This window comes from Tachypleus tridentatus, chromosome 13 (assembly GCF_004210375.1).
Source record: "Tachypleus tridentatus isolate NWPU-2018 chromosome 13, ASM421037v1, whole genome shotgun sequence".
Taxonomy (NCBI): Eukaryota; Metazoa; Arthropoda; class Merostomata; order Xiphosura; family Limulidae; genus Tachypleus; species Tachypleus tridentatus.
The window spans coordinates 121,055,366-121,127,454 of NC_134837.1; the positions used below are offsets into that span (position 1 = coordinate 121,055,366).

The window sequence follows — 72,089 nt, forward strand, 5'->3', positions numbered from 1 at the left end:
TTACCATCTAAACAACATATTTATCGTTATATTAAGTTCCACAATCATAGACTAATGGTCCTTAAGATAACACACAACTTTAAAAATTATCTGATGTTTAAATTGTAGGTAATTTTAATTGTTAACGTTCTTTTCTAAAATTAAAATGGTTCATAATAATGAATATTACAAGAACAAGTAAATATATAGGTGTTGTAAATATGAAAAAGGTATATATTATCATAATAAGTTTTGTTTGTTTTGTTGTTAACCTACACAGCGTTGCGTAAACCAAGGGTATCGAAACATGTTTTAAACTGACCACAAATGAAGGTATTTTGCACGTTTCTCAAAACTGTATGTAAATTTTTTCGTTGGTTAAAACATAAATAAACATTATTTAGTTTCTATAATTTTATTCGTAACATACCTAAATGACATAACATGCTAAACTGAAAGTTTAATTTTTGGGGGAAGTTAACTCAACTATTATTATATTTTTCGACATGTATTTGATCAGGTTAAAAGTAGAATTGCTCATAAAATCACGTCTCTGGGATATTATGTAAATTATATTGGATAATGTGATACTTCTGTTTCTGTAACAACTTCCATGTTTCTGCAACATCAACGTTTCACTTTAACAAGAGCATGATGTAACACATAGTTTGCAGAAACGTTTGTGTCTGTTGTTTGAATTTTAGCGGTGAAGATTCATTCTGTAGTTGTAACGTCGTACAATTATGTAATAAAACTTCTTTACCGAGAGACGTGAATATTTGTGTATTATTTATACCTGGGGATTCTGTCATTTGAATTAAATATGTATATGGAGTCAGGAGGAGTATAATGTTAAATCATTATTATACAATAAATAATTGTTAAAACAGGGACTAGCCCAAAAGGATTTCTGCATATATATTCCATTGTATTCTAACACTATCATAACGAGTACTGTTGAGCCATGGTTGGAGCTTATTTTCCCACATTAACATTCCTGTGGCTCCATCTAGAGGTAATCTACACAAAAGTGTAAAACATTTGCACAGCACTTTATTAATCAGTGATGTCGAGAAAACCCACTTGTAGAGAAATATATATGCAAAAACGGCTCGTTTGGGTTAAGAAAATATTTTACATAGAAGAGCGAACAACGTTTCGACCTTCTTCGGTCATCGTCAGGTTCACAAAGAGGTAACTGACCGGAAGCTGACCACATGTTTGAAAGGGGTTGTGTAACTGGGTGTCGGAATGTAGAAGGCGGTGTTAGATGTTTGAATACATATAACATATATATATATATATTATATTATATATATATATATATATAACAGCACTTTATTGTTTCTAGCCCTTAATCAGCTTCCTAGTTTAATACGATATATATTTATTTTTCTATTTCGATACTTTATATGATTTGTAATTCAATTTTAAATTCAACCTGTCTCAGTAACCTACTGTTATTCGAGTCTATAACAGATGTTTCCATCACATGTTCTACTTATATCATTCATTAACTTTTTATATTTCTAGCTTTTTTATATGTTTATCCTGAATTTTATCTTTCTAAATACTTAGTTAATGTAAGTTAGACCACAGATAAAAGGAATTTTGTAAATATCACATTTATCACTTTCTTCTATTTTCCCTTGAGAGAAATATTTAATTTACAACGCGGAGAGAATGTTACACTACATTATATGCAGTTGTTTCATTATATCTTATATATTATTATAGATAAATTTGGAACAAATGACGAGCAAACTCACGTTATCTATTTTACATTTTCCCTTTAATTTGTTCATGTAAGATTTACAAAATTCCTTGAATCTGTAGTTGAACTTACAGTGCACACACATACACACACACACATATATATATATATATATTAAAAACTTTAACATTAAAACGAGGTAGATAAAACCAAATAAAGTCATAAATCAGGCAGAAAGTTGAATTAAATATTAGGGAAATATTAAAAGTAGCAAAATTTTAAACTAAACCGGTTTAGGTAGAGAAATAATAAAGTACCGGACATATATTTTGTAATTCTGGGTAGTTTAAGCCTAGATGAGGCTACAGTAATGTAAATATTTCACTTAGGTTTGCATTTTCTCAGTGGTGTCTTATCACACCGGGACATGTGTAGAGTTTGTTCAGGGTTAACTATGTTTCAGTAATTATTCTAACATTGTATTCCGTTTAATTGTATATCGATCCTTCACCGTTTTACTCACAAAACACAGTGGAACATATAACTAAACTTCAGATGGGACTCTTTTGAATGTAAAGTTTTACCCTTATTAGTGTTAACTGAGCTCCAACACGGTAAGCCTAAGCTTAATTACTAAACCTAATGCCAGAACTTTAATTTGAATTAGAAATCGATATAACTACTTTTGGACAGAATAATATTAGATAATAGTAATATAACATTAAACTTTGTTACTCAGTGTAGCTTTAACCTGAAGTAAGAAGATGAAGGACAAGCCAGAACTGCATCAAATAATTTGATGACTGGTAGCGATCTTAAAACACAATAATTTCAGGCCTTTAAAAACAGCGACCACTAGTGAGTAGTATTTTCACTATTACAGCGACTCAGGGAATTATTTATATATTTTTCTTGCAGAACATCCATGGAAGAAGTGGAATACTTTTTTCTTACTGCCCTATTTTATTTTTTAGATATTAGATATGGAATACATTACGAAATATCCTATTAACTGCATTTTCTACAGTTATTATTTTTGGGTATCCGGTAGATAAATATAATATAACATTACATATGGAATATGTAATATGGATATGGAATATTCTATCATATACTTCAGATCCATAGTTAAGGTTCTTTCATGTATGTAGAACATTTACCATTTTGCATTAATGTTCGGTAACCACTAACGTAACTCAATTTACTTAATAATTAACCAATATGATTACAGTCTGATATATAACATTACAGTAAATATTTTACATCCAAACGAATATCTCACGTATTTTTCTTTTGACATCCACGCTGTGTTTGTCTTTTTACCTGTATTATGTTATCGAGGATATGGGGATTCTTTTATACCCGTTAGCAAGATGTACCCTTGACCCACATCCTATGGAGCCGTTTTTGGAAAGAATGTTTATTTTGATACACATACATTTGTTCATTTTCTAACTCAAGAACGTTTCTATATCGTTGTGCTTTCATTAACACAAATTCAGAAGTTAAGACATTTTACTAGTGGTTGCTGTACTGCGGCGTAATCATTGCTCTGAATAGATTGGTTTTAAAATTATTTTATTTTTTTCAGGTTGGTTGTTACACCAACATGACTGACACTGATTTTAAACGTTTTAAAACGTTGTGTTCATAAACATTATGATACATTCATGTGGAATTTAAAAACGTATTTATTATCCCAATGATTTACGCCATCTTTACCCAATATTCTGTTGACAGGTAAGAAGGAATGTAGGTAGTCAACACCATATACCGACAATTTTTGAACTTCTCTAACTTAATATTTCAATATTGGTGTTTGATCTTTATACTTATAACACAAAAATGGCCTGTAATGAGAAGTATGATTATTTTTGAGTAAGACATGGATCATAAACTTTCAAAACCACAATTCTTCACGCTAACAACTGGATAATAAATGTTATACGTCAGAAAAACATCCGATAGGAAAGAAATATAAGATACTTGTAAATTGTATCTTCTTTATAGTTTTAATTTTATGAGTTAACAATAATAACACTATGAAATGCAATTTTTTTCTGAATAATATATGTAATTTCTTAATTGCTTATGTTGTAAAATTGCAGAAAATGGCCATTATTCCCTTCAAACATTGCTTTTGTGACTTGGATAATGAAATTTGGAAATTAACCTATTTTCTATGTAAAAATGGACAAATTTGTACATTTTCATTTACACAAGGTCTGAGTAAAACAACATATGAATATAGATTTACATGTATTTATACTAAAGTTATACAAAAATAAGCAAAAATTGTTTAGAAGTGGGTAGATTTTCGACATTTGCGACTGTAATGTAAATCACTTTCACGTATCAGCTCCCAAATATTGGCTCCCATCATGTTTTCGTTATATGTTCCTTGGTAGCGGCATTCAAAGTCCATTATATCTTGGTGGAATCGCTCGCCTTGCTCCTCTGAGTAGGCTCCCATGTTCTCCTTGAATTTATCAAAATGATAGTCAAGGATATGGACTTTCAGGGACATCCTGCAGTCTATTTTGCCGTAGTTCTTCATCAGAGCCTCAACCCGTTCCACATAATTTCCGGCCTTGTGATGGCCCAAGAATTCCCGAACCACTGCGACAAAGCTGCCCCAAGCTTTTTTCCTTCCCACTGAGCTTCTTGGGGAGTTCTGTGCACTCCAGGATCCTCTTTATTTGTGGTCCAACGAAGATACCAGCTTTGATCTTTGCATCAGACAGCTTAGGAAAGAAGTCTCGAAGATACGTGAAGGATTCAGATTCCTTATCAAGAGCTGTGACAAATTGTTTCATAAGATCCAATTTTATGTTCAATGGTGGGAACAACACCTTCTGGTGACCCATTAGTGGTTCACACTTGACTTTGTGCCTCCCCACAGAGAACTCGGTCAAGTGTGGCCAGTGCTTCCTGTTGTAGTGCACTGCGGTGTTGCTATTGTCCCAAAGGCAAAGACAACAAGGAAACTTGATAAAGCCTCCTTGGAGACACATCAGAGTGCCACCATTTTTAAATATCCGATAACCTCTCAGCCATACACATCATACTGCAAGGCTTCTAGCAAGGTGTTTACGCTGTTTAGTTCCTATTTGAGGTGCTTCAAAAGATATTTAAATTTTAAAAGATCTAAAAATTAAATAATATAAAATCTTAATATTCAAGCAAGCAAAAATTGTCCGTCTTACCTTCTAGAGTTTTTTTTGCAGCGCTCGCAGGTAAAATGAAGTGCCTAGGGTTTGGCTTGACAGGCATGCCAAAATGTACCTTGTAGGCTACACACATTTCAGTAGATGCTATCACAGAGTACATTTTCGCTCTTGTCTTGATAAATTAGACACATACATAGCAGAATGTGTCTGGAGGATGCTTGCAGCTTCTTGATGCCATCTTTGATAAAATCAGATAGGTTCTATGTGTTCACTTAGGCAGCTAGAACTAAACTGAAGTGGTGAGTGGTGAGCCCCTAAATACATGATACTATGGAAAGTTCTAGAAAATTCTAAAAGGTTCTTGGAAATTGTCGTAAGTTCTACAACATTCTAGAAAATTATTGTAAGTTCTACAATAATCTAGAAGTTCTTGAAAATTCTTGTAAGTTCGAGAAAATTTTCAATCAGCTACTCAGCACTGAATTTGAAAATTTCATTACCCAGGTCAAAAGAGCAAAGTTTGAAAAACAAATAAGTCTTTTTCCATTTTACTTTAGGCATAAGCAATTGGGAAATAACACTTCGTGCCAAGAAATAAGAAAAAAAGTAAAAATTTTGGTACATATTGTAATCGTTTACTAATAACACAATATATGAAATTTGAAACTCTGTATTGCAATATTATTGATTTAAGTAAAGATGTAATTTTTAGAGAAATATGAAAAAAACTTTCTTATTATTGAAGGTCCAAGATTATGTTTTATAGAAATATTAAAATCATGTAAATATTCACACAAAAAATTAATCTGGCAGCTAAGAAACAGTCAGTATTCAGTTGATTGGAACATTATTAAACCTTTTAACACAGCGCAAGGAAAAGTTTTATTGATTATTCAAACTAAACAGAAACAGAAGACAATATGTTATATATAAATTATATGGTTATTAAACACATTTCTCTTAAAGTATTTGTAGACAATAAAAATTTTTAGATAAACAATTTAATTATAATACGAATATTAGATTAAAGTAACAGTCGTAAACTTTCATCAAAATTACTTTATTTCTTTATGGTAAAATATCCATTTAAATATAATTACACACTGAGAAAAAATAAAAAACGTAAAGAATATATGTCCATCTTGTCTGTCTATCATGACAGATGACGTAAAATACAATTATTGTACCACCTTTGTAGCTTTGAGCACGGCCCCGACATGCTCGCCCTTTCAGCCGTGGGAGCGTTATAATGTGACAGTCAATCCCACTATTCGTTGGTAAAAGAGTAGCCCAAGAGTTGGCGGTGGGTGGTGATGACTAACTGCCTTCCCTCTAGTCTTACACTGCTAAATTAGGGACGGCTAGCGCAGATAGCCCTCGAGTAGCTTTGCGCGAAATTCAAAACAATTTAGCTTTGAGCACAAATACCAGTGTTTTTATAGTTGTATTTATCCTTGGTACTGAACATCATGTTGTTATGTTCAATAATGTTCAAATAATTAATATATAAACAGATAATGTAGGATGTTCTGTACTGGAATAAAGTTTAAGCTCACCCGCTTCACCCTTGTACGTTTTGTAACTCATTTTATAGAGTTCTCTTTCACTTCGTACCAAGAACTGTTTTGGAATTTCGCACAAAGCAACTCGAGGGCTAACGGATGGGAGGGCGCGCATATTTGGCGCGACTCGGGCGCGAATCCGCGACCCTCAGATTACGAAGCGCACGCCTTAACGCGCTAGGCCATGCCAGGCCCACCAATAACTCGTCATACTCTGCATATCTTTGACTTCTGTCAAAGTCTTTCAGATCTATAAAACTTTTCAACTGTTTTTCTAAAACTCCTCTTCTTTGGATCAACTAGAAATAAGAAAATAAATAAGAAATACTAAGATAACTAAGTTTTATAGTATCAAAATAAAACTTTAAAATATATATTCCTGTATTATTCAACATTATTCTGTACAAAATATGTGGAAACTGTCTTAAGAAATTCATACTTTTTTAAACTAAAACCAATCTCACTAATTTGGCACCAAGTGGCACAGCGGTATGTCTTCGATCTCGCCATGCTACAAATCATGTTTCGATACCCATGACTGTCAGAACACAGATCCCCCCTTTATGTGACATTGTGCTTAATTCGTGAGAAACGTAATATCCAAATTTTTGTTCGAAAAACGATTCTAGACTAAGAAGTAATATGCTTGTAATTCCTCAAGAAACTTGAAGCAATTTATGGTATAAACTAAAAAGTTGATTCCTATGTGTTATTGAACACTGATATATGTTTATCATCATGTAAAAAGTGTCAGGTTGAACACAGATTAACATTTTGATGCATATATAAAAACAAACTAAAACGAATAAGTAAAAAAGTCTTATAAGCTGTATATTTAAAAGTGATGATTAGTATATTTTAATAAACAGAATAAGTGAAGAAATATCATGAAACAATTAATAAAAAACGTTATATGTTCTTAACAAAGTTTACTATTTTTAATTTTTAAACCTGGGCTCGTTCTGAAACTTATTTTCCAATTATTCTACATAACTGAGTTCGTGGAACAAAGTAGTTTTTCTTCTATGAAAATAGTGGCTAACTCTTCATTAAATGTTTCACGATAACAGCCATTGACTGAGGATTAACTAAAGCTACATTACGAAACAAAGTTTAGTTCACCTACCGTCCGGCCTGGCATGGCCAAGCGTGTTAAGGCGTGCGACTCGTAATCTGAGGGTCGCGGGTTAGCATCCCCGTCGCGCCAAACATGCTCGCTCTTTCAGCCTATAAGATGATAAATATATTGTATTTCTTCGTGTTGGCCCACGCTGATGTCCATCATCACCCAACTTGTAATACTATTGGGTCACTGAAAGGAATAGTGGACTCCGTTACAGAATTAGTAGATCTGGCTAGAGAGAGGTTTTCTACTATAGAAGGTAATATATTTTACTTGAAGTATTACAGTTTACTGACAACTTGAACATCGAATAAAGTAACATTTAAATGTAACTACATGCTACGTTAGAACGTTAAACCTAAATGTTATAGTTGGTAATACTCTATGTTCAACTACTTTTCGGTTTTCATGTTAAAATTTTTAGTTAGATGTGTTTTCTACAACCACACTTGAACGAACACATCCACCGATTGGTTGGGTGTGTGTTTTTCTTATAGCAAAGCGATCAGGTTATCTACTGCGCTCACCGAGAGGAATCGAACCACTGATATTAGCGTTATAAATCCGTAGACTTACCGCTGTACTAGCGTCAGGTAATCATTTCGATGTACAAAATATTTGGTAATGGTATATATCCAGACTGTAACCATATTGGCTAGTTCTTAAAGTAAACTAAGTTCCGTAAGTGGTTACCGAACATTAATGTAAAATAGTAAATATTCTATATATCTGAAAGAACCTTAATGAATAGTACTAAAAAAATCGTAGAATATTCTATATCTGAAAGTCATATTACAATTATCTTGAATGTACCTGAAAATAATAACTGTAACAAATGCAATAAGTGAGATATCTCGTAAAATATTCTATATCTAATAGCTATAGTATAGTAATTTAAAAAATAAAAAACGCAGTAATAGAATCGTAGTCCACTTCTTTCATAAACGGTATGGAAATGAAATATTTAAAATATTCCCTGGGTCGTAGACATAATTCAAGCTTCACTCATTTGAGGTCGTGGTCTTGGAAGTCTTGAAAATATTGTGCATGGATGATCGCTGTCTGTGATCAAATTCTTTGACGCAATTCTGGCTCATTCTTTATCTTCTTGCATGAAAATATACCTATCCTCAGTAACAATATTTAATGTTATTATATCCAAAAGTATTTATATCCATTTCTAATTCCAAATTAAAGTTAAGTTTTGTAATTAAGCTTTGGCCTAGTGCGTTAGTATTCAGTTAACACAAATAAGTATAAAACTTTCAGTTCTACAGAGTCCCATTTGTAGTTAAATTATAGGTTTTACTGTCTTATGTGATTAAAACGGTAAAGCATCTACATAAAATTAAAGATAATACAATGTTAGAATAATTATTACACAATAAATAATTATTGAAACATGACTAACCCTGAAAACAAAACATTTTTTCCAGTGTAATATGTCACCATATACAGCAGTAACGGAGAAGAAGAAAAGTATGATAGTCATTTTTATATTAAAATATTTCAATTTAAAACTGAATTATTTACATTTATGTGGCTCTTCTTAGGCCTAAACTATCCAGAATTACAATATATATGTCAGTACTTTATTATTTATTATTATTATTTATTTAACCTTTCATTCCCATTACATGAGCACTGTGATCATTATACGTGCCTTATATCTAACAGAAATAAAAATCATCCTTAAAACACCAGAAGAATAACATAACATTAAAAACTTCTCTTGCGGACACTGTCCGTTGATTTGAAAAACCACTACAAAAAAGTAAAAAAAAAAAAAAAAAAAAGACACGGACGTCAGCCAATCAAATAGCTATATACCTATAAGTCTTCTGTACAACTTAGGTAAAGTCATGGTCAAAGTCCCATCCAACAGACTGTTACATTACTTGGAAACTAATAACATCTTCTACAATAAACAAGAACTGTACACTGTAAAAACATGACAGTTATTAACAACACATTACGGTTATTAATAAGAATAAGTGTTAATTTCGAAAATATCCAGTTTGAACCGCGAACATAAATTTAATAATTGCAGTAAAACTGTATAATGCGGAATCGTACCGAACCGAGTAAAATTTTCGGCTTAAGCAGGTTTTCCGGCTTAGACAGTGAATATACATTTCCTTAATTATACATAATGAAGAGAAGTAAGATGTTTGTGAACAAAGTTATTATACTATGTAAAACGGTTCGTTTGAGTTTTACGTAGAGGAGTTAAAATATTTTTTCTCAACCCAGACGAGTCGTTTTACACATATAATTTTCTCTACAAGTGGGTTTCCTCGATATCACTGAAAGTTATTATACTGTTTATGCTATATTTATTAAAATAAGAACAAAAATAGACATTCAAAATATACAGAAGTACACGAAATCATAATCACATTTATTTGAAAAAAGTGTCTAATTTATACTGTTTCGTTTTTTAATGGGCTTTCTCATGTGGTTAATAGACAACGCCAGTTCTACCGTATTTTCACAAAGCTCGTTTTTCCCCTTCATTTTTCCATACAATTTGATAGCGTTTATATAACTTAACACTTATTTTTATTTCCTTTTACATTTTGTTCATCTCCTGAATTTCTCACATTGTTAACATCTTGCGGTTCTTTTAAAGATTTTGAATCAATTTCATCAATTTCTGTTAAAATATTCTTGTCAACGTTCACAAAACTTTCCACGCTTACAGAATCATCTACATCAATCTTCTCGATCAGAGTTTGGTTTTCACTAGAATCGTCATAATAAACAACTTCTACACAATCTACGCCATTATCAAGAATAAATCCAGTTTCGAAAGCACTTTATTACACATCCATCTTTTACACATTTGATTGAATTACTTAAAAATGCAATTGCATCTAACAGGTCATGGTCATTTTAAATGCTTTCTTACAGTCGTTCATGAAGCATCAATTTTTTCTATTTCTATTTTATACACTGTATAATTCCATTATATAGTGGCTATAGAACTGATGTTGTACATGGAGGTAGTAAGACTAAAGAAACATTTGAAAGTTGAACTTTTGGGTGACAAGTTGCATTACCTAAGAAAAGTATAATATTCCTATTTTCTTGTTCTATTCTTTTGTTTATTTTTTTTTAAATATTCCTCGAATATAGTACATGTCATACACGCTTTATTATTCGCATTCCATTCCACAGGAAGTTTATTCTTCCTTAAATTTTAGAAACAGCGCGGATTTTCACTTTTACCTATGACATTTGGTAAATTTTTCCTAAATTTTAAAATTGGAGAAGATAGAAATTTATTTTTTCGTGAGAATTATTTAAAGAGTAGAATTATGCACTTAAAAGACAAATATGTTTCTAAAAATCATGAATCCAACTTAACTTCAGAAAAAAGACGACAGAAGAAAGAACAGGATATATTTAACCAATGCTTACTGTAACAAAATGTCTGAGAATTTATTAATATTTTAAAAAAATATTAATTATAAAAGAATTTATTAATATTTAAAGAAATTATAAATTAAATAAAAAATTAATATTTAATCAAAAACATTTTTCCGCCTTTACTCAGGTTCTAATCGCACTTGTTGATAAATGAGGTACGTGAAAAATAATTTTCTGTTCACGTTACGTAGTTTCCGCCACATAGAGGGCCTTTTGTAACAGAAATATTACGATAATGTTGCAAAATTTTAATATTTCCGGCTTGTACACGTTTTACTATATATACCATGTGAATTATGTCTATTATGCGTGCCAGATTGTTAAATATGGAAATATTTCTTCTACATATTGTTACAAATCTATCTCATCAAAAACTGTTCGAAGTGTGGTTACAAACGTATCTAATCAACAATATTCTAAAAAATTATTACAAATTCATCAAATCAATAATTGTTCTAAGTATGGTTACAAATGCATCTAATTAACAGTTGTCCTAAGTGTAGTTACAAATCTGTCTAATGAACATTTGTTCTAAAGTATTTTTGCTACATAAGCCATTTATAGAACAACAGACTTTTTGTTAGTACTTACCATAAAGTAACCGAGTGAAGGAATTTAAGGTATAACTAATGAGATCCACAGACAACAGCCAAAAAAAAGGAGAACTTTATTATACATTCTGTTAGTTTTATGTTGATACTAACGACTGTCGCTTGTAGTACATTGTTAGCAGAAGAAACAGATTGAAATTACACCGTACCAACAGATGTTCAGCTAGACTGTATTACAATAACTGTTGACTTATAAAATAGTTATTTAACAAATGTAGACACGTTATGAACACACATCACATTTAGTTACACACGTGCAGTTTTCTCTATACGCGTTTTTATGTCTTCTAAACATTGTCTGTTGAATGTGTTAGTGTCTAGACATAAATAACAACATTGAAAACTAACAAAAATTCTTTCAAGTTCCGTTACATTAAAATATTTGGTTTTCATGTTTAATTCATGAATACAATTTCAGTATAGAAACATTGTAAATTAATGTAAGAAATAAAAATATAACATTATTAAGGTTCAGTCATATTGACTTCCATAAGAGTCTCTTACCAGTCACACTTACATCCATGTTGATCTCTCAGAAACGACAATGACACCCATAATGTCTCACATCAATCACACTGAAGCTCATAAAAGCTCACAACTCTTACACTCGTGATAGTTTTCCTTCAGTCATTGAGACATCCAAACTTGTTTCACACGTGTTTCACTCACACAACAAAATCAAACAGGTCACTAACGTTCATAACAGTCTCACACTAGTCCAACTGGCATCACCAGTTAGTATGGCACTATGAAGGTGGAAGTATTACCTCATATATAATTAATATGTACATGCAAATGATATACTAACTAATTAAAGGTCAATTACTTAATTAGATTATACAATAACTCATGTAAATACACAGATACCGTGTTTACATGTTAAAGTAAATTTGTTACACATTTTCACAAAGTTAAAAACATCTAAACATGAATGTGAAATACAAATACATGATAAAATACACAGTACCCTAAAATTATTTGATGTATTATAAATTAATGCATGGCAAGAAACGCTTACCACCTGGTGGTTTGTGGTGGACACAGTTTTCGTTACAGTAAGGACAATTGCGTACAACTGATCACAAAATACGTCATTAACAAAGGTGGCGCTCGCAACGTTAAACTTTTGTTTACATTAACAAGTTTTCTTTATTGTTGATATAAGTAAGTTAGCGATGTTTAGATATAAGTAGGTGATTTAGTCTTGAAAAACGTTTGATATTTTACCAATGAAATTAAAATACTACAAGTAACGTCTCAAAACCGGTTTGCCAGTTATTTCCTTCCATTTAATTGTTACGTCACATAATATTGTCCTGTATATAATTATTAACGTTTTATTTAATATTAATTTAAAATATTACAGAAATATTTTATTTAACAGTGTTACAACCTTTGTTAGGGTTAGGAAACAATCAAGTAAATGAAACTTTATTTCAGTAGATACTATCCTACCTTAGATGTTTTTGTGTTATTGGTTAATTATAAGAATTATTTTATTATTATTTTAGAAACTTTACTTGCTACTAGTCACAACCATATGATGTTCAATACCAAGTATAAAGACAACGATAAAAACAGTTACAGTTGTGTTCAAACCTACAAAGGTTGTATAAATCATGTCATCGACCTAACTTTAATGGTTTGTATCACATAGAAGATAAGATAGACAACATTGTTATCACCTAGTATCACTGGAAAAATAAACAGAACACACTAAAAACAAGTGAGATTACAATAAAATATGTGAAGTTTATTATTGGTCAATAAATAACAACTAACATATAAATATTTCATTAAAATTGTATTCTAATTAATAGACAGAGAAAGTTTTGTAGATTATTAGTGTTCATTTGTTAAACGTTTATTTGTGTTAGAATGTTTAGAATGTTTCTCTACATACCTTTAAAACAGTATTGTCTGTAGTGTGTGTAATTTATATTGTATTACAGTAATTATATCATTAAAGTTAAAAATATAATTTTAATTTAATAACTTATTCATTTAGGCTTTAAATTTAAATTGATAATGATAAAATAATTTTTAACAAGGTATTTTTCTGTTTGAAAAACCTGTTGTACAATGTTTGTGATCTATTCTTGTAAAAATGAATACTTTACGGTCTATAAATATGTTTAAAATTTAACAAGTCATGTTTAATATTAACATTAAAATTATTAACTGTAGACAACAACTCTTACAGTAATAATAACTTCAGTGTTTATAAAAAGAAGCGGAAAATTTAGATGTTGACTAGAGCCATATTTAGAAAACTATAAACATTTCTTGGACTCAGTGTGAAAAATATCAGATACAGTTACTAACACAGTTCTAACTCTCAATGATTTAAAGAAACCCCTTTTTGGATATCCTGTTTAATACAGCTATAAAACCACTGATGAAAGATTCACATCTTCAGTCTATAAGGAAACAGTTCTGTGTTATTAACCATTTAACAATGTACAACACTGTGAAGATATTAATTATTTTGTGTTTCTTCGTGTTGACCCAGTCTGATGTCCATCATCAGACAGCTTGTAATACTGTCGGGTCACTGAAAGGAATAGTGGACTCCGTTACAGAATTAGTAGATCTGGCTAGAGAGAGAATTTCTACTTTAGAAGGTAATATATTTTACTTGAAGTAGTTTAGTTAACGTAAACCTTGAACATAAATTAAAGTAACATTTAAATATAACTATTTGTCAAGTTACAATGTTAGTGTTAGTAACACTCTATGTTCTAGTAGTTTTCTGTGAAGTTTTCACATCAGAGTTTTTATCCGTTACTCTTTAGATGTGTTTTCTACAACCACACTTAAACGAACATTTCCACCGCTTGTTAATGACAAACAAAACCGATCCTTTGAACAATATCTTTGTGTGACACAGACGACGGAACAAAAGCCACCTCTACCAGAAGACTGTGCCAGTATTTACAAACAAAAACTAAACCGAACCAGTGGTGTCTACAAGATCCAGCCACGATTTATGAACCAGTCGATTTCTGTATACTGTGATATGGAGACATCAGGAGGAGGGTGGACGGTAGGTGAACTAAACTTCCTTTTGTGGTGTAGCTTCAGTTAATTATCAGTTAGTGGATGTTTTCGTGAAAAATTTAGTTCAAAGTTTACCATTATTTCCATAGAAGAATAAACTGACTTGTTATATAAATTCAGTTATTTAGAGAACTGCAAAATAAGTTTCAGAACGGAACCCACATTAAAAAATTTGTTAAGAACATGTAACGTTTTACTTTTAAATGTTTATCATATTTGTTCACTGATTTCGTTCATTAATATATGTTGTTTTATCATATTTAAATAAACAGCTTAGAAGACGTGTTTTTACTTCGTAATCATTTCGTTCTAGTTTATTTGTATATATATATATATATCAGAATGTGTATGTACGTTAAACCTATCACTTTCTACATGATGATAAACATATAATAGTGTTTAATACCACAGATAAATCTACTCTGTAGTTCATGTTATAGATTATTTTAAGTTTCTTGATAAGTTGAAAGCATATTACTTGTTATTCTAAAATCGTCTTTCAAACATTAATTTAGATAATACGCTTGTATCGAATTAAGCACAAAGCTATACAATGGGCTATTTGTGCTCTGACAAAACGGTTATCAAAACATGGTTTGTAACAGTGAGAGTCCTCAGACATCCCGTTGTGCCAGTGGGGGCCAATCCATACGAATGAGTTTTGTTTTAATTAAAAGACCAATCAATATTTTTACAAACAGTTTCCACATATCTTGTACAGAATGATGTTGAATGATACAGGAATATATATTTTTAAGTTTCATTTTGATAATTATAAAACATAGTTATCTCAGTATTTCTTATTGATTTTCTTATTTCTAGTTGATCCAAAGAAGAGGAGATTTTGGAAAACCAGCTGAAAATTTTACAGATCGTGGGTGGAATACAAAAATGGTTTTGGAAATTTAACCCAGGAGTTTTGGTTAGGTACAACTTTATATATTTATCTGACAGTGATCAATTACTTATTTCTTTTTATGTTATTTAATATTATTTGATGGAACTAATTATTTATTATCTTATAAAACATTTATTTATTATACGCTGCTTCTGTTCCAGGCAATGACGTCATTTTCTCGTTGACCAATCAAGACAATATGGTGCTCCGTGTTGATCTGGAAGACTTTGAAGGAAGTCGAAGATATGCAGAGCATGACGAGTTCTTGGTACGAAGTGAAAGAGAACTCTATAAAATGAGTTACAAAACGTACAAGGGTGACGTGGGTGAGTTTAAACTTTATTTCAGTATATAACTACCTTTATTAGTTGTTTATATAATATTTATTAATTAGTTCAACATTATTTCAGGAAATTCTCTCGCTTCCCACAACAACATGATGTTCAGTACCAAGGATAAAGACAACGATAAATACAGCGGTAGTTGTGCTCAAAGTTACAAAGGTGGATGGTGGTATAATTCATGCCATGCTTCCAACCTGAACGGCTTGTATTACAGAGAAGATAAGGTAGATACAACCGGGGTTACCTGGTATGAGTGGAAAAGTAAACACAGTACACTAAAGTCAAGCGAGATGAAAATAAAACCTGTGAAGTTTATTATTGGTCAATAAATAAAAAATAAAATATAAATATATTATGCGAAATTATATTTTACGTCACATATCGTGACAGACAGACAAGAAACAGATATTCTTAACATGTTTTATTTTTTCTCTGTGTGTAATTAAGTGGATATTTTACCTTAAAAATAAAGTAGTTTTAGTGAATGTTTACGAATGTTACTTTAATATAATGTGTTCTGTACGATAAATAAAACTTTTCCCCTTCAGATGACGCTGTGTTAAAAGGTTTAATAATATCAAGAAGCTCGAAACTAGCGTAGTACGGCCAGGTGGATTAAGGCGTTCAACTGGTAATCTGAGGGTCGCGGGTTTGAATACCCGTCGCACCAAACATGGTCGCCCTTTCAGCCATGGGGGTGTTATATTGTGACGGTCAATCCCACTATTCGTTGGTAAGAGAGTATCCCAAGAGTTGGCGGTGGATGGTGATGACTAACTGCCTTACACTACTAAATATCCCTCGTGTAGCTTTGCGTGAAATTCAAAAACAAATAAACAAAAAGCTCGAAACCAACTAAATACTGACTGTTTCCTAGCTACCGGTTTAATCATTTTTGTCAATAGTTACATGATTTTGATGTTTGTATAAAATATAATCTCGGGCTCTCAATAACAAAAACATTACATTTTTACCTAAATCAATAATATTGCGATACAAAATTTCAAATCTCATATCTTGTGTTGTCATCAGTAACAAGTATTAATGTTAACTTAGAAATAAAAACTACAAAAATAACAATATACAAGTACCTTATGTTTCTATCCAATAGAATGTTCTTCTAACGTATAACATTTATCATACATGTTAAGGACGTGGTCCAGTTGTTAGTGTGACGAATTGTGATTCTGAAAGTGCATGCTTCATGCATTACTCAAAAAACAATAACACTTCCCATTTAAGGCCGTTTTTGTGTTATAAGTGTAAAGGTCAAATACAAATATTGAAATAATTACGTTACAGTAGTTCAAGAATTGCCGGTAGGTTGTGTTGACTACCTACATTCCTTCTAATCTCTCAACGGAATATTGGGTAAAGCTGGCGTGAATCCTTAACATAGCTACATATAAATAAGTTTTTAAATTCAACACGAATGTATTATAAAATTTATTAACACAACGATTCAAAACGTTTAAAACAAGTGTCAGTGATGTTGGTGTGACTACCAACCTGAAGAAATAGAATAATTTTAGAACCAGTCTATTCAGAGCAAAGACGACAACGCATTACAGCAGCCACCAGTAAAATGTCTTAAATTCTGGATTTGCGTTCATGAAACACAGCGGTATAGAAACTTTCTTGTGTCATATAATGAACATATGCACAAAATCAATATAAACAATACTTCCAAGAACAGCTCTAGAGAATATAGGTCAAGGGTACATCCTCCTAACGGGTATAAAAGGACCCCATATTCTTATTAATATAATATAGGTGAAAAGACAAACATAGCGTGTCACTTATTTTCAATATACCTAAAAATAATTGTAACAAATGCAGTAAGAAAGATATTTCGTGAAATATTCTATATCTAATAGCAATAGTATACTAATTTTGTACACACGTAAAAGACAAAAAAAAACGCAGTAACAAAAACGTGGCCTACTTCTTCCATAAATGGTCTGCAAATAAGATATTTAAAATATTCCCGTGTTGTAGAAATAGTTCAAGCATCACTGACTAGGAAGTCATGAAGATATAGTGGATGGATGATCGCTGTCTGTGATCAAATTATTAGACGCAATTCTGGTTCATTCTCCACCTACTTACATGAAAATATAACTATCCTAAGTAACAATATTTAATGCTATGTTATTTTAATTTAATTTCATTATATACAAAACTATTTATAACCATTTCTAATCCCAAATTAAAGTTATAGCGTTGGGTTTTGAAATTAAGCTTAGGCCTAGCGTGTTAGTACTCAGTTACACTGATAAGAGTAAAACTTTCCGTTTTACAGAGTCCTGTTTGTAGTTAAATTATAGGTTTCATTGTCTTTTCTGATTAAACCGGTAAAGCATCTATATACAATTAACCAAAATACAATGCTAGAATAATTGTTACAGCACAAATATTTATTGAAACACGTCTAACCTGGAATAAACTTATATTTTTTTCCGGTGTAATATGACATCATATGCAGCAGTGATGGAAAAGAAGAAAAGTATGACAGTAATTTTGAGTTTAAAATATTCCAAGTTAAACTGAATTATTTACATTTATTTGGCTCTTTCTAGGCCTAAACTACACAGAATTACAATATATATATATCTAGTACTTTATTATTTATTTATTTAAACCTTCATTCCTTTTACATGAACACTGTGATCATTATACGGCCCTATCTCTAACAGCTACACTGCTATGAAAACATACATATCTTCTCACTGTCACATTACACTACAACGAGCACACATTACATACTACGTTTAATCCCTTAACGATTCTCAATACTTAAAACTATTTATACTAACAGTATTCCAACAACACTATGTTCACCGTATCCATACATCTTCAAAATAAGACATTCACACCATAACAACTGTTGTTGTAACAAACGGCTTATACATACATATCTGCCATTTGAAGAACTGCGCTGCTCTGAACATACACACACATCTACCATCTGAAGCATTACAACCACTACTGTGTTTCTTTGTACCAGCTGGTCTCATGACCTCTCTAATGAGTGAAACGCGTCACGTTCTCGGTAATGGTAACAGAGACAACAGTGTGGTTGAGATAATATTACATAAGTTCTTGTAATTTGTGAAAATCCTTAAGGAACTACGTACAGAATGCAGTGTTAAAACCGTGATAGGTCTAACATTAATGTCTGATAACTAGTAACTTAATTATAATAATGATTTACCATTTTGAAGAAGGTGCTTATACCATAATAAATATTCATTCTCCAACTACGTCAAGTAGAGAGAGTTTGTAAACAGAATAAAGTTATCAACTACCCCCTCCCCAGTGACTCAGCGGTAAGTTTTAGTGCTTATATAGACAAAAAGCTGGTTTCGATCCTCGCAGTGGGCAGAGCACAGAAAACCCATTGTGTAGCTTTGTAACTTAACAATATAGACAAGTGAAGAAAGTGCAATTTGAAAATTTAAAAATATTTTAAAGTTCAGTTAAATTAAATTACTTTTATGACCACTAGAAAAATTTACGAATATAAATTCATTTAGAGAACCGCCATTAAAATAAACATAATTACAATAAATATCCGAGTTATATGAAGTACGGTTTCTTAAAAATATTATTGTTTCATAGTTTTATCGTGTCTCTTAAATAATTTTTCTGACTACTTCTGAAATCTAACTTTTAATGAGTATTAACACCTAAGTATCATCGAGTGAAACTTCGATCGCACCTCGATCTCTCACAGACATATATATATAACGGTAGAGTTTCAAAATGGCTAAAAGCTCCAATACAATAAATCATGAAATTAATTCGGTAGGCTACAAAAGATACGTTAAAACTCTACATTTCAATGTACAATAATTTTCATATCATTTTGTGAGATACATCTTTGATGGCGAAACTTTTCATTGCAAATCGCTTTCGATTTCTAGGAATAATTAATCCTAAAGTTTTGGTTGGAATCAAATGATAAAAAACTATATTTTTAAAGAACTAACAGTTATATTAAAACTGTTCGGGACAGTGGTATGACAAATGGACTTAATTTAGATAACACGGTTCAAAATGTGTACATTTATACTTCGGTTATTTTGCAGCTTATATTTGATTCACCACAAAGATTAATTCTTTTATTTGAAGAATACCAGGCAATTTCGAACCGTAGTAAAATTAAAATTAAACTTGAACAGCTCAGTAACTAATGTTAAAAAATACTTCATTTCTAAACAACAATTCACTTGGACTACATAAACAGACAGAGAAAACTTATATGTATGTGTCGCTAAAAACAAATGTTTAAAATTCGACTACTTTAAATAATAACAGACCATATTCACACAAGGATACGTTGTATAACGTTAGGCCTAAATTTGAGTGTTAAGCATAAATCTTTGAATTCTTTATTCAACTAGGCCTATCTCGTACTTTTAAGAAATTCAATTACGTGTTCACATTTCTTGAACAAGCTCGGGTTAGAGTGGATGATTTCTTAGGTTCATGGTATAAATTAACAAACTAAATCCACTAGTTTGTACTTCAAAGTTTTCATTAACTTTAATATTGCGAGACGAAAGTTTCCACTCAAACAAAACTATAAGGCAAAACAGTTGATGTTTCACTTGGTTGGTAATGAGAATGTTGAACATTTCTTGGTGTCTCCCGATGAATTATTGGGAAGTTCAGATATTTACAAAGCTAAAATACAGGGTTTGATTCTCCTCGTGGGACAGAGTGCAGTTAGCTTATGTACCCTTGTACTATTAACAAATGAGGTTAGCTTGATCGATTGTTTAGCTCATGACCTCAATGTATTCTTCTCAAACTTCAAATAACCTATATTCCAATTAAAGCTTGATTGAAAATAAGTATTTTTTTGAAATTGTTCCTCATGTGAAATGTGAAAACGACTTTGTAACGATGAGCCTTAAAACGTCTACATTTTTTAAAACTCGCAATAAGTCTAACTAGAGGCAAAATGATATAACCATAAATTAAGTCTACCTGCTGTTGGGTGTGTTAGTAACAAATACATTAAGCCTACTTATCAAGTATGATAGTAACAAGCACAAAGTTAGTTTAACTGGTGTAAGGAGTGATAAAAACAAGGTCAGAATTAGCCTAACTGGTGTTAGACACGACATAAACGTATTATGTGTGATAGAAACGAGCACGAAGTAAGCCTGACGTATTATGTGTGATAGAAATAAGCACAAGGTCGCAGTAAACCTAATTAGTGTTAGGCATGACAGAAACAGGTATATTAAGCCTCACATATTAGGTATGATAAAGACAAACACAGTAAGCCTACCAGTTAGTTATAATAGAATCAAGTAAGCCTAACTTATCATCTATTAACTGCATTTCCTACAGTTATTACAGTTATTATTTTTTGGGTATCCGGTAGATAAATGTAATATAACGTTCAGATATGGAATATTCTATCATATACTTCAGATCCATAGTTGAGGTTCTTTCATGTATGTAGAACATTTACCATTTTGCATTAATGTTCGGTAACCACTAACGTAACTCAATTTACTTAATAATTAACTAATATGATTACAGTCTGATATATAACATTACAGTAAATATTATACATCCAAACGAATATCTGACGTCATTTTGTTCTGACATCATACATTGTGTTCGTCTTTTTACCCATATTATATTTTCGAGAATATGGGTCTCCTTCTTGGGAAGAATACCCGATAGGAGGATGTACCCTTGACCCATATTCTCTCTAGCAGTTCTTGGGAAGAATGTTTATTTTGATACTTGTACTTGTGTTCATTATATAACACAAACAAGTTTCTATACTGCTGTGCTTTCAAACATAAATTTATATAATACATGTGTTACAAATTGAGCACGAAATAGAGTTTCTAACACTGTAAAACCGCAGACATACCGCTATGTCATTGGGGATCAAATCATAATAATGAGTTTTGCTTTAAGTAAAAAATGTATCAACATCTTTACAGACAGTTTCCACATATTTTGTACAGAATAATGTTGAATAATACAGGAATATATATTTTCAAGTTTCATTTTGATACTTATAAAACTTAGTTATCTCAGTATTTCTTATTGATTTTCTTATTCCTAGTTGATTCAAAGAAGAAGAGATTTTGGTAAACCATTTGAACATTTTTACAGAAAATGGCCATTATTTCCTTCAAAGTTTGCTTTTGTGACCTGGATAATGAAATTTAGAAATTAACCTATTTTCCATGTAAAATCGGGCAAATTTGCATATTTTCATTTACACAAGGTCTGAGTAAAACAACATATGATATATATTTACATGTATTTATACTAAAGTTATACAAAAATAAGCAAAAATGTTTAGAAGTGAGTAGTTTTTTTCGAGATTTGCGACTGTAATGTAAATCACTTTCACGTATCAACCCCCAAATATTGGCTCCCATCATGTTTTCGTTATATGTTCCTTGGTAGCGGCATTTAAAGTCCATTATATCTTGGTGGAAGCGCTCGCCTTGCTCCTCTGATTAGGCTCTCATGTTTTTCTTGAATTTATCAAAATGATCGTCAAGGATATGGACTTTCAGGGACAACCTGCAGCCCATTTTGCCATAGTTCTTCACCAAAGCCTCAACCTCTTCTACATAATTTCCGGCCTTGTGATTGCCCAAGAAACCCCGAACCTCTACGACAAATCTGCTCCGAGCTTTTTTTCCTTTCCTTCTGAGCTTCTTGGGGAATTCTGTGCACTCCAGGATTTTGTTTATTTGTGGTTGAACGAAGACACCAGCTTTGACCTTTGCCTCAGACAACTTATGGAAAAAGTCTCGAAAGTACTTTAAGGCTGAAGACTCCTTATCAAAAGTTGTGACAAAATGTTTCATAACATCAAATTTTATGTGCAATGTTGGGAACAACACCTTCTGGAAATCCACTAGTGGCTCACATTTGAAATTGTGCCTTCCCACAGAGAACTCGGTCCGTTGTGGCCAGTGCTTCCTGTTGTAGTGCGCTGCAATGTCTCTGCTGTCCCAAAGGCAAAGATAACAGGGAAATTTGGTAAACCCTCCTTTGAGACCCATCAGGAATGCCGCCATTTTGAAGTCTCTGATAACCAACCAGCCAAACTCATCCTACTTCAAGGCTTCTAGGAAGGTCTTGACGCTGTTATATTTCTCTTTGAGGAGCTCCAAAAGATATTTAAATTTTAAAAAGTCTGAATTTGTATAATATAAAATCTTATTATTCAAGCAAGCAAAAATTGTCCGCCTTACCTTCTAGAGTTTGTTGCAGTGTTCGCAGGTAAAATGAGGCACCCAGGGTTTGTTTTGATCCCTGACAGGCATGCCGAAATATTTCTTGTAGGCTTCACACATTTCAGTAGATGCTATCACAGAGTACACACATAGTAGAAATCGTCTGGAGAATGCTTGCAGCTTCTTGATGCCATCTTTGATAAAATCAGATAGGTTCTATGTGTTCACTTAGGCAGCTAGAACTAAACTGAAGTGGTGAGTGGTGAGCCCCTGAATATATGTTACTATGGAAAGTTCTAGAAAATTCTAAAAGGTTCTTCAAAATTATCGTAAGTTCTACAACATTCTAAAAAATTCTTGTAAGTGCTACAACATTCTAAAAAGTTCTTAAAATTTCTTATAAGTTCGAGAAATTTTTTATCAGCTACTCAGCACAGAATCTACCTGGAATGATCTGGAAAAAAAATAAATTTGAAAATTTTATTACCCAGATCACAAAAGCAAAGTTTAAAGAAAAAAAAGTCTTTTTTTTTTTATTTTACTTTAAGCATGTTAGATAAATATGTTAGAGATAACTAAGTTTTATAAGTATCAAAATGAACTTTAAAATGTATATTCTTGTATTTTTAAACATTATTCTGTACAAAACATGTGGAAATTGTCTTAAGAAATTCATACTTTTTTAAACTAAAATCAAACTCACTCTAAGATTTGGCTCCAAGTGGCACAGCGGTATGTCTGCGGACTCGCCATGTTACAAATCATGTTTCGATACCCATGACTATCAGAGCACAAATTTCCCCTTTGTGTGGCATTGTGCTTAATTTATGACAACCGTAATATCTAAAATTTTGTTCGAAAGACGATTCAAGAATAAGAAGTAATATACTTTTAATTCCTCAAGAAAATTAAAATAATTTATGGTATAAACTAAAAAGTTGATTCCTATATGTTATTGAACACTGATATATGTTTATTATCATGTAAAAACTGTCAGGTTGAACACAGATTAACATTTTGATGTATATATAAAAACAAACTAAAACGAATAAGTAAAAAAGTCTTATAAGCTGTATATTTAAAAGTGATGATTAGTATATTTTAATAAACAGAATAAGTGAAGAAATATCATGAAACAATTAATAAAAAACGTTATATGTTCTTAACAAAGTTTACTATTTTTAATTTTTAAACCTGGGCTCGTTCTGAAACTTATTTTCCAATTATTCTACATAACTGAGTTCGTGGAACAAAGTAGTTTTTTCTTCCATGAAAATAATGGCTAACTTTGACTTAAATGTTTCACGAAAACATCCACTAACTGAGAATTAACTAAAACTAAACCATGAAACAAAGTTTAGTTCACCTACCGTCCACGCTCCTCCTGATGTCACAGCATAGAGAAATCGACTGGTTCATAAACCGTGACTGAATCTTGCAAACAACACTGTTTCGGTTTAATTGTTGTTTATAGATACTGGAGCAGTCTTGTGGTAGAGGTGGCTTTTGTTCCGTCGTATGTGTTACACAAAAGAGTCTATTGAAAGGATCTGTTTTGTTTTTCATCAGCAAGCGATGGAAAAGTTCGTTCAACTGTGGTTATAGAAAACACATTTGAAGAATAACGGATAAAAAGTTTAATGTGGAAATATAAAAGAAGTTTAACATATAGTGTTACTAACATTGTAACATTGAGGTTTAGCATTCTAACTTCACAAATAACTATATTTAAATGTTCCAATAATCGATGTTCAAGTTTTCCGTAAACTAAAATACTTGAAATAAAATATATCACCTTCTAAGGTAAAAATTCCCTCTCTAGCCAGTTCAAATAATTCTACAACGGAGTCCACTATTCCTTTCAGTGACCCAACAGTATTGCAAGCTGTGTGATGATGGACATCAGACTGGGTCAACACAAAAAAAAACAACTTAATATCTTTACAGTGTTGTACATTGTTAAATTGTTAATAACACAGAAATTTTTATAGAGTTATTATTACCGTAAGAGATATCTGTAGTTAATAATTTTAATGTTAATGTTAAACATGACTTTTTACATTTTAAACATATTTATAGACCCTAAATATCCACTTGTGTTCATCAACCTTTCTGCATCTGTTAAGAAATTATTTCATTAGTCCACAGATGTGGTGATACAGTCTGTATGGAAACCTGTCGGTACGGTATAAATTCAGTGTTTCTTCCGCCAACAATATACACAAGCGACAGTCATTAATATTAACATAAAACTGACAGAATGTATAATAAAGTTCTCCTAGTTACTTTTATTTATTTGAGTTGTTGTGTGTGTTACGGTGGATCTCATTAGTTATACCTTAAATCCATTCATCCGGTTTCTTTGTGGTAAGTACATGTAGTTATTAAACTTGTATTATATTGCAGTCATAGTTACCATAACAATACTTCAGTGTTTCTATTGTGTTTATACCAGTGTATTGTTAGTATAGTGACAAATAATTAAATATTGTTGTGCTACAAATGTACTATTTCAATAATGAGTTAAACATCTTAAGACAAGTTTAAAGCTTGTGTTATTAAAGTATCTGACTCCATATTAAAAATTAATAACTCCAAAACTATTACAGATAGAATACTCACGGATTTATTTAACTTGACTAAATGTTTTCCAGTCTTATTATAGTACTCACATGGGTATACTTTGTTACTAGAAGTTTTTCTAGGTAACACTTTACGCGTTGCTCAGTATCACATTCCTTATTGCATCGATTATTCTGTGGGTGAGATCCAGGATATCACGTACATGGGTTAAATATATGTAATACTTGACAATCTCGCTCAAGAAAAAGACTGACATGGATATGCTAGGGAAAGAGGGGCCATCTCTACTAAACCTTTCTGGACGTCTGTACTTTGGTGTAGTAAAACAAAAGAAGGGGAAAAAATTACGAGTTGTTCGTGAAGTTAACTAAAACAACTGTGAAATTTTGAATTTTTAAAAATGAGTCATAATTTATTAACATCCTGGATCATTTTTACATGTGCTGTCATCTATTGTTTAACTAATTAAAGTATTGAAAATTAAAAGTAGTGAAAGATATTCAACAGAATTTATGAAACATACAGTTTATAGATTAAATAAGAACTATAGTAAAAAGTAACGATAAACTGTACTTTAGCATTTCAAGTTTAATGACTATATATGGATATTGTCATCTTTAATTGGTTTTTCCATCTTTGTTTTATTGTCTCATATTTTTAGTAGTTAATAAATAAACAGTTTAATGTGTTGCCACCATGGTTTCAAAAAGTTAATCTATGTTGAAGAATTAAATTAATGGAGAATATTGAAAAAATAATTTACCATTAATAACTGAAAACTACAGTCAATAATAAAATATAAATATCACTGTAATATATAAAAGTATCTTGTTTACACTTGGATCTTTTTATGTATGATTTATTTCACGTTTTATATAAAGATCGACACCTTTAAGCTAACCCTAAAATAAAAACAATAATAACAACCTACAAATATTAGTTTTTCTCAAGTACGTTTCTTGACATATACAGAAATAATTTAAGTTGAAACAAAATCATAGTTTCTAAGCCTGAACCTGTTTCTGTATGGTATTAAAATTGATTACAAATAAATGTATCCAAGTATTTGTTCTATTTATGTATGATTTAAGGTTGGGGAATATCTGAAAAATATCACAACTTAAGTGCAAGTAGGTTTTAGTTATTTATCAGTTTTATTGTAGGTTTGCACTAAGGTAAAAACTTCTAGCACTAAAACAAGGGTGAACTCAGTAACTAGCATGGAAACTATAACCGGTAAAAAATATACAAACAAGTTACTTCTAAATCAAATTTTCATGTTTTACAGCGAAATCTCATACTTTATATTAGGTTATTTTGCATCATTAACATCAAAATTAGAAGAAAACAGACAACAACTCTTACGGTAGAAATAACTCCGGTGTTTATAAAAGATGTTGACCAGAGCCATATTTAGAAAACGATAAACGTTTCTTGAACTGAGTGTGAAACATTATCAGAGACAGTTACTAACTTGTAGTAATATAAAGAAAACTCTTTTTAGATATCCTGTTTAATACAACAATAAAACCATTGAGAGAAGGTAAACATCTTCAGTCTATAAGAAGATGACAAGTATATTGTATTTCTTCGTGTTGACCCACGCTGATGTCCATCATCTTCCAGCTTGTTATATTATTGGGTCACTGAAAGGAAGAATGGACTTCCTTACATAATTAGTAGATCTAGCTAGGGAGAGGATTTCTACTTTAGAAGGTAATATATTTTATATGAAGTATTACAGTTTGAACATCGAATAAAGTAACATTTAAATGTAACTACATGCTACGTTAGAATGTTACACCTAAATAATATAATGTTATTATTGGTAACACTGTATGATCAACTACTTTTCGGTTTTCACGTTAAAGTTTCCATCTGTTATTATTTAGATTGTTTTGTGCGCGTTGTTTTCTTATAACAAAGCCATATCAGACTATCTGCTGAGTCCACCGAGGGGAATCGGACACCGGATTTTCAATATACAAATCCGTAGACTTACCGCTGCACTAGCGAGGGGCCCATCACTTGTTAATGAAAAAACAAACCTATCCTTTCAACAATCTTTTTCTGTGACACAGAAAACGGAACAAAAGCCACGTCTACCAAGCATCTATAAACTACAACTAAACCGAACCAGTGTTATTTACAAGATTGAGGATACACGGTAGATGAACTAATGGTTCTTTTTGTGAAACATATAATTAAAAGTTTTCTATTATTTTCAGCGAAAGAAAAATACTTTCTATTATAAATTCAGTTACTTAGAAGAACTGAAAATACATTTCAAAACGAATTTCATATTTAAGTTTGTAAAAAATACGTAACGTTTTTATTTTAATATTTATCATATTTATTCACTTATTCCGTTCATTAATATATGTTATTTTGCCATATTTAAATATACAACCCATAAGACGTGTTTACACTTGGTAATCATTTCGTTCTAGGTTGTTTTTTTTATATCAGAATGTGTATCTGTGTTAAACCTGACACGTTCTACATGATAATAAACATATAACAGGCTTTAATAACACATAGAAATCTACTCTGGAGTTATCTTCATGTTATGCTAATATTATTATTGAATAATCTTTGAAACATAAACTGAAATTATATAAATAAGTTTTTTTTTAGATTTCAAAGCTTTTGTTTTGAGACAGGTTTCATAAAGACAGAATAACGTTGAATAATACAGGAATATATATTTTTAAAATGTTATTTTGATACTTATAAAACTTAGTTATCTCAGTATTTATTATTGGTTTTCTTATTTCTAGTTGATCCAAAGAAGAGAAGATTTTGAAAAAGCAGTTGCAAATTTTTATAGATCGTGGGTAGAATCCAAAAATGGTTTAGGAAATGTAACCAAAGAGTTTTGGTTAGAGAAAACTTTATATATTTATCTAACAGTAATGAACTACTTATTTCTTTTTATGTTATTTAATATTATTTAATAACATTAATTATTTACTGTGCTATAAACTATTTATTTATTATTTACTGCGTCTGTTCCAGACAATGACGTCACCTTCTCCTTGACCAATCAAGACAATATGGCGCTTTGTTTTGATCTGGTAGTCTTTTTGAAGGGTTTCGAAAATATTCAAGGGTGAGGCGGGTGAGTTTAAACTTTATTCTAGTATATAACATCCTACATTAGTTGTTTATATATTATTTATTAATTATTTCGACATTATTTAAGGAAATTCTCTCACTCACCACAATAACATCATGTTCAGTACCAAGGATAAAGACAACGATAGAAACAGCCGAGGCCCGGGATGGCCAGGTGGTTAAGGCACTCCACTCGTTATCTGAGGGACCAGGGTTCTAATCCACGTCACACCAATTATGCTCGCCCTATCAGCCGTGAGGGCGTAATAATGTGCCTATCAGTCCAACTGTTGGCTCGTAAAAGAGTAGTTCAAGAGTTGACTGCTAAATTAGGGACGGCTATCACAGATGGTCCTTGTGTAGCTCTTTGCGAAATTCAAACAAACCAAACAAAAACGTGATGGTTGTGCTCAAAACCACAAAGGCGAATGTTGGTATAATTCATGTCATCGTTGTAACTTAAACGTCTTTTATTACACAGAAGATAAGATAGATACAACCGTTGTTACCTGGTATGAGTTGAAAAGTAAACACAGAACACTCTAAATACAAACGAGATGAAAATTAGATCTGTGGAGTTTATTATTGGTCAATAAGTAATAAATAAAATATAAATATATTATGCGAAATTGTATTTTACGTCATACGTCATGATTGACAGACAAGATAGACAGATGTTCTTGATATGTTTTATTTTTTCTCTGTGTGTAATTATATTTAAGTGGATATTTTACCATAAAGAAATAAAGTAATTACAACTGTCCATGAATCTATAGTACCGGCATGGCCAGGTGGATTAAAGCGTAATCCAAGTGTGGCGAGTTCGAAATACCATCGCACCAAACATGTTCGCCCCTTTAACCGTGGGGGCGTTATAATGTTATAGTCCATCCCAGTATTCGTTGGTAAAAGAGTAGCCCAATAGTTGGTGGTGGGTAGCCATGAGTAGCTGCCTTTCCTCTAGTCTTGTACTACTAAATTAGGGACGGCTAGCGCAGAAAGCCCTTGTTCTGCTTTGCGCAAAAATTAAAGAAACAAAACAAACAAAAAACACTTTAATCTAATGTCTTCTGAAGAATCTAAAATACTTATATTATAATTAAATTGTTTATCTATAAAGTTTTATTCTCCGCAAATACTTTAAGAAAAATATGTTTAATAACCGTAGAATTTACACATAGCATATTGTCTTATATTTTTGTTGTTTGTACAATCAATAAAACTGTTCCCCTTCAGATGGCGCTGTGATAAATGGTTTAATAATATCACGAAGCGCAAAACCAACTTGATACTGACTGTTTTCTACCACGCCAGATTAATTATTTCTCTGAATATTTACATCATTTTCGTGTTTCTATAAAATATAATGTAGGACCTTAAATAATGAGAAAGCTTTTTTTATATTCTTTCACACATCAAATCTTTACCTTAATCAATAATATTGCAATACAGTTTCAAATCTCATATTTTGTGTTCTTATCAGTAAACAATTGTTAACGTTAACTCAAAAAATTAAAACTACAAAGAAGAAATAATATACAGGTACCTTATATTTCTATTTCATGTCGTTTTTGAATTATAATTGTATAGGTCAAATACCAATGCTATAATATTAGTTTAAGGTAGTTCACGAATTGCCGGTAGGTGGTGGTGATTACCTGCATACCTTCTCACCTATGAACAGAATAGTGAGTAAACCTGGCGTGAATCATTAAGATAACAACATATAAGTTCGTTTTTAAATCCAGTGTCAGTAATGTTGGTGTTACTAACAACGTGATGAAATAGAATATTCAGAGCAATGATTACGCCGCATTACAGCAGCCACCAGTAAAATGTCTTTCGTTCTGGATTTGTGTTGATGAAAGAAAAGCTGTATAGAAACTTATTTGTGTCATATAATGAACATTTGTACAAGTATCAATATAAACATTTATTCCAAGAAGGGTTCCAGAGGATGTGGGTCAAGGGTTAATCCTCCTAACGGGTATAGAAGGACTCCATATCCTCGATAATATAATAAAGGTAAAAAGATAAACATAGCGTGTGATGTCAGAAGAAAAATACGTCAGGTATCATTTCGATGTACAAAATATGTGGTAATGTTATATATCTAGACTGTAACCATATTGGCTAGTTCTTAGAGTAAACCGAGTTACGTTAATAGTTACTGAACATTAATGTAAAATAGTAACTATTCTATATATGTGAAAGAACCTTAACCAATAGTACTGAAGAAAACCGTGGAATATTCTACATCTGAATATTAAATTACACTTATCTTCAATATACGTGAAAAATAAAAACTGTAACAAATGCAGCAAGAAAGTTATTTCGTGAAATATTCTATATCTAATAGCTATAGTATAGTAATTTAAAAAATAAAAAATGCAGTAATAGAATCGTAGTCCACTTCTTTCATAAATGGTATGGAAATAAAATATTTTAAATATTCCCTGGGTCGTAGATATAATTCAAGCTTCACTCACTAGGGTACGTGGTCCTGGAAATCTTGAAAATATTGTGCATGAATGATCGCTGTCTGTGATCAAATTCTTTGACGCAATTCATTCTTGATCTTCTTACATGTAAATATAAATATCCTAAGTAACAATATTTAATGTTATGTTATTGTATCTAATATTATTATATCCAAAATTATTTATATCCATTTGTAATCCCAAATTAAAGTTCTGACGTAAAAGTTAGTAATTAAGTTTAGGCCAAGGGTGTTGGTACTCACTAAACTCTATTAACGGTAAAACCTTCAGTTTTACAGAATCCATTTTGTCGTTAAATTATAGGTTTCAGTGATTAATATGATTAAAATGGTAAAGGATCTATACATAGTTAAATGTAATACAGTGTTAGAATCATTATTACACAGTAAATAATTATTAAAACAGGGACTAGCCCAAAAACATCTATATATATATATCAGGTTGTATTCTAACACTATCATAACAAGTACAGCTGAACGATGGTCGGATCTTCTTTTCCCACATAAAGATTAACATTCCTGTGGCTTCATCTAGATTTAAACTCCACAGAATTACAAAACATCTGCACAGTACTTTATCATTTTTACACCTGAACCAGCTTCCTTGTTTAATACGATGTATATACTTTTCTATTTCGATACTTTATATGATTTTAATTCCATTTTAAATTCGACCTGTCTTAGTAACCCACTGTTATTCGAGTCTATAACAGATGTTTCCATCACATGTTCTACTTATATCGTTCATTAACTTTTGATATTTCTATAGTTTTTATATTTCTTCATCTTGAATTTTACCTTTCTACATATTTAGTCAATGTAAGTTTCACCACAGATAAAAGGAATTTTGTAACTCTCACATTTATCACTTTCTTCTATCCTATCTTTAGCACTTTTCATAAAAATATTTAATTTACAACGCGGAGAGAATTTTACACTACATTCTATATACTTGTTTCATTATGTCTTATATATTATTGTAGATATATTTGAACATATGACAAACAAACTCACATGTTATCTGTTTTAAATTTTCCTTCTAACTTTGTTCATGCGAGATTTACAAAATTCATTATATCTGTGGTTGAGCTTACATTGAAAATATATATATAAATATAGATAAATACAAAGTAAACTAGCTTTAGTAGAACACACGATAGACATCTGTCATGTTATCGACGAAAGTAATGTTAAATTGATAAACCAGGTAGAGTAGAAAGTTAAATTCAATATCAGTAGAAATAAAAGTTGAAAAAATATAATATTAAACATGGAAGCTTGTCTAGGTCTAGTAATAAGAAAGTACCGGACGTATATTTTGTATTTCTGGGTAATTTAGGCCACAGTATTGTAAAAAAATTCACTTAGATTGGAATATTCTCAGTTACCGCTGTGTGTGGTGTCATATTACAGCGGAACATATGTAGAGTTTGTTCAGGGTTAGTCATGTTTCAATAAATATTTATTCTAACATTGTATTCCCTATAACCGTAGATATTTTACCGTTTCAATCATATGAATGATTGATGAAACCTGGAGAAAGCAATCGGTGAACGGAAAGTTTTACCTTTATTAGTGTCAATTGAGTACTAGCACGGTAGGCCTAGGCCTAATTACTAACCCTAATATCAGAAATGTATATAGCTAGTGTTGGAAAAAAATAATGTGAGATAATAGTAATATAGCATCAAACATTGTTACCCATTGTAGTTATAATCTCAGGTGATAAGGTAAAAGATAAGTCAGAACTGCGTCAAATAATTTGATCGCAGATGATAATATTCAAAACACTATACTTTCAGGCCTTTCAGAACAGCAACCACTAGTGAGTAGCACATTAACTGTTACTTCAACTCAGGGTATTATTTATATATCTTTTATTAGAACATTCATGGAAGAATGGAATAAATTTTTCTTACTGTCGTTTTTTTATTTTTTAGTAATTAGATATAGAATATTTTAAGAAATATCTTACTAATTGCATTTTCTACAGTAATAATTTTTTTGGGTATGTGGAACACAAATGTAATATAATATTAAGATCCTACGATTTTATTCAGTACCAATGGGTAAGATTCTTTCATGTGTGTTGAATATTTACTATTTTACATGAATGTTTGGTAACCACTGACGTAATACATTTTAACTTATGAATTAACCAACAGGCCCGGCATGGCCAGGTGGTTAAGGCACTCGACTTTTATCTGAGGGTTACGAGATCGAATCCCCGTGACACCCAGCATTCTCACCATTTCATCCGTTAGGACGTTAAAAAGTTACGATCAATCCCACTGTTCTTTGGTAAATGAGTAGCCCAAGAATTGGCGGTGGGTGATGATGACTAGCTGCCTTCCCTCCAGTATTGCACTACTAAATTAGAGACGGCTAGCTCATATAGCGTGTTTGTAGCTTTATGCGAAATTCATAAACCAAGATGAAGAATTTAAACAGTGTGGTTACAGAGAAGATATCTAACATTAACATAAATATTATACATCCAAACAAGCACCAGATGTATTTTTGTTTTGATATCACAAGCTATGTTTGTCTTTTTTTTCTATAGTATACTGTCGAGGATATATGGGGTGCCTCAATACTAGTTAGGAGGATGTACCTTTAACCTACATACTCTAGAGCTCTTGTTGGAAAAGAATATTTATATTGATACTTGTACAAATGTTCATTATATGACACAATAAATTTTCCAGAACTTGAAACAATTCATTGCTGATTATTAAAATGTTGTTGAAATATTGCTCTGAATAGATGGGTTTTAAAGTTATTATATTCTTTGAAATTGGTTGATTAACGTTTAATATAACCCTATAACAACCAAAAATTACTTTATTGTATCGTTTATAATCGTGATGACTTATAATAAAATGATAATATTATAACATTTTAATGGTCTTACAAAATATGATACAAAAGTGTTTTGTCTCTAAAGTGTTTCAGGTCCAGAAAATTATTGTGTCTACAGAACTTCTACCTGAATTAAATATGTTGTACATTTTGTATAAATTTCGTGTTATAAACACGACATCTTCAGTGTCTATAAGTTCACTTGTTATATTATACAATGTATAATATGTACCTATAAATTAATTTATTCTTGGAGAAGGTTCATGTCTATCATTGATCATTATATAATATATATATTAAAAATTGGTATTTTGGAGAGTAAATGTTTCTGTTCGAAAAATTCTTGAATAGTATATCAGGAAGGTTTCATAATTTCATTGTTTCACTGATATAATATAACTAAACCAATAAAATATAAATATGTATATATAAACTAAACTTTATGTACATAACCTTTAAAAGCACTCATTTTCTGTGAAATTAAAAGAAATTATCTCGTACATAGTACCATGGAAACTGAATACGGATTTTAATAAACAGTGGTGGTGATGTCATTAGTTTAATCTTTTTCATATTTTCTTTAATTCTGTATTAGTATTCAATATTGGTGTTTTGGTACATTGAAACATCATTTGTAAAATAATCCATGACTGTAAACATAGTAACATCAGCATTACTGACACTAATTTTAAATGTTTTGAACCGTTGTGTTGATAAAGTTTATAATACATTCATGTGAAAATAAAAACTTATTAAAGTGTAACTTTCATAACGATTCACATTTTTGTTTGACGAACTTCCAAACAAACTATAATCTGATTTAATGTGTCAAAGATGATTTTAAAATAAGAAGTAATATACTCTCAACATATCAGGAAACTTAAATAACAGAACAACAGTTTGTCACGCTAACAAGTGGGCCACGCTTATCTTGAATATCTATGATATATGTTATACGTTAAAAGACTATCATGTAGGATAGAAGGATAAGATTCTTGTATTTTGATGTATAAAGTTCGTATAAATTGGTGTATCTAAGTTACAACATAAAGTATGACTGAAATAATACAGGAACTGTCGGATTTTTTAAGCTTTTTAAAAAAATTCACAGCTTAGAAAAACTTCTTTTATTTTTGGATATACTGGATTATATTTTATAGGAACACCAAAATCATATAAACATTTACACAAACAATTAATCTGTAAGCCAGAAAACAGTGAGTATTAAGTTGGTATCGTGCTTAGTGATTTTATTAAGAATTTAACACAGCACCATCTGAAGGGGAAAAACTTTATTGATTGTACAAACTAAACAGGAACAGAAAACAGTATGTAATGAATAAATTCAGTCACGACCATTCACCAAAACAACTTTATTTGTTTATAGTAAAATATTCATTTAAATATAATTACACACAGAGAAAAAATAAACCATGTTATCTTGTCTGTCTATCATCATGTATGACGTAAAATATAATTGTGTAAAATATATTTATATTTTATTTAGTATTTATTGACCAATAATAAACTCCACAGGTCTTATTTTCATCTCGCTAGTCTTTAGAGTATTCTGTTTACTTTTCCACGCATATCAGGTAACAACGGTTGTATCTACCTTATCTTCTGTGTAATACAAGCCATTCAGGTTGGAATTGTGACAATTATTGTACCACCATCCGCCTTTGTAACTTTGAGCACAACTACTTTGGTACTGAACATCATGTAGTTGTAGAAAGAGAGAGAATTTCCTAAAATAATGTTCAAATAATTAATAAATAATATATAAACAACTAATGTAGGATGTTATATACTGGAATAAAATTTAAACTCACCCGCGTCACCCTTGTACGTTTTGTAACTCATTTTATACAGTTCTCTTTCACTTCGTACCAAGAACTCGTCATACTCTGCATATCTTCGACTTCCTTCAAAGTCTTCCATGTTGTCCTGATTTGTCAACGAGAAAATAACGTTATTTCCTGGAAAAGAAGCAGTATATAATAAATAAATAGTTTATAACACAGTAAATAATTGACTACATCAAATAATAGTAAATAACACAAAAAGAAATAAGTAGTTGATCACTGTTAGATAAATATACAAAGTTTTACATAACCAAAACTACTGGGTTAAATTTCTATTCTATTCTGGGTTGTATTCTATCCACGGTCTCTAAAAATTTTCAGCTGGTTTTCCAAGATCTCCCCTTCTTTGGATCAACTGGAAATAAGAAAATAAATAATAAATACTGAGATAACTGAGTTTTATAAGTATAAAAATGAAACTTGAAAATATATATTCCTGTATTATTCCACATTATTCTATACAAAATGTATGAAACCTGTATGAAAATGAAACGTTTTAAATCTAAAACACAATTTATTTATACCATTTGAATTTATGTTTCATAGACGCCTTTAGGATAATATTATCATAACATGAAGATAAACTCCAGAGTAGATTCCTCTGTGTTATTAAACAGTATTATATGTTTATCATCATGTAGAAAGTGTCAGGTTGAACACAGATACAAATTCTGAAATATATAAAAACAACCTGGAACGAAACGATTACCAAGTGAAAAAACATCTTATAAGTTGTATATTTAAAGATGGTAATTAACATTTATCAATAAACAGAGCTAGTAAAGAAATGTGATGAAAAAATTAAAACAAAAACATTTTTTTCTTTTGAAACGTGTATTTGTTTTTAAAACTTATTTTCCAATTCTTCTACATAACTGAATTTATAGAATAAAGTAGCCTTTCTTTAATGAAAATAGAGGTAAACTTTTAATTATATGTTTCACTAAAACAATCACTAATTCAAAATTAACTAAAACATACCACAAAAGAAAGTTTAGTTCACCTACCATCCACCATCCTCCTGATGTCTCCATATCACAGTATACAGAAATAGACTGGTTCAAAAACCGTGGCTGAATCCTGTAGACACCGGTGGTTCGGTTTAATTGTTGTTTATAGATACTGGCACAGTCTTCTGATAGAGGTGGCTTTTGTTCCGTCATATGCGTCACACAAAGAGTTTGTTGAAAGGATCGGTTTTGTTTGTCATTAACAATCGGTGGAAATGTTTGTTCAAGTGTTGTTGTAGAAAACACATCTAAAGAGTAACGGATAAAAACTTTAATGTGAGAACAGAAAAGTAGTTGAACATACAGTGTTATCAACAATAACATTGTAGCATTTAGGTGTAACTTTCTACCTTTACAAATAGTTGTTTGTAAATGTTCCTTTGATCGATGTTCCACTTTTCCATAAACTAAAATACTTCAAGTAAAACATATTACCTTCTAAAGTAGAAATCCTCTCTCTAGCCAGATGTACTAATTCTGTAACGGAGTCCACTATTCCTTTCAGTGACCCAACAGTATTACAAGCTGTGTCATGATGGACATCAGCCTGGGTCAACACGAAGAAAGACAAAATACTTAATATCTTAACAGTGGTTTACATTGTTAAATAGTAAATAACACAGAACTGTTTTCTTATAGACTTAAATCATTGAGAGTTAGAACGGTGTTAGTAACTGTATGTGATGTTTTCACACTTAGTCCAAGAAATGTTTATAGTTTTCTAAATATGGCTCTAGTCAACATCTGAATTTTCCGCTTCTTTTTATAAACACTGGAGTTATTATTACCGTAAGAGTTGTTGTCTGTACTTAATAATTTTAATGTTAAACATGACTTCATACATTTCAAACATATTTATAGACCCTAAAGTATTCATTTTTACGAGAATAGATCGAAAACTTACATCAACAGACATTTAATATCCCCTTATTTTAATTAAAATCACAAACATTGTGCAACAGGTTTTTCAAACAGAAAATATCTTGTTAAATAAATTATCTTATTTTTATCAAGTTAAATTTAAGACCAAATGAAAGAAGTATTAAATTAAAATTATATTTTTAACTTTAACGATATAATTACTGTAATACAATATAAATTACATACATTACAGTCATTACTGTTTTAAAGGTTTGTTTACATACTTAGTCCAGAATAACCTTTCTCGTGTAATTTCGATGGGCTTATGGTGCTGGATATAGGGTTTAGTTTCCAGAGTACAGATGAAAATGTGTAACTTGAGTTTAACGTACAAACATGGTTTTTGTATATCTACATGAAGTAGTTACTATATAATCTAATTAAGTAATTAACCTTTAATTAATAAATGGTTAGTGTATCATTTGCATGTACATAATAATTACATATAACGTCACACTTCCGTTTCCATAGTGCCAAGCTAACTGGTGTTGTCAGTGTGACTAGAGCGAGACTGTTATGACTGTCAGTGACCTATATCACTTTATTATGCCTTTTGAACTTGTAAGAAACCTTTTTGGATGTCATAGTGACTGTTGTGAAATTAATACGAGCGTCGGTGTAAGTATTGTTAGCTTTTGTGGGTTTCAGTATGAGTGATGTGAGACATTATGGGTGTCAATGTGATTTCTGGGAGATCAACACAGGTGTAAGTGTGACTGAACCGAGGCTATTTACTATTGGTATTAATTGGGCAGAAACTGTATTATTATTTCAGGTTCAAATACTATATATGGACATTGTTATATTTAATTGGTTTCTCCATCTTTGTTTTATTGTCTTAAATTTTTAGTAGTTAATTAATAAACAGTATAATGTGTTGCCACCATGGTTTCAAAAAGTTAATCTTTGTTGAAGAATTACATTAATGGAGAATATTAAAAACTAATTTACCATAAATAATAGAAAAAAAAACACAGTCCATAATAACTCATAAATATCACTGTAATATTAAACAGTATCTTGTTTACACTTGGATCTTTTTATGTATGATTTATTTCACTTTTTAGTTAAAGATCGACACCTTTAAGCTAACCATAAAATAAAAAACAATAATAATAACCTAAAGATGACAGTTTTTCTAAAGTAAGTTTCTAGGCATATCTAAAAAAATTTTCAGTTAAAACAAAAACATAGTCTTTAAGCCTGAATGTGTTTCTTAACGATATTACAATAATTATTTGTCAAGTTATAATATTAAACTTAAATATTACAATATTATCTCTGTTAACACTATATGTTCAACTACTTTTCTGTTTTCATATTATGTTAAATTTTTTCTCCGTTACTCTTTAGATGTGTTTTCCACAACTAAACCGAACCAGTGGTGTCTACAAGATTCAGCCACGATTTTTGAACCAGTCGATCTGTGTATACTGTGATATGGAGACATCAGGAGGAGGATGGACGGTAGGTGAACTAAACATTGTTTTGTGTACAGCTTTACTTAATTCTCAGTTAATTGTTGTTTTCGTGAAACATTTAATTAAAAGTTAGTCATTATTTTCATAGAAGAAGAAACTACTTTGTTAGATAAACTCAGTTATGTAGAAGAATTGGAAATTGGAAATTTCAGAACAAACCCACACTTAAAAAGAAAAAAAAAATTTAACTTTGTTAAGACCACTTAACAATATCTACCATTCACTGAGTCTGTTCATTAATATATGTGAATTGTCATCTTCAAACATACAACCTATAAGACCTGTTTTCACTTGGGAATCAATCGTTTTAGTTTGCTTATATATATATATATATATCAGAATGTGCACCTGTGTTCATTTTGACACTTTCTATCTTATAATAAACGTATAACACTATTTTATAACACATAGGAATCTGCTCTGATGTTTATCTTGTCATTATGATAATATTATCCCAAAAGCATCTTTGAAACATAAATTCAGATGGTATGAATACATTTTGTTTCAGATTTAAAGCGTTTCATTTTCACACAGACATAAAGACAATAATTTTGAATAATACAGGAATATATATTTTAAAGGTTCATTTTGATACTTACAAAACTTATTTATCTCAGTATTTGGTATTGATTTTCTTATTTGTAGTTGATTCACATTAGAGGAGATTTTGGAAAATTTTTACAGTTCGTGGGTAGAATACAAAAATTGTTTTGGAAATTTAACCCATTAGTTTTGGTTAGGTAAAACATTTTATACATATATCTAACAGTAATGAACTGGTTATTTCTTTTCATGTTACTTACTATTATTTGATATAACTAATTATTTACTGTGTTTTTTACTATTTATTTATTATACAATGCTTTTGTTTCAGGAAATGACGCCATCTTCTAGTTGACCAATCAGGACAATATGGTGCTCCGTGTTGATCTGGAAGACTTCGAAGGAAGTCGACGATATGCAGAGTTTGACGGGTTTTTGGTACGAAGTGAAATAGAACTCTATAAAATGAGTTACAAAACGTACAAGGGTGACGCGGGTGAGTTTAAATTTTATTCCAGTATATAACATCTTTCATTAGTTGTTTATATATTATTTATTAATTATTTCTATATTATTTTAGGAAATTCTCTCGCTCATCATAACAACATGATGTTCAGTACCAAGGAGAAAGACAACGTTAAATACAATGGTAGTTGTGCTCAAAGCTTCAAAGGCAGATGGTGGTACAATAATTGTCACAATTTAATGTAGATACTACCGTTGTTACCTGGTGTGAGTAGAAAAGTAAACACTTTACATTAAAGACAAGCGAGAGGAAAATAAGACATGTGGAGTTTATTATTGGTAAATAAATAAAAAGTAAAATCTAAATATACTATGCGAAATTATATTTTACGTCATCTGTCATGATAGACAGAGAATATAGACAGATTTTATTGACATGTTTTTCTGTTCTCTATGTGTAATAATATTTTAGTGGATATCTTACCGTAAACAAGCAAAGTAATTTTAATCTAATGTGTTCTGAATAATCTAAAATATTTGTGTTATAATTAAAATGTTTATTTATAAAGTTTTTCTCCGCAGATACTTTAAAAAAAGTGTGTTTAATATCTATAGAATTTATACATGACATATTGTCTTCTGTTTCTGTTTGGTTTGTAGAATCATTAACACTTTTCCCTTCAGATGGAGCTGTGTTGAAAAGTTCAATAATATCCCGAGTTCGACTCAATACTGACCGTTTTCTCGCTTTCAGATTAATTATTTGTTTGAATAGTTACATGAATTTCGTGTTTCTAGAAAATATAATCTAGGACCTTCAGTAAAAAGATAGTCTTTTTTCATATTATTCTGATAATTACATTTCAAATCTTGTATTTTGTGTTGTTATTAGTAAATTAATTTATTAATTTATTAATGTTTAAAATTATTAATGTTAAAATTTATTAATGTTATTAATTAATAATTTATTAATTATTATTTATTAATTTATTAATATTAATTATTAATATTAAAATATTAATGTTTTATTAAAACTTATTCATGTTAAAATTAAAACTACAATGAAGAAACAATATACAAGTACCTTATATTTTTATCCTATCACTTGTTCTTCTTAAGTATAACATTTATCATACATTTTATGGACAGGCATGGCTAAGTTAACGTGACTTATTGTGGTTTTAAAAGTATATGGTTCATGTCTTCCTCCAAAAACAATCACACTAACCATTTTATGCCGTTTTGTGTTATAAGTGCAAAAGCCAAATACCAATATTGAAATATTTCGTTAGAGTAGTTCGAGAATTGCCTGTAGGCGTTGTTCATTATCTACATTCCTTCTATTGGGAATATTGGGTAAAGCTGGTTTAATTCATTTAGATAATTACATATAAATACGTATTTAAATTCCACACAAATTTATTATAACATTTATTAACACAACGATTCAAACCGTTTAAAATTAGTGTCAGTAATGTTGGTGTTACTACCAACCTAAAGAAACAGAATAATTTTAAAACCAATCTATTAAGGGCAATGATTACAGTGAAATGTGTTAAGTACTGGATTTGTGTTAACGAAAACTCAGCGGTATAGAAACTTTCTTATGACATATAATGAACAAATGTGCAAGTATCAATATAAACATTCTTTCCAAGAACGGCTCTAGAGGATGTGGGTCTAGGGTACATCCTTCTAACAGGTATAGAGAAATCCCCGTATCCTCGACAATATAATACAGCTTAAAATTGAAACATAGCGTTTTATGTCAGAAGAAAAATACGTCACGTATTCGTTTGGATTCATAAAATTTATAGTAATGTCATATATCTTGACTGTAACCATATTAGTTGCTTCATAAAGTAAACTGAGTTACGTTGGTGTTTACCAAACATTAATGTAAAATAGAAAATATTCTACATACCTGAAAAAACCTTAACCAATAGTACTGAAGAAAACCGTGGAATATTCTATATCTGAATATTAAATTACACTTATCTTCAACATACGTGAAAAATAAAAACTGTAACAAATGCAGCAAGAAAGTTATTCCGTGAAATATTCTATATCTAATAGCCACAGTATACTAATTTTGTACACACATAAAAAATAAGAAAAGTAGATCACTTCTTGTCCCCCAGTGGCTCAGCGGTATACAACGCTAAAATTCAGGTTTCGATACCCTTGATGGGCAGAGCGCAGATAGCCATTTGTGTAGTTTTGTGCTTAATTCAAAACAACAACAGCATCAGGATCACTTCTTCCATAATATAATATAGATAACAAGACAAACATAGTGTGTGATGTCAGAAGAAAAATACGTCAGGTAATTATTTCGATGTACAAAATATATGGTAATGTTATATATCCAGACTGTAACCATATTGGCTAGTTCTTAAAGTAAACTAAGTTACGTAAGTGGTTACCGAACATTAATGTAAAATAGTAAATATTCTATACATCTGAAAGAACCTTAATGAATAGTACTAAAAAAAATCGTAGAATATTCTATATCTGAAAGTCATATTACAATTATCTTGAATGTACCTGAAAATAATAACTGTAACAAATGCAATAAGTGAGATATCTCGTAAAATATTCTATATCTAATAGCTACAGTATACTAAGTTAAAATGTAAAAAAACGCAGTAATAAAATCGTAGTCGTAATTTAATAATTGCAGTAAAACTGTCTAATGCGGAATCGTACCGGACCGAGTAAAATTTTCGGCTTAAGCAGATTTTCCGGCCTAGACAGTGAATATACATTTCCTTAATTATACATAATGAAGAGAAGTAAGACGTTTGTGAACAAAGTTATTATACTATATAAAAAACGGTTTGTTTGAGTTTTACGTAGAGGAGTTAAAATATTTTTTTCTCAACCCAGACGAGTCGTTTTTACACATATAATTTTCTCTACAAGTGGGTTTCCTCGATATCACTGAAAGTTATTATACTGTTTATGCTATATTTATTAAAATAAGAACAAAAATAGACATTCAAAATATACAGAAGTACACGAAATCTTAATCAAATTTATTGAAGAAAATGTCCAATTTAAACTGTTTCGTTTTTTAATGGGCTTTCTCATGTGGTTAATAGACAACGCTAGTTCTACCGTATTTTCACAAAGCTCGTTTTTCCCCTTCATTTTTGTATACAATTTCATACCGTTAATATAACTTAACACTTGTGATGAAGTTGGAATTTTTATTTCCTCACTATCTTTTCCATTTTGTTTATCATCTGATTGTTAATATCTTGCGATCCTTTTAAAAATTTTAAATCAATTTCTGTTAAAATATTCTTGTCAACGTTCACAAAACTTTCCACGCTTACAGAATCATCTACATCAATCTTCTCGATCAGAGTCCGGATTTTACTAGAATCGTCATAACAAACAACTTCTCCTCAATCTCCGCCATTATCAAGAATAAATCCAGTTTCGAAAGCACTTTATTACACATCCATCTTTTACGCATTTGATTGAATGACTTAAAAAATGCAATTGCATCTAACACGTCATGGTCATTTTAAATGCTTTCTTACAGTCGTTCATGAAGCATCAAATTTTCTATTTCTATTTTATACACTGTATAATTCCATTTTATAGTGGCTATAGAACTGATGTTGTACAAGGAGGTAGGAAGACTAAAGAAACATTTGAAAGTTGAACTTTTGGGTGACAAGTTACATTATCTAGGAAAAGTAGAACATTCCTATTTTCTTGTTCCATTCTTTTGTTTAATTTGTTTAAATATTCCTCTAATATAGCACATGTCATACACACTATATTATTCGCTTTCCATTCTACAGGAAGTTTATTCTTCCTTAAATTTTTGAACAGCACGGATTTTCACTTTTAACTATGACCTTTGGTAAATTTGTTCTAAATTTTAAAATTGGAGAAGATAGGAATTTATTTTTTCGTGAGAATTATTTAAAGAGTAGAATTATACACCTAAGAGACAAATATGTTTCTAAAAATCATGAATCCAACTTAACTTCAGAAAAAAGACGACAGAAGAAAGAACAGAATATATTTAACCAATGCTTACTGTAACAAAATGTCTGAGAATTTATTAATATTTAAAAAAAATTATTAATTAAAAAAGAATTTATTAATATTTAAAGAAATTATAAATTAAATAAAAAATTAATATTTAACAAAAACATTTTTCCGCCTTTACTCAGGTTCTAATCGTACTTGTTGATAAATGAGGTTCGTGAAAAATAATTTTCTGTTCACGTTACGTAGGCTCCGCCATATAGAGGGCCTTTTGTAACAGAAATACTACGATAATGTTGCAAAATTTTAATATTTCCGGCTTGTACACGTTTTACTGCATATACCATGTGAATTATGTCTATTATGCATGCCAGATTGTTAAATATGGAAATATTTCTTCTACATATTGTTACAAATCTATCTAATCAACAACTGTTCGAAGTGTGGTTACAAACGTATCTAATCAACAATATTCTAATAATTATTAAAAATTCATCAAATCAATAATTGTTCTAAGTATGGTTACAAATGCATCTAATTAACAGTTGTCCTAAGTGTAGTTACAAATGTGTCTAATGAACATTTGTTCTAAAGTATTTTTGCTACATAAACCATTTATAGAACAACAGACTTTTTATTAGTACTTACCATAAAGTAACCGAGTGAAGGAATTTAAGGTATACCTAATGAGATCCGTGGTAACACAGACAACAGCCAAAAAAAAACAAAAAAAACTGGGAGAATTTTATTATACATTCTGTCAGTTTTATGTTGATATTAACGACTGTCGCTTGTAGTACATTGTTGGCAGAAGAAACAGATTGAAATTACACCGTACCAACAGATGTTCAGCTAGACTGTATTACAATAACTGTTGACTTATAAAATAGTTATTTAACAAATGTAGACACGTTATGAACACACATCACATTTAGTTACACACGTGCAGTTTTCTCTATACGCGTTTTTATGTCTTCTACACATTGTCTGTTGAATGTGTTCGTGTCTAAACATAAATAACAACATTGAAAACTAACGAAATTTCTTTCAAGTTCCATTATATTAAAATATTTGGTTTTCATATTTAATACATGAATACAATTTCAGTAGATAAACGTTGTAAATTAATGTAAGAAATAAAAGTATAACATTATTAAGGTTCAGTCATATTGACTTCCATAACAGTCTCTTACCAGTCACACTTACATCGATGAACCGATCTCTCAGAATTATTTGATTATTATTTTAGAAATTTTACTTGCTACTAGTCACAACCACATGATGTTCAATACCAAGTATAAAGAAAACGATAAAAACAGTTACAGTTGTGTTCAAACCTACAAAGGTTGTATAACTCATGTCATCGACCTAACTTTAATGGTTTGTATCACACAGAAGATAAGATAGACAACATTGTTATTACCTAGTATCACTGGGAAAATAAACAGAACACACTAAAGACAAGCGAGATTACAATAAAATATGTGGAGTTTATTATTGGTCAATAAATAACAACTAACATGTAAATATTTCATTAAAAATTGTATTCTAATTAATAGAAAGAGAAAAGTTTTGTAGATTATTAGTGTTCATTTGTTAAACGTTTATTTGTGTTAGAATGTTTAGAATGTTTCTCTACATACCTTTAAAAAACAGTATTGTCTGTAGTGTGTGTAATTTATATTGTATTGCAGTAATTATATCGTTAAAGTTAGAAATATAATTTTAATTTAATACTTCATTCATTTGGGATTTAAATTTAAATTGATAATAATAAAATAATTTTTTAACAACGTATTTTTCTGTTTGAAAAACTTGTTCAACAATGTTTGTGATTTTAACTAAAATAGGGGGATCTTAGATGTTTCTTGATGTGAGTTTTCGATGTATTCTTGTAAAAATGAATACTTTAGGGTCTATAAATATGTTTAAAAGTCATGTTTAACATTAACATTGAAATTATTAACTGTAGACAACAACTCTTACAGTAATAATAACTCCAGTGTTTATAAAAAGAAGCGGAAAATTCAGATGTTGTCTAGAGCCATATTTAGAAAACTATAAACATTTCTTGGACTCAGAGTGAAAAACATCAGATACAGTTACTAACACGGTTCTAACTTGCGGTAATTTAAAGAAAACCCTTTTGGATACTCTGTTTAATACAACTATAAAACCACTGATGAAAGATTCACATATCAGTCTATATGGAAACAGTTCTGTGTTATTAACCATTTAACAATGTACAACACTGTGAAGATATTAAGTATTTTGTCTTTCTTCGTGTTGACCCAGGCTGATGTCCATCATAACACAGCTTATAATACTGTCGGGTCACTGAAAGGAATAGTGGACTCCGTTACAGAATTAGTAGATCTGGCGAGAGAGAGGATTTCTTCTTCAGAAGGTAATATATTTTACTTGAAGTACTTTAGATAACGTAAAACTTTAACATCAATTAAAGTAACATTTAAATATAACTATTTGTCAAGTTACAATGTTAGTGTTAGTAACACTCTATGTTCTAGTAGTTTTCTGTGAATTTTTCACATCAGAGTTTTTATCCGTTACTCTTTAAATGTGTTTTCTACAACCACACTTGAACGAACATTTCCACCGCTTGTTAATGACAAACAAAACCGATCCTTTGAACAATATCTTTGTGTGACACAGACGACGGAACAAAAGCCACCTCTACCAGAAGACTGTGCCAGTATCTACAAACAAAAACTAAACCGAACCAGTGGTGTCTACAATATTCAGCCACGATTTATGAACCAGTCGATTTCTGTATACTGTGATATGGAGACATCAGGAGGAGTGTGGACGGTAGGTGAACTAAACATCGTTTTGTGGTGTGGCTTCAGTTAATTATCAGTTAGTGGATGTTTTCGTGAAACATTTAATTGACAGTTTACCATTAATTCCATAGAAGAATAAATTGGTTTGTTATATAAATTCAGTTATTTAGAGAACTGCAAAATAAGTTTCAGAACGGAACCCACATTAAAAAAAATTGTTAAGAACATGTAACGTTTTACTTTTAAATGTTTATCATATTTGTTCACTGATTTCGTTCATTAATATATGTTATTTTATCATATTTAAATAAACAGCTTACAAGACGTGTTTTTACTTCGTAATCATTTCGTTCTAGTTTATTTGTATATATATATCAGAATGTGTATGTAAGTTAAACCTATCACTTTCTACATGATGATAAACATATAACAGTGTTTAATACCACAGATAAATCTACTCTGTAGTTCATGTTATAGATTATTTTAAGTTTCTTGATAAGTTGAAAGCATATTACTTGTTATTCTAAAATCGTCTTTCAAACATTAATTTAGATAATACGCTTGTATCGAATTAAGCACAAAGCTATACAATGGGCTATTTGTGCTCTGACAAAAACGATTATCAAAACATGGTTTGTAACAGTGAGAGTCCTCAGACATCCCGTTGTGCCAGTGGGGGCCAATCCATACGAATGAGTTTTGTTTTAATTAAAAGACCAATCAATATTTTTACAAACAGTTTCCACATATTTTGTATAGAATAACGTTGAATAATACATTAACATTTATTTTCAAGTTTCATTTTGATAATTATGAGAAAACTTAGTTATCTCAGTATTTAATACTGATTTTCATATTTCTAGTTGATCCAAAGAAGAGGAGATTTTGGAAAACCAGTTGAAAATTTTTAGAGATCGTGGATAGAATACAAAAATGGTTTTGGAAATTTAACCGATGAGTTTTGGTTAGGTAAAACTAATATTTATCTAACAGTGATCAATTACTTCTTTCTTTTCATGTTACTTAGTATTATTTGATATAACTAATTATTTACTGTCTTATAAACCATTCAATTATTATATACCGAATCTGTTCCAGGCAATGACATCATCTTCTCGTTCACCTATCAGGACAATATGGTGCTCCGTGTTGATCTGGAAGACTTTGAAGGAAGTCGAAGATATGCAGAGCATGACGAGTTCTTGGTACGAAGTGAAAGAGAACTCTATAAAATGAGTTACAAAACGTACAAGGGAGACGCCGGTGAGTTTAAACGTTATTCCAGTATATAACATCTTACATTACTTGTTTATGTATTATTTATTAATTATTTCGATATTATTTTAAGAAATTCTCTCGATCACCGCAACAACATGATGTTCAGTACCAAGGATAAAGAGAACGATAAATATAGCGGTAGTTGTGCTCAAAACCACAAAGGCGGATGGTGGTACAATTCATGTTATAATTCCAATCTAGACGGTTTGTATTACAGAAAAGATAATGTAGATACTACCGGTGTTACCTGGTATGAGTGGAAAAGTAAACACAGTACACTAAAGACAAGAGAGATGAAAATAAGACCTGTGTAGTTTATTATTGGTAAATAAATAATAAATAAAATCTAACTATACTGTGCGAAATTATATTTTACGTCATCTGTCATGATAGACAGAGAATATAGACAGATATTATTGACATGTTTTTTCTGTGCTCAGTGTGTAATGATATTTTAGTGGATATCTTACCGTAAACAAGTAAAGTAATTTTGGAAAATGTTTACGACTGTTACTTTAATCTAATGTGTTCTGCATAATCTAAAATATTTTTAATTATAAAAATGTTATAATTAAAATGTTTATCTATAAAGTTTTTCTCCGCAAATACTTTAAGAAAAGTGTGTTTAATATCTATAGAATTTATACATGACATATTGTCTTCTGTTTCTGTTTGGTTTGTAGAATCATTAACACTTTTTTCCCTTCAGATGGCGCTGTGTTGAAAAGTTCAATAATATCCCGAAGTTCGAAATCAACTCAATACTGACCGTTTTCTCGCTTTCAGATTAATTATTTGTTTGAATAGTTACATGAATTTGGTGTTTCTAGAAAATATAATCTAGGACCTTCAGTAATAAGAAAGTTTTTTCATATTATTCTAATAATTACATTTCAAATCTCATATTTTGTGTTGTTATTAGTAAACATTTATTAATGTTAAAATTAAAACTACAATGAAGAAACAATATACAAGTACCTTATATGTCTTTCGTATCGCTTGTTCTTCTAACGTATAAGATTTATCATACATTTTATGGACAGGCGTGGCTCAGTTAACGTGACTTATTGTGGTTTTGAAAGTATATGTTTTAAGTATTCCTCCAAAAACACTAACCATTTCAGGCCATTTTTTGTTATAAATTCAAAAGTTAAATACCAATATTGAAATATTTTGTTAGAGTAGTTCGAGAATTGCCTGTAGGCGACCCCCGCTAGTACAGCGGCATGTCTCCGGATTTACAACGCTAAAATCAGGGGTTCGATTGCCCTCGGTGGGCTGAGCAGATAGCCCTTTGTGGCTTTGCTATAAGAAAAACACCCACACCAACACAATGCCTGTAGGCGTTGTTCATTATCTACATTCCTTCTATTGGGAATATTGGGTAAAGCTGGTGTAAATCATTTAGATAATTACATAGAAATACGTATTTAAATTCCACTCAAATGTATTATAACATTTATTAACACAACGATTCAAACCGTTTAAAATTAGTGTCAGTAATGTTGGTGTTACTACCAACCTAAAGAAACACAATAATTTTAAAACCAATCTATTCAAAGCAATGATTACAGTGAAATGTCTTAAGTACTGGATTTGTGTTAACAAACACTCACCGGTATAGAAACTTTCTTATGACATATAATGAACATATGTACAAGTATCAATATCAACATTCTTTCCAAGAACGGCTCTAGAGGATGTGGGTCTAGGGTTCATCCTCCTAACGGGTCTAGAGAAACCCCCGTATTTCTTTTCATGTTACTTAGTATTATTTGATATAACTAATTATTTACTGTCTTATAAACCATTTAATTATTATACATCGAATCTGTTATAATGTTACGGTTAATCCTACTATTCGTTGGTAAAAGAGTAGCCCAAGAATTGGCGGTGGGTGGTGATGACTAACTGCCTTACACTGCTAAATAGTCCTCGTGTAGCTTTGCGTGGAATTCAAAAAAACAAACAAAAAGTTCGAAACCAACTAAATACTGACTGTTTCCTAGCTTCCAGTTTAATCATTTGTGTCAATAGTTACATGATTTTGGTGTTTGTATAAAATATAATCACGGGCTCTCAATAACAAAAACATTACATCTTTACCTAGATCAATAATATTGCGATACAAAATTTCAAATCTCATATTTTGTGTTGTTATCAGTAACAAGTTTTAATGTTAACTTAGAAATAAAAACTACAAAAATAACAATATACAAGTACCTTATGTTTCTATCCCATAGAATGTTCTTCTAACGTATAACATTTATCATACATGTTAAGGACGAAGTCTAGTTGTTAGCGTGACGTATTGTGATTCTGAAAGTGCATGCTTCATGTATTACTCAAAAAACAATAACACTTCCCATTTCAGGCCGTTTTTGTGTTATAAGTGTAAAGGTCAAATACAAATATTGAAATATTACGTTACAGTAGTTCAAAAATTGCCGGTAGGTTGTGTTGACTACCTACATTCCTTCTAATCTTTCAACGGAATATTGGGTAAAGCTGGTGTGAATCCTTAACATAGCTACATATAAATAAGTTTTTAAATTCAACACGAATGTATTATAAAATTTATTAACACAACAATTCAAAACGTTTAAAACAAGTGTCAGTGATGTTGGTGTAACTACCAACCTGAAGAAATAGAATAATTTTAAAACCAGTCTATTCAGAGCAAAGACGACAACGCATTACAGCAGCCACCAGTAAAATGTCTTAAATTCTGGATTTGCGTTCATGAAACACAGCGATATAGAAACTTTCTTGTGTCATATAATGAACATATGCACAAAAATCAATATAAACAATACTTCCAAGAACAGCTCTAGAGAATATGGGTCAAGGGTACATCCTCCTAACGGGTATAAAAGGACCCCATATTCTTAGTTATATAATATAGGTAAAAGAGAAACATAGCGTGTCACTTATTTTCAATATACCTAAAAATAATTGTAACAAATGCAGTAAGAAAGATATTTCGTGAAATATTCTATATCTAATAGCAATAGTATACTAATTTTGTACACACGTAAAAGACAAAAAAAAAACGCAGTAACAAAAACGTGGCCTACTTCTTCCATAAATGGTCTGCAAATAAGATATTTAAAATATTCCCCGTGTTGTAGAAATAGTTTAAGCATCACTCACTAAGAAGTCATGAAGATATACTGTATGGATGATCGCTGTCTGTGATCAAATTATTAGACGCAATTCTGGTTCATTCTCCACCTACTTACATGAAAATATAACTATCCTAAGTAACAATATTTAATGCTATGTTATTTTAATTTAATTTCATTATATACAAAACTATTTATAACCATTTCTAATCCCAAATTAAAGTTTTCTAGCGTTGGGTTTTGTAATTAACTTAGGCCTAGCGTGTTAGTACTCAGTTACACTGATAAGAGTAAAACTTTCCGTTCTACAGAGTCCTGTTTGTAGTTAAATTATAGGTTTCACTGTCTTTTCTGATTAAAACGGTAAAGCATCTATATACAATTAACCAAAATACAATGTTAGAATAATTGTTACAGAAGAAATAATTATTGAAACATGACTAACCCTGAATAAATTTATATATATATCCAGTAGTTTATTATTTATTTATTTAACTCTTCATTCCTTTTACATGAACACTGTGATCATTATACTGTCCCTATCTATAATAAAAATAATCTTTAAATACGACATGAACAACACAACATCAAAAACTTTTCTTACGGACACTATCCGTTAATTTGAAAGCCCACTACAAAAAAGTCAGATTAAAAGACACGGGCATCAGCCAATCAACCATCTATATACCTATAAGTCTTCTGAATAACTTAAGTAAACAGATTGACAAAGTCACATGCAACAGACTGTTACATTACTTGGAAACTAATAACACCTTCAACAATAAACGAAACGTGAGTACAAAACACAAACAGACAACCGATCATCTAGTAAGATTGGTTGAATCTATACACCGACAATTCAACCAGAATAACTCCATAAAGTATCAATTAACTAGATACAAGTTCCCTATTCCCACTACCAGTGGCTCTGTTCCTTTATCATTAATAGAACTGTTAAAGATAAAATCAATAACAACACGTCGAAATGCAAAAGTTCTCCAGGGTCTGTCCTCAGCCCACTGCTCTACTTTCTATTCCCAAATGTTATATCTCTCCCTTATCTAATATATACCCTCATCTCACAATATGTAAATGACGTTATCGTATGGAACACATCAACGTTTAATTCATTGCCACATCCAGTCCTAGTTCTATTAAGTGGAGAATACTTCTGAATCTTTCAGAAATTTTAAATAATTAAAATACTGTACACTATAAACACATGACAGTTACAAACAACAAGAACTGTACACTGTAAACACATGAAAGTTATAAACAAGAACTGTAAAAACTTGACAGTTAGTAACAAGAACTGTACACTGTAAAAACATAACAGTTAGTAACAAGAACTGCACACTGTAAAAACATAACACTTAGTAACAAGAACTGTACACTGTAAAAACATAAACAGTTATTAACAACAAGAACTGTACACTGTAAAAAAAAGACGATGATTAACAACAAGAGCTGTACACTGTAAAAACATGACGGTTATTAACAACAGGAACTGTATTTTTCCAGTTTGAACCGCGAACATACATTTAATAATTACTTATTTATTACTATGTGAATTATGTTTACTATATATGTTATATTGTTAAATATGAGGGATATTCGTGCTACGTATTGTTACCAATCCATCACATCAATAATTGTTCTGAGTATGGTTACAAATGTATCTGATGAACATTTGTTATAAGTTTGGATACAAATCTGTCTAATGAACAATTGTTCTAAGTATTTTGGTGTCATAAAGCATCTATAGAACAACAGACTGTTGATTAGTACTTACCAGAAAGTAACCGAATGAAGGGATTTAAGGTATAACAAATGAGATCCACCGTAATACACACAACAACAACAACAACGTATGCTCTTAGATCCTGGTAACAGAAAACTTTGGTTTCTATAACACCTTATCACACTACAATAAGTAGGAAGGCTCTAAACCACTAAGCGTATTACCACCAGATGATGAAACACGTCTGATGTTCACTTAGGTTATAATCAATTTTTAACTGTATATTAAAACATACTAAAAATAACTTACAAAACCTCACACGATGGTAACAGCCTCCTTTTCTTAAGATATAATGTAAGAATCCTACACAAAACTATGGTAACAGCCTACCTTTCTTTAGATACAATCTAAGAACCATACACAACCCAATAGTAACAGCCTCCATTTCTTTAGATATGATGTAAGAATCCAACACAACACTATGGTAACAGCCTACCTTTCTTTAGATATAATGAAAGAATCCTAAACAATCCAATTGTAACAACCTCCCTTTCTTTAGATATAATGTAACAATCCTACACAACACTATAGTAACAGCCTCCCTTTCTTTAGATATGATGTAAGAATCCTACACAACCCGATGGTAACAGCCCCTTTTTATTTAGACATAATGTGAGAATCCTACAAAACCCGGTTTTTCAGTGGGTTCGTTTTACGTCTTTGTGTAAGCACCACAATTCTTTAATGTAAATAACTTTAGAAGGATTCAACACAGAGACAAGAACGGATAAATAAATAACCATCAAACAAGTTTATTTATCACAGTGGAAGCAAGTGAAAGCAGTGGAACCATTGCCTCATATGTCAGTTGAGCCCATGTCTATTATAAATCGTCATCTGTTTACTTCTTATGCAAGTGAGAGTTTGGCTACTGTAACTTATCATTTGTTTCATTCTTATACTATAAACAAGCCTCAGGAAAGATTGGTTTGTTCTGATAGAACACAATGAACTAAGAGCAAGGACACAACCCATGAGGTTATTAGATTTTATGTCCCAAGTTGTAGCCCAAACTTTCTAATCCAACTTTCCACCATATGACACTGTCACAAGCATTACAACAAAATGTCTTAAGGACACATTTCTTCTACGTCGGTATTGGAATAAAACATTGCTAGTATCCATTTGATATGACACTCTTAAACACATAGTGTCAAAAATCCATATCTCGTGAGAATCACACAAACTCTCGCCCTCACGCAATGCCTTTAACTCTTTCGCTGTCATGAACACATACATGTCCCCTCAATAAAACTTGCACTGTGCAACACATATATATTCCCTCTGAGGAATTTAACATGTATTCCCTCCGATTCACTTAATTGTTACATACGAACACGTACATATCTATCCTCTGGAGCATATGTGACACACGTCTCCTCTCTGGAACTCTACACTGCCACAGACGCATATCTCCTCTCTGGAGCACTATACTGCCACAGACACACGTCTCCTCTCTGGAGCACTACACTGCCAATAAAACATACATATCTTCTCACTGTCACATTACACTACAACGAGCACACAATACATACTACGTTTAATCCCTTAAGGATTCTCAATACTTAAAACTATTTATACTAACAGTATTCCAACAACACTATGTTCACCGTATCCATACAGCTTCAAAATAAGACATCCACACCATAACAACTGTTGTTGTAACAAACGGCTTATACATACATATCTGCCATTTGAAAAACTGCGCTGCTATGAACATACACACACATCTACCATCTGAAGCATTACAACCACTACTGTGTTTCTTTGTACCAGTTGGTCTCATGACATCTGTAATGAGTGAAACGCGTCACGTTGTCGGTAATGGTAACAGAGACAACAGTGTGGTTGAGATAATATTATCATAAGTTCTTGTATTTTGTGAAAATCCTTAAGGAACTACGTACAGAATGCAGTGTTAAAACCGTGATAGGTCTAACATTAATGTCTGATAACTAGTAACTTAATTATAATCATGATTTACCATTTTGAAGAAGGTGCTTATACCATAATAAATATTCATTCTCCAACTACGTAAAGTAGAGAGAGTTTGTAAACAGAATAAAGTTATCAGCTACCCCCTCCCCAGTGACTCAGCGGTAAGTTTTAGTGCTTATATAGACAAAAATCTGGTTACGATCCTTGCAGTGGGCAGAGCACAGAAAACAACATGAACAATCAAGGAAGCTTGTGAACTACATGAAGCTGCCCGAAAAAGGATTGATTGCAAGTTATAAGGTTGCCCAATTGTTGGCAAAACGCAAGAAAACGCATACTGAAGTAATTTCTTTCTTGGAGATTGAGGAAGCAGGTTTTGAATTTTCTTTTCATGATGAGATCTGGTGGCTGAAGGTTTAATTTTTCTCTGACTTGTTTAACAAATTAAATTCTCTGAACTTAAGTTTCTAAGGACCATCTAAAAACATTATTATTGTAACGTTCAAACTGAAGACCTTCGATGAAAAGGTGACACTGTAGAAGAATAAGATCTTGAAATGAGTCCTTGATTGTTTTCCTTCTGTTAACGAATGTCCGTCAAAGAAGAAAATTGTTCCTCAAATTTTGAACACATTAAGCGACCTACAGTCCGCACTAAAACATTACTTCCCGTCACTTGCTGTCGACGAATATAACTGGGTGACCTCTCCATTCGGAATCAACGAGACAACAAATCTTACAACTGAGGAGGAAGAACAGCTCATACGAAACGACAAATTTTATCAGTCATTGTTTCCCGAAAAGAGCTTGGATGAGTTTTGGATCTCCATTAAAAATTCATATCCTGCAATCAGTTCAAAAGCAGTTGAAGTTCTGCTTTCATTTGCATCTTCGTGGTTTTTCAAAATTGGATTTTCGGCATTGACTGAAATTAAAGCCAGAAAGAGAGAGAGGCTTCTTACAGTCGATGATGAAATGCGAGCTTGTTTGTCTACGTTTATCTACCTCGCTTCAATTTGATTTGTTTTCGGAAGCAAGCACAAGCGTCACATTGAAAACATATGTAAAAATAAAAGGTTTTTATTTTTCTGTTATACCACAAAATCGTTAAAAACACTTAGAACGACACTCATGGCCAAAGTAAGCGATAGTATTGTCAATGTGCAGATGACATTAATATCGTTTGCTTTGACCGTGATTTTCGTTCTAAGGCTTTTTAAGTTAACTCTTCTGTGTTACGTGTATTTAAACGTGATGCACAATGGCATTAATATCGCTTGCTTTGGTTCCTCTATATCCGTTAGGAGGATGTACCCTAGACCCACATCCTCTAGAGCCGTTCTTGGAAAGAACGTTTATATTGATACTTGTACATATGTTCATTATATGTCATAAGAAAGTTTCTATACCGCTGAGCTTTCATTAACACAAATCCGGAAGTTAAGACATTTTACTGGTGGCTGTTTTACTGCGACATAGTCATTGCTCTGAATAGATTGGTTTTAAAATTATTTTATTTTTTTCAGGTTGATTGTAACACCAACATTACTGACACTGATTTTAAACGTTTTGAATCGTTTGTTAATAAATTTTATAATACATTCGTGTGGACTTTAAAAACGTATTTATGTGTTATTCTCTCAATGATTTACACCAGCTTTACCCAATATTCTGTTGACAGTGTAGAAGGAATGTAGGTAGTAGGTTAATATTATTGTTTTTATGTTAGGGTTAGCTTAAAGGTGTTTAACTTTAAATAAAACGTGAAATAAATCATACATAAACAAATCCAAATATAAACAAGATACTTTTAATCACCACAGTGATATTTATATTTTATTCTTGACTGTATTTTTCTTAGTTATTAATATAAAATTATTTTTTTAACATTACCCATTAATTAATTCTTAATTAATGTTAATTCTTCAACATAGATTAACTTCTTGAAACCATGGTGGCAGCACATTATACTGTTAATTTATTAACCACTTAGAATTTAAGACAATAAAACTAAGATGGAAAAACCAATTAAAGATGACAATATCCATATATAGTCAATAAATGTGAAATGTTAAAGTACAGTTTATCGTTACTTTTTACTGTAATTTTTATTTTATCTATTAACTTTATGTTTCATTATTTCTGTTGAATGTCATTCAACACAGTTCGTTTAATTTTCAATACTTCAATTTCTTCAACAATAGATGGCAGCGCAAGTAAAAAGTATACAGAGTGTTAATAAATTATCTGACTCATTTTAAAAATTCATAATTTCACAGTTATGATAGATAAAACACTTGTTTTATTTAACATCACGAACAACTCATAATGTTTTTCTCCTTTCTGTTGTTTCACTAAACTAAAGTACGGATATCTAGAAAGATTATTTAGAAGAGATGGACTAGTATGATGGCCACTCTTTCCCTAGTATATCTCTGTCAGACTTTTTCTCTTTGTGTGAAAACAACGAAATCAAACCAATGGTGTCTACAAGATTCAGTCACGGCTTTTGAACCAGTCGATTTCTGTATAGGATAGGAGGAGGTTGGACGGTAGGTGAACTAAACTTTGTTTCGTGGTATACTTTTGTTAATTTTGAGTTATTGGTTCTTTTCGTACAACATTTAATTAAAAATTTGCCATTATTTTCGTAAAAGAAGAAACTGCTTTTTAAAAACTAAATTCAGTTATTTAGAAGAAACGGAAAATAAGTTTCAGAACGAAACCACATTTAAAAAGACAAAATATTTAAGTTTGTTAAGAACATGTAACGTTTTGTTTTCAATTTTTATCATACTTCATTGATTCCGTTCATTAATACATGCAATTTTATCATATTTAAATATACAAATTATAAGACGTGTTTTCACTTGGTTATCATTTCGTTCTAGTATGCTTTTTATACATATATCAGAATGTGTATCTGTGTTGAACTTGACACTTTTTACATGATGATAAATATATAACTGTTTAATAACACATTGGAATCTACTCTGGAGTTTATATTATAGGTTATTTTTATGGTGGTATAATTCATGTCATCGTTGTAACTTATGAGATTTATACTACAGAGAAGATAATGTAGATACAACTGGTATTACCTGGTATGTTTGGAAAAGTGAACACAGAACACAAAAGACAAGCGAGATGAATATTAGTCTGTTTGTTTGTTTTGGAATTTTGAACAAAGCTACTCAAGGGCTATCTGTGCTAGCCGTTCCTAATTTAGCAGTGTAAGACTAGAGGTAAGGCAGCTAGTCACCACCACCCACCGCCAACTCTTGGGCTACTCTTTTACCAACGAATAATGGGATTGACCAGCACATTATAAAGCCCCCACGACTGAAAGGGCGAGCTTGTTTGGCGTGACCGGGATGCGAACCCGCGACCCTCATATTACGAGTCGCACGTCTTAACACGCTTGGCCATGCCAGGCCGTGAAAATAAGACTTGTGCAGTCTCTTATTGATCAATAAATAATAAATGAAATCTAAATATATTATGCGAAATTGTATTTTACGTCATACGTTAAGATAGACAAACAAGATAAAAAAATATCTTAACATGTTTTATCATTTCTCTATGTGTAATTAGGTTTAAGTGGATATTTTATAATAAACAAGTAAAGTGGTATTGGTGAAAGTTTATGACTGTTACTTTAATCGAATGTGTTCTGAAGAACATAAAATAATTGTGTTATAATAGAATTGTTTATCTATAAAGTTTTATTGTCCACAAAGTATTTAAGAAAAATGTCTTTAATAACCATAGAATATACATATAACACATTGCCTTTTGTTTCTGTTTTGTTCGTACAATCAGCAGAAATTTTCCCTGTAGATGACGCCGTGTTAAAATGTTTAAGAATATCACGAAGAACGAAATCAACACAGAGCACCATATTGTCCTGATTGGTCAAGGAGAAGATGATGTCATTGCCTGGAACAGAAGCAGTGTATAATAAATAAATAGTTTATAACACAGTAAATAATTAATTATATCAAATAATATTAATTAACATGAAAAGAAATAACTAGTTGATTATATTTGATAAATATATAAAGTTTTACCTTACCAAAACTCCTGGGTTAAATTTCCAAAACCATTTTTGTATTCTACCCACGATCTGTAAAAATTTTCAAATGGTTTTCTATAATCTCCTCTTCTTTGAATCAACTAAAAATAAGAAAATCAACAATAAATACAGAGATAACTAAGTTTTATAATTATTAAAATGAAACTTCTAAATATATATTGAATATAATTGAATTGTTTATCTATAAAGTTTTATTGTCCACAAAGTATTTAAGAAAAATGTCTTTAATAACCATAGAATATACATATTCTATATTCACATTGCCTTTTGTTTCTGTTTTGTTTGATAAATCAGTATATATTTTCCCCTATAGATGGCGCCGTGTTAAAATGTTAATAATATCACGAAGAGCGAAACCAACTTAATACTGACTGTTTTCTAGCTGGCAGACTTTACTTGTGTGAATATTTACATGATTTTTGTGTTTCTATAAAATATAATCTAGAACCTTCAATTATCAGAAAGCTTTTTTTCATATTTTTCTGAAAATTATATCTTTATCTAAATCAATAATACTGCAATACAAAGTGTCAAATCTCGTATTTTGTGTTGTTATCAGAAAACAATTATTAATGTAAACTCAGAAAATTAGAACTACAAAGAACAAACAACATACAAGTATCTTATTTTTTCATTCTATAGTATGTTCTTCTGACGTATAAAATTTCTTATACATTTTAAGGACATGTGTGGTCCAGTTGTTAGCGTGAAGAATTGTGGTTCTGAAAGTGTACGGTTCATTTCTTACTCAAAAACAATCACACTTCATATTTCTGGCTGTTTTTGTGTTATAAGTGTAAAGGTTAGATACCAAAATTGCAATATTAAGTTAGAGTAGTTCACGAATTGGCGGCAGGTGATTTTGGCTACCTACATTCCTTCTAACCCATAAACAGAAAATTGGGTAATGCTGGCGTGAATAATAGAGATAATTACATATAAATACGTTTTTAAAATTCACACGAATGTATTATAAAATTTATTAACAAACGATTCAAAACGTTTAAATCAGTGCCAGTAATGGTGGTGTTACTACCATCCTGAAGAAGTAGAATAATTTTGAAACCAATCTATTCAGAGGAATCATTACACTGCATTACAGCAGCCACCAGTAAAATGACTTAAGTTATGGATTTGTATTGGAAATAGGAATGCGGTATGGAAACTTTCTTATGTTATATAATGAACGTATGTACTAGTATCAATATAAACATTTATTCCAAAAACGGCTATAGAGTGTGTGGGTCAGAGGTACACCCTACTAACGGTAATAGAGGAACTACCATATTCCCGATAATATAATATAGGTAAAAAGTCAAACATAGAGTGTGATATCAGAACAAAAATAAGTTAGTATGGTTTTGGATGTCTAAAGTGTATGGTGATGTTAAATATCCAGACTGTAGCCATATTAGCTATTTCATGAAATAAACTGAGTAACGTTAGTGGTTACCAAACATTAATGTATAATTGTAAATATTTTACACACGTGAAAGAACCTTAATTAATAGTATTGAAGAAAATCGTAGAATATTCTATATCTGGATATTATATTACACATATCTTCTTTATACTTAAATAATAATAATAAGTGCAACAAATACAGTAAGAAATATATTTCGTTAAATATTCTAAGCTACAGTATAGTAATTTTGTACACACGCAAAAATTTAAAAAATGCAATAACAATAACATAGTCCATTTGTTCCATAAATGATCTGGAAATAACGTGTTTAAAATAATTCCCGTATGTCGTAGGAATAGTTGAAGCAGAACTCACTAGAAAGTTTTGAAAACATATTGTATGGATTACTGCTGACTGTGATCAAATGCTTTAACGTAATTCTAGCTCATTCGTCATCTTCTTACATGAAAATATAACTATCCTAAGCAACAATATTTAATCTTATATTATTTTTATCCACTATTATTATATGCAAAACTATTTATATCAATTTCTAATTCCAAATTAAAGTTCTGAGGTTAGGTTTTGTAATTAAGCTTAGGACTGGTGTTGGTACTCTAATAAGGTACTCTAGTTATCTCTAATAAGGGTAACACTTTCAGTTCTACAGACTCTATTTTGTAGTTAAATTATAGGTTTCATTGATTTATGAAATTAAATATCCATATAAACATAAATGGAATACAATGTTGGAAGAACTGTTACACAACATATAATTATTGAAATATGGGAAACTCCAAATAAATTTATATTTTTTCCGGTGTAATATGACAACATAAACAGCAGTGACGAAGAAGAAGGAAAGTATGATAGTAATTTTAATTTTAAAATGTTCCAAACTGAACTGAATTATTTACATTTATGTGGCTCTTTCTAGGCCTAAACTACCCAGACTTACAATATATATATCCAGTACTTTATTATTTATTATTATTATTTATTTAACTTTTCATTCCCATTACATGAACACTGTGATCATTTTGCGTTCCCTATATCTAAGAGAAAAAAAAATCTTCCTCAAAATACGACATGAACAACATAGCATCAAAAACTTTTCTCTCAGACACTATTCGTTAATTTGAAAGCCCACTACAAAAAACTAAAGAACAAAGGCATGGACGTCAGCCAATCAAACCGCTCGGTACCTGCAACTCTTTTGTACAACTTAGGTAATTTCATGTTAAAGTCACATCCAACAGATTGTTACATTATTTGGAAACCAATAACACCATCAACAATAAACAAAACACAGACAGACAGCCGATCACCTAGTAATATTAGTTGAATCTATACACCAACAGTTCAAACAGAATCACTCCTCAGTCGTAGCATTTCTAGATGTAATGCAACCATTCCATACTGTCTGACACAATAAAAAAAAAGTATAAGTTAAATAGCTACAAGGTCCTTATTCCCATCACCAGGTGTCACTCTGCCATTATCATGAATAGAACTGTTAATGATAATATCAACAACAGCTCGTCGAAATGCAGAAGATCTCCAGGGTCTGACGTCATACCTCAACTCTACTTTCTATTGCCAAATGTCATTCGTCTCCTTAAGCTGATATATAATCTCATTTCTCAATATGTGGATGACGTTCTCGTGTGGAACACATTATTGATTCATTCATTGCCACATCCAGAGTCCAGGACATATTAAATTAATTAATTACGTTGAGAATACAGTAAACTGTAAAAACATGACGGTTATTAACAAGAATAACTGTAAATTTCGAAAATATCCAGCTTGAACGGCGAATATAAATTTAATAATTGCAGTAAAACTGTCTAAGGCGGAATCGCACAGGACCGAGTAAAATTTTCGGCTTAAACAGATTTTCCGGCTTAGACAGTGAATATACATTTCCTTAATTATGTATAATTTTTGAGCGGAACGTTATTCTTGATTGACTGAAGGGAAGTAAGACGTTTGCGAGCAAAGTTATTATACTGTTGATGCTATATTTATTAGAATAAGAACAAAAATAGATATTTAAAATATACATAAGTACACAAAATCTTAATCAAATTTATTTGAAGTCAGTGTCCAATTTCAACTGCTTTGTTTTTAGTAGAATGTCTCATGCGGGTAAAACAGAACGCCAATTCTACGGTCTTTCCATGAAGTTCATCTCCCCCCTTCATATTCCCATACAATTTGATAGCGTTAATATAACTTAACATGTGCAATGAAGTAGGAATTACCATTTTGTGATTCTATTATAGATTTTAAATCAGTTTCTGTTAAAACATTCTTGTCAACGTTCACAAGACTTTCTGCGCATAAAGACTCGTCTACACAAACCTCTCAACCAGAGTCTGGATTTTACTAGAATCGTCATAACAAACAACTTCTCCTCAATCTCCGCCATTATCAAGAATAAATCCACAGTTTCGAAATCACTTTATTACACATCCATCTTTTACACATTTCATTGAATTACTTAAAAATGCAATTGCATCTAACACTTCATGGTAATTTTAGATGCTCTCTTACAGTCGTTCATGAAGCATCAAATTTTTCTATTTCTATTTTATACACTGTATAATTCCATTATATAGTGGCTATAGAACTGATGTTGTACATGGAGGTAAAAAGACTAAAGAAACATTTGAAAGTTAAACTTTCGGGTGACAAGTTGCATTACCTAAGAAAAGTAAAATGTTCCTATTTTCTTGTTCCATTCTTTTGTTTAAATATTCCTCTAATATAGCACATGTCATCCACACTATATTATTCGCTTTCCATTCTACAGGAAGTTTATTCTTCCTTAAATTTTTGAAACAGCGCGGATTTTCACTTTTACCTATGACCTTTGATAAATTTTTCCTAAATTTTAAAATTGGAGAAGATAGGAATTTATTTTTTCGTGAGAATTATTTAAAGAGTAGAATTATGCACTTAAGAGACAAATATGTTTCTAAAAATCATGAATCCAACTTAACTTCAGAAAAAAGACGACAGAAGAAAGAACAGAATATATTTAACCAATGCTTACTGTAACAAAATGTCTGAGAATTTATTAATAATTAAAAAAAATTATTAATTAAAAAGAATTTATTAATATTTAAAGAAATTATAAATTAAAGAAGAAATTAATATTTAATTAATATTTTTTCCGCCTTTACTCAGGTTCTAATCGTACTTGTTGATAAATGAGATACGTGAACATTATTTTCTGTTCACGTTACGTAGGCTCCGCCATATAGAGGGCCTTTTGTAACAGAAATATTAAGATAATGTTGCAAAATTTTGATATTTCCAGCTTGTACACGTTTTACTATATATACCATGTGAATTATGTCTATTATGCATGCCAGATTGTTAAATATGGAAATATTTCTTCTACATATTGTTACAAATCTATCTCATCAACAATATTCTAAGAATGATTACAAATATCATCAGATCAATAATTGTTCTAAGTATTGTTACAAATGCATCTAATCAGCAGTTGTTCTAAATGTGGTTACAAATCTGTCTAATGAACAATTGTTCTAAGTATTTTCGTTACCTAACCCGTTTTATAGAACAATAAACGGTTGATTCGTGCTTACTAGGAAGTAACCGGTTGAACGGAGGGGATTTAATGTATAACAATGAGATCCACAGACAACAGACAAAAAAACATAAAGGAGAAATTTATTATACATTCTGTTAGTTTTATGTTGATATTAACAACTGTCGCTTGTAGTATATTGTTGGTGGAAGAAACAGACTGAAATTACACCGTACCAACAGATGTCCATCCAGACTGTATTACAACAACTGTTGACTCATAAAGTAGTTATTCAACAAATGTAGAAATGTTATGAACATACATCACATTTAGTTACACTTACAGTTTTCTCTATACGTGTTATTATGTATTCCACATATTGTGTGTTCAATGAGTTCGTGTCTAAACATAAATAACGACTTTGAAAAATAACGAAAATTATTACACGTAACGTTACACTAAAATATTTGGTTTTCATGTTTAATACATGAATATAATAACAGTATAGAAACATTGTAAATTAATGTAAGAAATAAAAGTATAACATTATTAAGGTTCAGTCATATTGACTTCCATAAGAGTCTCTTACCAGTCACACTGAAACCCATAAAAGCTAACAACAGTTACATCGACACTTGTAATAGTTTCGCTACAGTCACTGTGGCATTCAAAATGGTTTTGGGCCTGACATGGCCAAGCGCGTAAGGCGTGCGACTCGTAATCCGAGGGTCGCGGGTTCGTGCCCGCGTCGCGCTAAACATGCTCGCCCTCCCAGCCGTGGGGCGTATAATGTGACGATCAATCCCACTATTCGTTAGTAAAAGAGTAGCCCAAGAGTTGGCGGTGGGTGGTGATGACTAGCTGCCTTCCTTCTAGTCTTACACTGCTAAATTAGGGACGGCTAGCACAGATAGCCCTTGAGTAGCTTTGTGCGAAATTCCAAAACAAACAAACAAAACAAAAACCAAAATGGTTTCACACGAGTTTCACTTACACAACACAATCAAATAGGTCACTGACGTTCATAACAGTCTCGCACTAGTCCTACTAGCATCACCAGTTGTCATACCACTATTGAGGTGGAAGTGTGACGTCATAAGTAATTAACATGTAAATGATATATTAACTAATTAAAAGTTAATTACTTAATAGATTATACAATAAATACTTCATGTAGATATACAGATACCATGTTTACATGTTAAACACAATAAATTACATATTTTCATAAAGTTAAAAACATGTAAATATGAATCTAATACTCAAATACGTGATAAAATACACAGTACCTTAAAATTATTTGACGTATTATAAAGATTATCTATGGTAAGAAAGAAAGTAACAAACTGGTGGTTCGCGGTGGACTCAGTTTTTGTCATAGTAAAGTTTGGTTTGAATTTCGCACAAAGCTACACAAGGGCAATCTGGGGTAGTCGTTCCTAATTTTGCAGTGTATGACTAGTGGTACTGACCGTCCCCACGGCTGAAAGGGCGAGCATGTGTGGTGCGTTGGAGATTCGAAACAACGACCTTCATATTACGAGTCGAGTACCTTTATCACCTGGCCATGCCGGGCCCATGTTAAGAGAAATTACGTACAACTGATCACAAAATACGTCATTAATAAAAATGACGCTCGCAACTTTAAACTTTTTGTTTACATTAAGAAGTTTTCTTTATTGTTGATATAAGTAAGTTACTGATGTTTAGATATAAGTAGGTGATTTAGTCTTGAAAAACGTTTGATATTTTACCATTGAAACGAAAATACTACAAGTAACGTCTCAAAACCTGTTTGCCAGTTATTTCCTTACATCCAATTGTTACGTCACATAATATAGTCCTGTATATAATAATTATTAAAGTATTACTTAACACTAACTAAAAATATTACAGAAATATTTTATTTAACAGTGTTACAACCTTTGTTAGGGTTAGGAAGCATTCGAAGAAAGGAAACTTTATTCCAGTAGATAATATCCTACATTAGTTGTAGAAACTTCACTTGCTTGTAAGCACAACTACATGATGTTCAGTACCAAGGATAAAGACAACGATAAAAACAGCTACAGTTGTGTTCAAACCTACAAAGGTGGATGGTAGTACAAATCATGTCATAAATCTAACTTAAACGGTTTCTTTTACACAAAACATAAGATATTACCTAGCATCACTGATAAACAAACAGAACACACTAAAGACAAGCGAGATGAAAATAAGATCTGTGGAGTTTATTATTGGTCAATAAATAAAACTAACATGTAAATATTTCATTAAAAATTGTATTTCAATTAATAGACAAAGAAATTTTTTGTAGATTGATAGTGTTAATTTGTTAAACGTTTATTTGTGCTTGAAAGTTAACATCTTTAAGAAATACAAAGAAGTGTTTATCACTTCAAGTTTAATATAATGATTTTAGTAAACAATAAATAAATTGTAGGTATTAAATTTAACTAAAGTTTCTAAGTACAAGTGATTAGATTATACAGAAAGAAATTATGTTGATAACCATTTGTTAATAGTTTTTATGTTGTAAAAATAACTAAACGAATTTTGATAAATTTATAGTTTATAGTCGATATGTTATTTTCTGTTTATGTAAAGTTTCGCTTCTTCTTTATAGGAGTGAGGTACTTACAACAAAGTTCATCATGTACATAGTGTTTGTCGAGATCACACATTAAGTCATTTTTTATGCCAGTTCTTATCATAATAATTTAGTGCATTATGCAAAAGTCTTACAGATATTGTCTCTGTTTGCATATTTGTGTATGAATGTGCATGAAATACTACGTCGTACTTTATAGGCTGAAGTTAAGATTGAATTTTGCATTTTTTGAACTTTTTGTAATCGTTTTTGTGTTATGTTTATCCAGGCAAGAGATGCGTATTCTATTATAGGTCTAATGTATGTTTTGTATATCTTTATTATATTATCAGGTGATGTACCTTGATTTTTATCTGAAAGCCTTCTTGCATAATTTGCTCTTTTTCAGATTCTAATCAGAATATTGTATGCTGTATCCACGTTAATTTGGTATCATAAGTTAATCCTAAAAATTTAGCAGAAGTAGCAGTCTGCAAAAGTGATCCATTCATGTATAACTTAGGTGGATCTTTTTTTTCAGTTTATTTAATCTGCTGAATAATATTACTTGGGTTTTCGGAATATTTATTTTTATTCTATATTTCTGTCAGTGTTCTTCTAAATTATTCAGAACTGGTTGGAGGTTTGTTGCTAGTATTGAAGGAGTGGTGTTTCTGTGGGTAACTTACGTAACCACACCTAAAATTTACCTATTATTTCCTACTTTTTACACGTCATCTTCACACAGATGTTTGCTCTAAGCACGATAGAGACTTGGGTGATGAAGATAGCTCTTTGTCACCCAGAACCATGTGCTAGGGGAGCTATTACATATTATTATTTTATGTACTACATTTGCCAATGACATCAGTTTTAACTTTACGTGTTAACTTTGCCGTTGGAACTTGGCTGTAATCTACATTCGATTTCTGCTCGGAATTTAAACTCTTACCTATATTGAGTGGCTTCGGATCGTTACTCTGAGTCATCAAGTTTGTGTGGTCCCCATGCTCCAAGTCAGTACTTGACACTGTAGGTATTTCCTTTCTCAAAGAGTCGGCTTCCATCACTGACCTAAGTGTTCCGGGTTCACTTCCTTGTACCCAACCTTCGCCAATATGACGAACTATCCACTCGACAGCTAACCACGCAGGGTTTCCTGCGCCGTCCGCCGCCAAGGACCGTACGCCACCCGTTAGGCCCCTGAATACGGTCTGTACCCTAGGGGTAGACTTCCTATTTCCATCTCCTGTATTCTGCCTCCATTCCTTCAGCTTAGAGAACACACTAACTATTCTGACTAAACCCTTATGTGGGAAGAGGATAGGGCATATCTCCAGCCTACCCTACAACCCCAGTCAACATAAAGTAAGTTATAGAAATCACTTACTTTAGTTTCCTTTTTCCCTGTTTCTGTAGCATTCCTTTATCGTAGTTACCTCTGGATTTCAATATTCATAGGTGTGGTTTTATGTCTGACTTCAGTTGTTTTAGGTAAATCTTCATTAATTGTTGGTGGTTTTTCCTGATTGTGTAATGTTTTTTTGACTATTGCAGCATATGGTGCAGGTTCTGTTTTCTGGTTTCTGAGTGGTAGTTGATTTTGATTGTTTTTGGATTATGGGTGCGTGTTTCGAATTTTAAGTTCGTATAAATGTGTGTTGTTCCCACATTTACAGCATTTAGGTTTGGGTTTTTTTTTAGTACATTGCGATATGTGGTGGTTATTTCCACAGCCTACACAACACACAATTGACATTGATAACACTGTGTTACTACTACTGACGGTGTTTCAGTTGGTTCTACAGTGTATCTTTGTTAACACATTGTGATACCATTGTTTATTAGTTGTGTTATGTTCTGAGTGTTGTCTGTACCTACTTTAATTAAGTTTGTTGTTTTTTGTTATGTTTGAAGTTATGCGTTCAACTGAAATATATTTTATGTTTTGTTCTGTTAGTGCTTCTTTAATGTCTTCTATGTCAATGGAGTGGTGCAACCCCCGGATTACGAAAGATCTGAGTGTTGACCTTGCAAGTGTTTGGTAATGTGACCTGTTTTAAAAGCGTTTGAAAGCCATTATTTTAACAATCTATATAGGTCAGCGGGTTCCTATTCTTGAACTAGAACTCCACAGCGGGGCAGACGCTTAATGTTAGTAATGTTTGTTTTAGGTTTACACGTATAAATTTTCCTTGCTAGTTGAGGCTGGTGATAAGTTCCTGGAATACCTTGTATAATAATGGCATATTTCAGTAGTTTAGTTTCACTTTTTGAATGTGTTTTGTATTTGTGTTTGTTACTGCTTGTTTTTCTTGTTTTTTCTGACTTCTAGTCTTCACAAGTGGGAATCCTTTGTGGTCAGAACTAGCTTCCTCACGTTCTGAGTTAGTGTTTGTTTCAATATTCAGGGTGGGTTTGTGATTACTTATGCTACTACTCGTTAGGTTTTCATTTTCTATTACATTGTCGATCGGTCTAGACTCAGCTTCACTGTCGACAGTAATTCTGTAAAGTTTGTGACATACATTATCAGTTTAAATAATCTACATGAATTCCTTCTTTCAGATGACGCTGAATAAAAGGCTTCACAATACCAAATAAAATAAAATTAAAAAAAATAATCAGATAATTTATGTTACTTATCACGTTAAAATATCCCTTACTATATTAACAGCATATTTATTGTTATATTAATTTTCACAATCACAAACTAATGATATTTAAGATAATACAAAACTTTAAAGTAAATTTTAAAAATTATCTGATGTTTAAATTTTAGATAATTTCAGTTGTTAACGTTCTTTTCTAAAATTAAAACATTTCATAACAATGAATGTTATAAAAATGAGTTAATATAGATGTGTTGTAAATATGCAAAAGGTTCATATTATCATAATAACAATTTTGTTGGTTTGTTTTGTTGTTAACCTACACGGTATTGTGTAAACCACGGGTATTGAAACTCGGTTTTGAATTGACTACAAATGAAGGTATTTTGCACGTTTCTCAAAACTGTATGTAAATTTATTCGTTGGTTAAAATATAAATACACATTATTTAGTTTCTATAACAAATATTTTCTCAACCCATACGAGCCGTTTTTGCATATAAACTGATTTTAAACGTTTTCAATCGTTATTCTAACACTGTCATAACAAATACAGTTGAACGATGGTTAGAACTTATTTTCCAACATAAACGTTAACATTCCTGTGGTTTCATCTAGATTTAAACTACACAGAATTACAAATATCTGCACAGTACTTTATTATTTCCAGACCTGAACCAGCTTCCTAGTTTAATACAATGTATATATTTTTCTATTTCGACAGTTTCTGTGATTTGTAATTCAATTTTAAATTAGATCTTTCTCACTAACTAAATGTTATTCCAGTCTACAACAGATTTCTCTGTCACATGTTCTACTTATTTCATTCATTAACTTTTTATATCTCTACAGTTTTTATATTCCTTGATCCTGAATTTTATCGTGAAATCTCAAATTAACGGATAGTATCCGTAAGAGAAGTTTTTTGATGTTGTGTTGTTCAAGTTGTGTTTTAAGAATGATTTTTATTTCTGTTGGCGATAGGGCACGTATAATGACATGATAAATAATAACGTTCTGGATATATATATTGTAATTCTGGGTAGTTTAGGCCTAGGAAGAGACACATAAATGTAAATAATTCAGTTTAACTGGGAACATTTTAAAATCAAAATTACTGTCATACTTTTCTTCTTCTCCGTCACTGCTGCATATGACGTCATATTACACTGGAACAAATATAGAGTTTATTCCGGGTTAGTCGTGTTTCAATAATTATTTGTTGTGTAACAATTATTCTAACATAGTATTTTGGTTAATTATTTATAGATTAAACCTATAATTTAACTACAAAATGGATTCTGTAAAACTAAAAGTTTTACCCTCATTAGTGTTAACTGAGAATTAACACACAATGCCTGAGCTTAATTATGAAACCTAACATCAGAACTTTAATTTGGGGTTAGAAATGGATATAACTAGTTTTGGACATAATGATATTAAATAAAAATAATATAACATTAAATACTGTGACATAGGATAGTTATATTCCCTAGTAAGAAGATGAAGAATGAGTCAAAATTGTGTCAAAGAATTTGATCACAGCTGACAATTTTCAATACACATTGTTTTCAGGACTTCCTAGTGAGTGATGCTTGAACTATTTCTGCGACACAAGGAATATTTTAAATATCTTCAAATGAAGTAGACTATGTTTTTGTTGTTGTTTTTCATGTGTACAAAATTACTATACTGTAGCTATTAAATATAGAATATTTAATGAAATATCGTACTTAGTGCATTTGATACAGTAATTTTTTTAGGTATATCGAAGATAAGTGTAATATGACATTCAGATACAAAATATTCTATGGATTTCTTCAGTACTATTCGTTAAGGTTCATTAGGATATTTAGAATAGTTACTATTTTGCATTACTGTTTGGTAACTACTGACATAAATCAGTTTACTTTATGAAGTAATTAATATAGTTACAGTCAGGATATATAACAATACCATACATTTTATACATCCAAAACCATACCGATGTATTTTTCTTCTGAGGGGACACGCTATGTTTGTCTTTTTACCTATATTATATTACCAATAATATGGGGTCTGTCTATACCTGACTCCTCTAGAGCCCTTCTTGGAAAGAATGTTTATATTGAACAGAAGACAATATATTGTGTATGAATTCTATGTTATTAAACAATTTTTCTTAAAGTGTTTGTGGACAATAAAACTTTATAGATAAAGAATTTAATTATAATACAAATATTTTACGTTCTTGAGAACACGTTAGATTAAATTAGCAGTCGTAAATATTGACCAATATCGCTTTATTTGTTTATAATAAAATATCCAATTGAATATAATGCCAAACAGAGAAAAATAAAACATGTTAAGAATATCTGTCTAACTTGTCTGTCTGTTATGACGTAAAATACAATTTCGCA

The 72,089-nt window shown here is 31.0% G+C and overlaps 2 protein-coding genes, 2 long non-coding RNA genes and 2 pseudogenes across 10 annotated transcripts; 3 read left to right on the plus strand and 3 right to left on the minus strand.

Moving 5' to 3' along the window:
* Positions 1 to 5,919: 5,919 nt before the first annotated feature.
* Positions 5,920 to 12,795, minus strand: LOC143238266 (uncharacterized). Of its 2 annotated transcripts, none has more exons than XR_013020481.1 (3): positions 12,610 to 12,795; positions 7,552 to 7,737; positions 5,920 to 6,724 (listed from the first exon to the last, which is right to left on the minus strand). It is a non-coding gene; the product is annotated as an uncharacterized LOC143238266 (long non-coding RNA). The 2 variants fall into 2 exon arrangements; XR_013020482.1 differs by lacking the exon at positions 12,610 to 12,795 and adding an exon at positions 12,096 to 12,563.
* A 920-nt stretch (positions 12,796 to 13,715) lies between these two features.
* On the plus strand, positions 13,716 to 16,242 carry LOC143238263 (techylectin-5B-like; annotated as a pseudogene). The gene is made up of 5 exons (XR_013020477.1): positions 13,716 to 14,215; positions 14,387 to 14,637; positions 15,474 to 15,578; positions 15,711 to 15,875; positions 15,960 to 16,242. The product of XR_013020477.1 is annotated as a techylectin-5B-like (transcript).
* LOC143238265 (uncharacterized) lies at positions 14,999 to 26,079 on the minus strand. Of its 2 annotated transcripts, none has more exons than XR_013020480.1 (4): positions 25,798 to 26,079; positions 24,921 to 25,032; positions 24,496 to 24,718; positions 14,999 to 16,137 (listed from the first exon to the last, which is right to left on the minus strand). It is a non-coding gene; the product is annotated as an uncharacterized LOC143238265 (long non-coding RNA). The 2 variants fall into 2 exon arrangements; XR_013020479.1 differs by having other exon boundaries at positions 25,748 to 26,079.
* Positions 18,957 to 41,278, plus strand: LOC143238264 (techylectin-5B-like). Of its 4 annotated transcripts, none has more exons than XM_076478351.1 (4): positions 38,466 to 38,601; positions 39,337 to 39,450; positions 40,339 to 40,503; positions 40,588 to 41,278. In XM_076478351.1, the coding sequence occupies exons 3-4, from the start codon at positions 40,377 to 40,379 to the stop codon at positions 40,716 to 40,718; spliced, it is 258 nt and encodes an 85-aa protein (XP_076334466.1). In that variant the 5' UTR covers positions 38,466 to 38,601; positions 39,337 to 39,450; positions 40,339 to 40,376; the 3' UTR covers positions 40,719 to 41,278. The 4 variants fall into 3 exon arrangements, 3 of the variants coding, with proteins under 3 accessions (XP_076334465.1, XP_076334466.1, XP_076334467.1); XM_076478350.1 differs by lacking the exon at positions 38,466 to 38,601 and adding an exon at positions 18,957 to 19,222; XM_076478352.1 differs by having other exon boundaries at positions 40,339 to 41,278.
* On the minus strand, positions 35,829 to 37,215 carry LOC143236267 (techylectin-5B pseudogene; annotated as a pseudogene).
* Positions 41,279 to 48,389: 7,111 nt separating the features above from the next.
* Positions 48,390 to 49,384, plus strand: LOC143238099 (techylectin-5B-like). The gene is made up of 2 exons (XM_076478044.1): positions 48,390 to 48,547; positions 49,272 to 49,384. The coding sequence occupies exons 1-2, from the start codon at positions 48,421 to 48,423 to the stop codon at positions 49,328 to 49,330; spliced, it is 186 nt and encodes a 61-aa protein (XP_076334159.1). The 5' UTR covers positions 48,390 to 48,420; the 3' UTR covers positions 49,331 to 49,384.
* The last annotated feature ends 22,705 nt before the right edge of the window (positions 49,385 to 72,089 follow it).

Bases quoted from the DNA above. Each gene is read 5' to 3' on its own strand.
- LOC143238264 (XM_076478350.1), top strand. From the start codon at position 40,377: ATGGTGCTCCGTGTTGATCTGGAAGACTTCGAAGGAAGTCGACGATAT. The intron at 40,504-40,587 runs GTGAGTTTAAAT...ATATTATTTTAG, and splicing joins AACGTACAAGGGTGACGCGG to GAAATTCTCTCGCTCATCAT.
- LOC143238099 (XM_076478044.1), top strand. From the start codon at position 48,421: ATGGTGCTCCGTGTTGATCTGGAAGACTTTGAAGGAAGTCGAAGATAT. The intron at 48,548-49,271 runs GTGAGTTTAAAC...TTTTCCCTTCAG, and splicing joins AACGTACAAGGGAGACGCCG to ATGGCGCTGTGTTGAAAAGT.